The sequence below is a fragment of the Anolis sagrei genome, chromosome 7 (genome assembly GCF_037176765.1).
Source record: "Anolis sagrei isolate rAnoSag1 chromosome 7, rAnoSag1.mat, whole genome shotgun sequence".
Taxonomy (NCBI): domain Eukaryota; kingdom Metazoa; phylum Chordata; class Lepidosauria; order Squamata; family Dactyloidae; genus Anolis; species Anolis sagrei.
In genome coordinates this window covers 32,872,159-32,944,247 of record NC_090027.1, presented here as the reverse complement: position 1 = coordinate 32,944,247, position 72,089 = coordinate 32,872,159, and the positions used below count along the sequence as shown (strand labels likewise).

The 72,089-nt window shown below is 40.6% G+C and overlaps 1 protein-coding gene across 3 annotated transcripts; it reads right to left on the bottom strand.

The window, feature by feature from the left end:
- Positions 1–34,911: 34,911 nt before the first annotated feature.
- ZBTB44 (zinc finger and BTB domain containing 44) lies at positions 34,912–63,819 on the bottom strand. Of its 3 annotated transcripts, none has more exons than XM_060787720.2 (6): positions 63,393–63,819; positions 46,192–47,261; positions 43,540–43,636; positions 42,452–42,615; positions 41,439–41,739; positions 34,912–39,979 (listed from the first exon to the last, which is right to left on the bottom strand). In XM_060787720.2, exons 2-6 carry the CDS (start codon positions 47,207–47,209, stop codon positions 39,697–39,699), a joined length of 1,863 nt encoding a protein of 620 aa, XP_060643703.2. In that variant the 5' UTR covers positions 47,210–47,261; positions 63,393–63,819; the 3' UTR covers positions 34,912–39,696. The 3 variants fall into 3 exon arrangements, with proteins under 3 accessions (XP_060643703.2, XP_060643704.2, XP_060643706.1); XM_060787721.2 differs by having other exon boundaries at positions 43,552–43,636; positions 63,393–63,817; XM_060787723.2 differs by having other exon boundaries at positions 39,887–39,979; positions 41,656–41,739; positions 63,393–63,818.
- Positions 63,820–72,089: the final 8,270 nt, after the last annotated feature.

Below are 72,089 nucleotides of genomic sequence, written 5' to 3'. Positions count from 1 at the left end.
TGTTGTTGGCGTTTGAGTCCATGCAGGCATCGCAAACTCGGGTCGAAACATCAGTAAATGTTTTAGTGGCGGAGGTGGCTCAAATACAAACAAAAATGTCAGAAATGGACCAGCGCATGACAGTGACAGAAACCAGAAGCAAGGAAACCGAGAAAGACTTACATGCTGTTCATCAGGACATGGCAGACTTGAAAGCTGAATTATTAAATCTTCAAAACAGATCAAGAAGAAAGAATATCAGAATTAAGGGTCTGCCCAATGACCTGTCTAATACTGATTTACTAAACAAACTGATTGCCTGGGGAAGAACTTATGGCATCAAACTGCAGCCATCCCAAATTGAAAGAGCCCACAGAGTTTACAGTTCACAAAAATACAACTCCCAGGATGTTTTGGTTGCTTTTGTGAAGGAATCCCAAAGAGACTTGGTCTTAAAACAATTCAGACACATCAAAGATTTGCAATATGAAGGGAGAAAAATTTTGGTATTTCCAGATTTGGCAAAGGAGACGATCAAACAAAGGACAGATTTGCGCCCTATTACCCGAAGTTTGATAGCTGCAGATATCAGGTTCTCCTGGGGCTTTCCAGCCGTTATTAGGATTTACAAAGATGGGAAACTTCTAACTGCCAAGTCAATAGATCAAGGAAAAATGTTACTGCGAAAATTAGGACTGGAACAATTAGCAGCCAAAGAAGATAATGAAGAAAATCATCAAAACGAAGACTCCGAGGATTAAGAGACATTAAGAAAAGGACTCACAGTTAAAAGTCTGGAGTGTTTGTTTTTGGGGTTTTTTTTCCTTTTGCTTGCTTCTGAGTGGGGAAAGGGAGGTTTGGTCTAGTTGATGTAAACTCCAGGTGCACAAGATTGTGGAGAGAAGTTTGGCAGCATGCCTGGCTGCCAAGGTTATATAAACACTGATAACTTCAGTCAAAGAAAAGTTAGAGAAAAATATTAAGTTGATTTAAAACAAAATATAGCATAAAATAAAAATGAAGGAAGTTAAAATGAGAATGGTTGTAATTATGATAAGCGTATAAGGAGTCAAAGGAATGTATTTTGTAATAAATATTACTCGGTATTATATATATAAGGGTAGAAGGGTTAGGATATAATTAAGTGCGGGCCATCTATTGTGGTTTCTCCTCCCGATTGTCAGACACAAGTCAGTGTCCAAGCTAGCTGGAGATACAGTCAAAGCAGAATCGGGAAATGCATATGTATGTGGGGGTATAGGGGAAGCAGGGCAAGTGGGGCATTCTGTTATGTTTTTTTGTGTGTCAAATGGGGTGTATGTAAGGCCTGTAATGAGGAATTCATTTATTATGTTTATTACTTTTGTTGATAATGCATAGTTATAAATGTATTACCCTTAACGTTAGGGGTATCTCATCAAAACTTAAATCTCAGAGATTGAGAGCGTATTTAAAAAGGTCAAGACCAGACTTTATTTTTCTGCAGGAGATCCACCGGGGAGGGAGCCATAGTGATATTCATTTGAATTGGGTAGAGCATTATATAAAGGGATCTGGAAGTGCTAGGGCCAGGGGGGTTGCAGTGTTGATTTCACAAAATGTGGGATTTAAGATTGATTCAATTGATAAAGATGATGAAGGGCGAATCTTGATTATTAAGGGTACAGTAAATAATGAGGATTATGTACTGGTGAATATCTATGCCCCAAATAGTGGTCAAAGGGATTTTTTTAGAGGGGTTGACGAAAGGATGAGAAAAGTACAAACAGACAATATGATAGTGGCAGGGGATTTTAATGCAACATTTAATCAGGAACTGGATTCATCATCACAAAAGAGAGGGGATTTACAAGCGAGGCGTGCTTTTGTTCAGTTGATTAATAATTATAACTTAAAGGATGTACTGAGATTAATGAGAGGGAATGAAAAGATATACACATATTATTCAGCAGTGCACAAGGTGTTTACTAGAATTGACTATATTTTCATAACACCACCCCTAGCAAAATATGTTAAAGATGTCTATGTAAATTTAAATTCTATAAGTGACCATCGAGATGTGAATATGATATTAGATTACCAAATTGACTATGAGCCTCTAAAAAGAATGTGGATGGATATAAATATTATTAACAACAAATCTATAAGGGAAAATATTTTAAGAGAATGGGCAGAAATTTGGGAGTTGAATGCAAGGGAACCCCCTTCATATGAGGTGCTTTGGGATGCAATGAAAGCAGTCTTGAGAGGACTGTTTAGTAAATATGCGGCTATACGGAAGAAACAGGAAAGGGAAAGAGAGAACCAACTGATAGGAGAAATAAAAAAACTGGAATCAATGTACCTGTTAACAAAGGATCTAAAGATTATAAATAACATTACAAGATTAAAGAAAGAGTTGGAGGCTAAAGATATAGAAAAAGTTAAAAAAGATATGATGTACACAAATAGATACTTTTTTGAATATAATAATAAAAGCTCAAAACTGCTGGCAAAATTAGCACAGACTAAAAAAGTAAGAAGGGAGATTGGATGTATCAAGGATAGTAATGGCATTATATGTGCCAGAATGGTAGATAAAATTAAAGTGATACAGGATTTCTACTCTAATATGTACAGAAATACAGAAGTGGATATAGCTCAGCTGGATAAATATCTGGAACAAAATTTAGGTAAGAAATTAAGTGAGACACACAGTAAGGAAATGGAGAAATCTATATCTCAAGAGGAAATTAAAGACATCATACATAAATTAAGGAAGGGTAAATCACCGGGTGAAGATGGTATTCCAGCTGAAATTTATAAAACTTATATAGAATTCCTAGTTCCCAAATTACAGATATTATTCAATGAAATATTAAGGGGAAAACCCATACCAAATTCATGGAAACATACTAGGATAATACTAATACCTAAACCGGGCAAAGATAAATTATTATTAGACTCTTATCGTCCTATTTCTCTAATTAACCAAGACGCAAAAATTTTTACGGCAATTTTGGCAAATAGATTAAAAAACTTCGTAGAGGAGTATATTAGCCCAGACCAATGTGGATTTGTTAAGGGCAGGCAAATGTCTGACTTGGTCCGCAGACTGATAAACATTATAGAGAACGCAAAAAACGAGAAAGCTCAAGTAGGCATTATTGCATTAGATATATATAAAGCCTTTGACTCGGTGGGTTGGACAGTGCTGAAATCATTAATTAAAAAATATGGTTTTGGAGAGGGGTTCCAACATATAATAGAACAAATATATTCGGAAAATAGGGCAAAAGTTATAATTAATGACTCGAGTACCGAATCCTTTAGTATCATGCAAGGAGTAAAGCAGGGTTGCCCTCTTTCTCCGGTACTATTTATATTAGTTATGGAATTATTGGCCTCGGCAATCAGGAAGGATAAAGAAATAAAGGGAATGGGAGTGGACAACAAAATCAAAATTAGTTTATTTGCAGATGATACGCTCTTGACAGTTAGAAATCCAGATAGGGCACTAGACCGGATAAACCTACATTTAAAACAGTTTGGCAAAATAACAGGCCTAATAATTAATTGGAAGAAAACGGAGGTAATGGCAATAAACCTGGAGAGAAAAGACAAAGAGAAAATAATTGATCAATTTAAGGTTAAGATTAGAAACAAAATTAAGTATTTGGGAGTCACAATACCAGTCAATTATTCAGAGTTAAAAATATTAAATTTTGACAGATTATTTAGGGAAATTCAAGAAAGACTACTAGAATACAAAAAACTTAATCTCTCATGGTTTGGTAGAATCGCAATCTTTAAAATGAAAATATTATCCAAATTTAACTTCCTATGTAATATGTTACCTATTAAACTGCCAGAGGTTGATCTTAAAAAATGGCAGAAAATAGTAAATGAATTTTGTAATGGATCTAGAAGATCTAGGCTACCGAAAGGCCTATGGTATATTTCTCAGAAATTAGGGGGATTAGGAATACCAGACCTAAAAACCTACCATCAGACACATATAATAAAAGGAGTGTTTAGGCTGCTTTCGGAACCTAAATTAATTTGGCGGGAAGTGGAAGGAAAATGCTGGCACAGAGATTATGAGGAAATGTTTTTTAGGTCAAAAATAGGCAAGGAAATTAAGGGGTGTAAAAATAACCTGGCTAAAGATGTCATGGAGACATGGGTTAAATTAAAAAATAAGATATTCCCAGGAGTTTCCCCCCTAACTCCAATAGTTTTACTGGAAAATTTTCCAGAAGACCTGAGAATTAAACTTAAATATAAAAAATTAGTGGAGGGGGAAACTGCTCTCTCCTGGAAGGAGTGGACACAAAACTCGAAGGGCAAGTTTAGTAAGTTAGAAGAACAAGGTGCCCTGAATTGGTTTGAGAGACAACAGCTGTATAATTGGAGAAAGGATTGGTTAAGCAAAAATCCCAGATGTAGAGCACTGAATAAATATGAGGAATGGTTAAGTAAGCTCAAAAACCAAGAAATAATGGGGAAAGGATTAATTGGGAAAATATATAATGGACTAATTGGTGAAGAAATAGGGCTGAAGCTGTTAGAAAACGTATGGGAGGGAGACCTAGGGCCTCTGATAGATTTTGATTGGAAAAGGGTCCTGAAGTGGAGAGTGGCTAAGAACCTATCAATAAGATTAAAAGAAAATGTATACAAAGTTATATGGAGATGGTATACTACGCCAGTCAAACAACATCAGATGGATAGCAAGCAAAGTAACCTCTGCTGGAGATGTGGCAAACACAAAGGGACATATTTTCATCTATGGTGGGAATGCCCCCAAGTGAAGAATTTTTGGAAGAATATATTTACCGAAATAAACAACATTATGGGATCAAATATTACTCCGGATGCTAGGTTAGCATTATTAATGGACACCACGAAGTTGAATGTAGAAATAACTAAGAAAGAATTGGTGACTATCTTGCTCACAGTGGGTAGAATTATAATAGCAAAGAACTGGAAAATAATAACCAATCTAACACTGGATGCATGGTACAGGGAACTTTGGAATGTAGCTTTAAACGATAAACTAACAATGGAAATGAGGGTATTCAGGGGGGAAATTAACAGGTCAGATTTTGAGACATACTGGTCAGTCTTTATTAAATATGTCTTAGAGAGCGAAAATGGAAAACAACAGAATTTGGTTGGTCAGGAATTTTGGAGATGACATTTGATTAATGGCTGATTTATAAATACATGGTGAAGGAAATTACACTTGTTCAGGCCTTGGTGGTGGGGTTATGTGTTTGTAAAATGTTCACTGTTTTGGGTTTTGTCTATTTTGTAAGTTGTTATTGTATTTAAATAAAATCTTTAAAAAAAAAAAAAAAAAAAAAGACTGAACAGAATGTGAGTGGTAAACAGCAGATGGTTTGGCCTCATCAGCGGATGCAAAGTTCAAGGGGAAACCTGGATGGCTTCTAGTACAATTTCAATGTCCCAATAAGGAAAACAAGATGAGTTTGGAAAAGATAGCTTTTCAGAATACAATTTCGCCATGCTGGCTGGAAGTATCTAAGAGCCATAGTCCAAAACCCCCTCACATTTTCCAAACTCTGAACTCACTTGCTGTGGCCATTTCCTGCATTTCCCCAATGAGGGGGAAATATCTTAGGGAAGAGCTGAAAGGGCTATAATTTTGCAAGGTATCTGATGCCTTGTAGCAATGGAAGTGTAGGTAGACACCAAACTAAAGAGGGTGTTGGGCAGAATTTCATGACTTTGTTGAGTGCTATTGTTTTTGGTGTTGTCCTCCTAACATTTGTCCCTTCGGATGTTCAACTATGAAAAGCCCAGCAGAGCCAATGATGAGGAATTATTGGAGCTGAAATCCATGATAACTGGAAGACAGGTATCTTAGCCTCAAGAGGCTGCACACCACCATAGTGTAACATATGAGAAATCGTGAATGTGGATAATGTCATCTCATTACACTATGTTAAATGCTCAGAGGTAGTGAGCAATAAGTTCCAATATACAACACTTGGTGGATCATCAGTGGTTCTGGATGTGGAATTCTGTTCCCCCATCTGGATATGTCCATCCTGCATTGTCCAAAAAGATCACTTTGAATCCATAGTCCAACTTATGCTTGTGTGTGTGTCACCAACAAGATGGTGGTCAATGTCTCTTGAAGATGACAGGCATGTATATGGGAGTCATCCCTGATGAGGGGTTGAGAAAGTCCAACTCTGGAAAGAACTGATAGTGAATGGCCGCCTAACATGTGTTTGGCTTTTTGGCTGTCTCTGCCTTCAAAGTCTCTAGTCTCTACCTTCAAATTCTCTAGTTTATGCCAGTGGCCATCCTGGCTGGGGAATGGGAGGAGATGGCATTGGAGATGGAGATGGAGGAGATGATGGAGATGGAGGAGATGGCAGAGATGGAGATGGAGATGGAGAAGGAGATGGAGATGGAGATGATAGAGATGGAGATGGAGAAGGAGATGGAGAAGATGGAGATGGAGATGGAGATGGAGATGGAGATGGAGATGGAGAAGGAGAAGAAGAAGGAGATGAAGGAGATGGAGAAGGAGAAGGAGATGGAGAAAGAGATGGAGAAGCAGATGGAGATGATGGAGATGAAGGAGAAGGAGTAGGAGACACCTTCTCACACTATTTTGGTGAATAAAAAATTATTCAAACAAACTCCACTTGCCATTTACAAGTATTTGGTTCTGAAAGAAAACAAAACACTAGTTTCTTAGACACACATATCTAATTCACTGTTGCAGTAAAGAAGAGGACTGAAGAGATAAAAAGGTGACCTTTGGCTCTCTCTAAACCTCAGCCAAACTTTTGCAACTCCCCAAGGGAAAGCATAATGTAGTAAAGCAAAATGACTGCTTGTGAAATTACATTTCTCTTGGCTCTTGTTTGCATGTTTTCAGAGGAAGCGTGTCAAATTCTTTGGATGCATCCCCCCTCCATATTTTTCAATGTGAGAAAAAAAAGCACAAGTGGCTTCTTAAGGACCGCCCAGTATGGGACCGGCCAGAGGAAGTACAAAATGTTTTGCTTCTCAGCAGGACCCAAGTCCAGCATAGCCACCTACTCTTGGTCCAAAATCCCTCCTCAAAGACGTCATGTTTGTTGGAATAAAGGAACCAACTGAATGAAAATACATTTAATTCACTTGTACTGTATCACTTCAGAACAACATTGGTCAACTTGATATTCTCCAGTGCTAGACTAGACTGTTGATTGGATAATGGGAGTTGTAGTTTATGCATCAGGAGGCACCAGGTAGAAAATCTAAAGTAAGAAATCCAGTTCTTATTTGAAATATTCAGGGATGAGCTCAAGCCTGAATTTGTTTTATTGAGGCACACGTTAATGCAGGATGGAATAACTTAGAGGAGTAGAATTATCTAGGATACTATGAGGCATAAAACCAAAACAGAAAAACTGAGACTGAATCCAGGGGAAAATAACCTTAATGGGAACACAGACAAAACTGTGCCATAATCTCCCCAAGAGAAGTGAAGGAAAGTTCACCAACTCAGTACATCTAAATTTAACGTGAGAAAAGCCACAGAGGATGGAAACAACCTGGCAATGGAAGAAGGCATGGGTGAAGTGATGTAGTTTGTTACACGCAGACCATTTCCATGGAAATCAACGCTGTAGGGCTGGAGTAACGGTTGTTGCTTCATTAATGGGTTCAGCCAAACTGGGAGTTCTTCAAAGGAATTTAGGTCAACTGGCATCTCACATGTTCAGCCAGTGAAGAAATGGTGGCCCTCCAGAATGTTGCACTACAACTCCCAGTGGTCTTAACCAGCATAGGAAGTTGCAGTCCAACATCTGGACAAGAACAATCCATCCACTTTTTTCTATGTGGCAACTCATTATTGTTGTCCGAAAACCTGGAAATCTTTAGGTCTGCCTTTACCCTACCAGTGACATTAGGAAAGTTACTTTTTTGCCCTGCAAATTTGAGAATCCAGACTACTTCTACAACCACCACCTTCGACTCCTCTTCCACTGTCACCTCTCCTCTATCTTGCACTTGTCTCCAAGGAACTTTGAGTGACATGTAGTACATAATTTTGTCCTTCTAACAAAGCTGTAGGATTATGAAAGAAAAGTTATCAGAAAGTTGAATGGTCCAAGATCATTGAGAAAATGTCATGGCTGAATGAGAATTTCAACTCAGCTCTTGGACTGAAAGCACATCAGATGGAAAAGTTCCTCAGGCTCTAGAGGTAGTTCGACTGGAGCTCTCAATTGTAATCAAAATATAGTCCAATTAGGAAGGATAATGGAAAATGCAGACCAGTGAGAAGACCGCAAGAAGATCCAACCAGTCCATACTCGAGGAAATAAAGCCCAACTGTTCACTGGAGGGAAAGATATTAAAGGCAAAGATGAAGTACTTTGGCCATGTAATGAGAAGACAGGAAAGCTTGGAGAAGGGAATGATGTTGGCGAAAATGGAAGGAAAAGGAAGAGGGGCTGACCAAGGACTAGAAGGATGGATGGTATCCTTGAAGTGACTGGCTTGACCTTGAAGGAGCTGGGGATAGCCATGGCCAACAGGGAGCTCAGGCATGGTCCATGAAGTCAAGAAGAAGCAGAAGTGACTAAACGAATAAACAGCAACAAAGTCCAGTGAGATCTGGAGGACCATCTTTTGTCCAAACCTGCTCTACTGCAGAAGCTAAAGAATTGGTTAAATGAATATAGGGTTCATCATTTAAATTCAAAGAACAGACTTTTCTGCAAGAGGGCATTTTTCACAGTGTGTGTGTGTGTGTGTGTGTGTGTGTGTGGGCGGGGGGGGGGGTAATGTACAGAATGTGCCAGAATTTTGTAGCACGGAAGTGGATGGGAACCGTTCAATGGTATCTAGTGGAAATGAAATGTTTTCCTAGGGATTTTTGAAACATTTAATGCAAGACGTGTCTTCCCTTACACAACATGAACTTGATGACTTTCCCACTGTACGTAATGCAGCATGTCCATTTCTATTGCTGTATCTTTCAACCCAGAACATTCTGAAAATGAGAACATCCAAGAACAGCTGTGAGGTCTCAGTGATGCCAGATGGTCCTTTGTCAACGGTTTAGGAACAGCAAGCCAAACTACTGGAGAACGTATAGGACTGGAAACCAGGAGAGTACAAAGCCTGTGTCAACAGGGGATATGTGCCAAGACCCCCATGGATACATGAAACCATGGTTAATAGCAAACCCCATACTCTGACTGTACTTGGTCCAGAAGGTGTGCCATGCATAGGGAGGCTGACAAAGACTATCTTTTGGACCATGAGTTAGTGAAACCATAGAGCCCCAGTGCACAGTGGGTTAACCACTGAGCTGCTGAACTTGCTAACCAAAAGGGATGTGAGGGCGATATGGCTGCGACATCTGTCACCCCATTGATTGCCAGGGTTGATTCGGTTGATCTGGCTGGCTAGGCGAGTGTCCCCTTCCTCCCTCCCTCACCACTCCATGTGTGTCCCTCCCGAATCTGCGCGCTCAGTGGAAGAGGACGATGTCCCAGGTATAGAAGGAGTGTACCAAAGTCTCAAGTCTTTGGTCCTGGGTATACGATAGCTAACCAAAAAGTTGCAGGTTCAGATTGGGGGAGTGGGATGAGCTCCTGCTGTTAGACCCAGTTTCTGCCAACCTAGCAGTTCAAAAACATGCAAATGTGATCAATAGGTACCTCTCCCGCAGAAAGCAGAAAGCACATGACTTTGGAGGTGTCTATGGACAATGCTGGCTCTTTGGTTTAGAAATTGAGATGCACACCAACACCCAGAGTCAGATACTTCCGGACTTAATGTCAGGAGAAAACCTTTACCTTAGTGCAGGCATCCTCAAACTGCAGCCATTCAGCTGTTTGGGCCTTCAATCCCCAGAATTCCTGACAATTGAACAAGCTTGTTAGGGCTTCTGGGAGTTGGAGGCCCAAACGACTACAAGGCCACTGTTTGAGGATGCCCACCTTAGTTATTTATTTATTTATCATGTCAGGAGCGAACCAAAACAGTTGTATTGCATTAAAAACAAACACACAAACAAACAAACAAACAAACAAAACACAAAGTTTGCAGACTTGGTATTCTATTAAATGTCCTTTGACCAGAAGCTGGCCACTTGGAGTGCCTCTGATGTTGCTATAAGAAGGTCCTCCATTGTGCATGTGGCAGGGCCCAGGTTGCATTGCAGTAGGTGGTCAGTGGTTTGCTCTTCTCCACACTCGCATGTCGTGGATTCCACTTTGTGACCCCATTTTTTAAGGTTGGCTCTGCATCTCGTGGTGCCAGAGCGCAGTCTGTTCCAAGTCGCCCAGTTTTCTACGTGCCCAGGAGGAAGTCTCTCATTTGGTATCAGCCATTGATTGAGGTTCTGGATTTGAGCCTACCTTAGTGAAACCATAGATATTGAATCCCTGGATAACTGCAACGAATAGATTACTGCAACGCACTCTACATGGGGTTGCCCTTGAAGACTGTTCGGAAACTTCAACTGGTCCAGCGAGTGGCAGCCAGATTGCTCACCGGAGCGTCATACAGGGAGCACACCACCCCCCTGCTGTGTCAGCTCCACTGGCTGCTGGTTCAGTTCCGAGCACAATTCAAGATGCTGGTTTTGACCTACAAAACCCTATACGGTTCCAGTCCAGCGTATCTGTCCGAACGCATCTCCCTCTACGTCCCACTCCAGAATTTGAGATCATCTGGGGAGGCCCTGCTCTCGACCCCACCGCTATCACTAGTGAGGTTGGTGGGGACGAGGAGCAGGGCCTTCTCAGTGGTGGCCCCTCACCTGTGGAACTCACTCCCGGGGGAAATTAAGTCATCACCATCCCTCCTCTCCTTCAGGAGGAAATTAAAAACGTGGTTGTGGGACCAGGCCTTTGGGCAATCTGACAACTAGATAAGGACAATCAGACGACTAGGACTGACAAAGTGGAATTGGAATTTGGACTATGAGATGGCGAACGCTGAGCGTTCATTAGGTGGAATTGGTTTTACTGGTTTTATTGGGTTTTTATTGTTGTAATGCAGAAACTGATTGTTAATTGTTTAATTGCTGCTATATTGTTTTTATCCTACTGTTTGTTGATGCCGGCATCGAATTGTGCCTTTGTAAGCCGCCCTGAGTCCCCTCCGGGGTGAGAAGGGCGGGGTAGAAGTAACCGAAATAAATAAACAAATAAATAACAGAAATGTATATACTAACATTATATTGTGCCCAGAAGATCTTTTAACCTTGACACTTCTAGGCTCTGAGATTACTTGATGCAGAATACTAGTGTCAGTCTTCTGTTCCAGGTTTATACTGGATTTGGTCATTTGAGGGCACTCTAGGGATGGAAGAGAGCTCTCTTTGCATATGGAATTTTGCTGTTAATTTTAGGAGAAAATTGAGATTATTATTTCCTAAACGGTGCCGGCAAGATCTGCTTTCCATTCACCAAGAACCTTAGCAGAAGGGAAGAATTGTTAAGCAAACAGAGTTCAAGTATAATCCATGGGGAAGAGGACTGTGTTCCGACACAGAATCAAAGCCTTCATCTTACAGGTTGAGCCGGGGATGGAGCAGCCCAACTGTTTCCTTCAAAACTTATTTTCTTTGGACTATTATTATACCTCATGTGGGACATCTGGCAGAAAGTTTATGTGACAGTTTGCTTTGGCCACGGAGTGCGTTTGGCTCCCACTGTGTTTGAATAGGATTGCATGAACTGAGCAGTCACCTTTTTTCTATTTCTATTTTTCCCCCCTTTGGGTAATCCTTCAAATTAAGGCCTCCGCATATGTATTTAATAGATTCACTTGCACACTTATTATATGTTAAATAAATATCAACTGATGAAATAAAATGCATTCGCGGAAGATTAAACAAAATATAATCCGGCAGATCCAATTCAGCTGTTCAACCTCAATAAAACTTAAATGTTGTAATCGTGCATTTTATTAAGATCATAACTGCCCTGTTTATAATAAAAAACATTTCTAAGGGCTGGTTCATGAAGCGGAGACAACTCTCCACATGATTTCTTTTGAGACTCCTCAGGGACCAGAAATGTGAGGGATGTGAGGAATTGAATGCTCTCCGGCAAGACTATTTGTTCATCTAGCTTAATACGGTCTACTATATGGATGCGAGGAGCTCCCGGTGGTGTGGTGGGTTAAAGCGCTGATCTGCTGAACTTGCTGACCAAAAGTTCACAGGTTTGAATCCAGGGAGTAACGTGAGCTCCCACTGTTAGCCCCAGCTTCTGCCAACCTAGCTGTTCAAAAACATGCGCTCCATGAAGTCATGATGGCCACATGATCTTGGAGGTGTCTATGGACAACATTGGCTCTTCTGCTTAGAAATGGAGATGAGCACCAACCCCCAGAGTCACGCACGACTGAGAAAACATTTACCTTTACCTTATATGGATGCAAGAGCTGGACCATAAGGAAGACAGATGCTCTTGAACTGTGGAGTTGGAGGAAAAATCATAGAATCATAGAGTTGGAAGAGACTTCATGGGTCATCCAGTCCAACCCCCTGCCAAGAAGCAGGAAAATTGCATTCAAAACACCCCTGACAGATGGCCATCCACCCTCTGTTTAAAAGCTTCTAAAGAAGGAGTCTCCACCACACTCCGGGCAGAGAGTTCCACTGCTGAACGGTTCTCACAGTCAATTCTTCCTAATGTTCAGATGTTCCGCGTCCTAGTCTCCAGGGCAGCAGAAAATCTGAGAGTGCCTTGGACCACAAGAAGATCCAACCAGGCCATAGTCCAGGAAATAAGGCCCAACTGCTCACTGGAGGGAAGGCTATTAGAGGCAAAGATGAAGTACTTTGGCTACATAATGGGAAGACAGGAAAGCTTGGAGAAGACAATGATGCTGGGGAAAATGGAAGGGAAAAGGAAGAGGGGCCGACCAAGGACAAGGTCTGGACCAAACTTGTCATGAATACTCAATATGCCCAAATGTGAACACTGGTGGAGTTTGGGAATAATAGACCTTGACATTTGGTAGTTGTAGTATCCGGGATTTATAGTTCACCTACAATCAAAGAGCATTCTGAACCCTACCAATGAGAGAATTTGGCCAAACTTCCCACACAGAATTCCATGACTAACATAAAATACTGTGCTTTCTGATGGTATTTGGCGACCCCTCTGACACCCCCTCATGACCCCCCAGGGGTCCTGACCCCCAGGTTGAGAAACACTGCCTTAGAAGAAGGAAGACTCAAATGCTAGTATTTATGTCTTATTGAGGGGATGCTGGATTGTGGCCTTCCTGTGATCCTTATTAAAGGGTGGTGTGCCCTACTTTACTTATGCTCTTCAAGCGCTCTTCTTCAGGCGTGTAAATCTAGCCCGTAACTTCATCAATTTTGCTTTCTTACCACCTAGCATGGAATGGCCTTGCAAGGCAGCTTTTCTGTAAGGAGGTGGAGAGACTGTTGGCAATGAGGATGGAGGAAAGGAATATCGACACCCGTAGTACCTAAAGAAGGAAATTCACCAACATAGGGGACATGGGTTCCTCAGAAAAAAATCAGCTACTGTATGGGTTCCCAGATTTTGTTGGATTCCTTATCATTGACCATCCTGGCTGGGATCTTATCCAATAACATCTAAGGACCATAGGCTGGTATGAGGCACCATTCAGAAAGGATAGCAGGACCACTATGTAGATCTAGATCTGTCTGAGGTGGATACGTGAAATATATACATGCATCACACAAACAAGTTCATTTCTTTGACAGCAGCTAGGATTGACTTTGCAGTCCTTCAGTCCAAGAATGGGAAATGTGTAGTCCTCCAAATGTTGTTAGTCTACTATTCATATGACACATTCAGCCAATGCTGATGGAGGAGTGAGTTGTAGACTGGCAACAAATTGAAAGGACAACCTCATATTGACTCACTTTGTTTTACCTATTACTAAGAACTCAAGTGTTTCATTAAAGCAGATCCTGGGAAGTGTTTGTATGCAGTGATAGTTTCATGGAATAGTTTTCAATATATTATTCCATAACATTTCCATATCCTAAGAGGAGCTCTTTCCTTGATAAGCAGATGTGTGCTGTTTCATCAGAACCTTCCACATTTGTGAATTCTCTTCTATTTTGTCCACCTTCTTCCATTGTTTCTCATAAAACCATTTCCATAGCCAGCTTCCTTTCTCTGCTTCCCACACATCATGATGAGAATGGTTCTTGTTCATTCCGTCAGAAATATTAAATATTAATTAGGTTTTTTTTGATTACCGAAAGTGAGTCCATCACTGGAAGGGTTAAATGGATGCAATGACTCAGCAAACACTGCAGTTCAATATAAGCAGATTTGCCTGTAACTTAGTATCCATCAGTCTGAGAGAGCCCTTAGTGTTAGTAGCCCTCAGTCTGTGAGAAGTCTCTGTGGGAGAAGGACTTCAGTGTGATAGGTAGGCCTCAGTGTTAGTAGCCCCCAGTCTGTGAGAAGTCTCTGTGGGAGAAGGACCTCAGTGTGATAGGTAGGCCTCAGTGTTAGTAGCCCCCAGTCTGTGAGAAGTCTCTGTGGGAGAAGGACCTCAGTGTGATAGGTAGGCCTCAGTGTTAGTAGCCCCCAGTCTGTGAGAAGTCTCTGTGGGAGAAGGACCTCAGTGTGATGGGTAGGCCTCAGTATGAGTTCACCTCAGAGTGAGAGAGGCCTCAGTCTGAGAGAACCCTCAGTGTAAGAAGGCTCTCAGTGGGAGAAAGGCCTCAGTGTTAGTAGGCCTCAGTATGAGAATGCCTCAGCGTGTGTGAAGGCTGCTGTGGGTAAAAAGCTCCTGTGTAACTTTTTGTTAATAAGCCCACTCGTAAGTAAAATCATTGAGAGATTTCGACTTTGACATGTATAAGTCATCTTTACTAGCCACTAAACAGCATGAGAAAATTCAAGCAGCATAAGGTTGGGTAGGAATTAAATCACTGTGGACAGAGGTGCTGTTGGGTATGCAACCAACAGAGTCCTGTCAATGTTTCCAAGCGGTGGTCTTTCCTTCACTTACTATCTGACCCTTTTCACCTGAGACGGCAAAGAGAGAATCAGTTATTTGAGACTTTTCACCAGCTTAATCCTTTTGATGGACGGGGAGGGCAACCTCTTTTGTTCCTCAGTGTGCCCTCCTAGAAGGCAACCTTTCCTGTTTGCTTGGATTCTAGGTAGGGGCTGCCATCCTCCTTTGTTTTCTGAACAGGGTCCAAGGCTGACTTCCTGCGTGCCTGAATCCCTTCAGCTTGACGCAGCCTGTCCTGGCGATGAAATCACCAAGTTGGCTTGCATTCTGCCTAAAAGGAAGAAGGAAAAAAACACCCTTCCTTGAGTCTTTTATCTACATAGAGGACATTGGTTCTCAAACATGGGTGGGACTCTGCCAAGTTCTTATGGCCCTCTGCCTGAGTTGACTGGTGTGCGGCTGTTTGGTTTAGTACATTTTTAATCAACTTTTAGCCAGCTAGGATTTTTAAAATACTTAAAAATGTAGGTGGAGGGAGGGGCAGGGAGGAGGAGAAAGAAAAACAGCCGCTCCGCTTTGTTGCCTTTTGTGAACTTTTGAATGAAGGTGCTTGGGTGATTTGCCAACTCAAATGGGAGTTATGGAAAGGTAAAACCTTTCTAATGTGAAAAGTGGGATTTAAAAGGCTCAAGATGTGGAGTCAGGTTCAGAGGGCCGTAAGTGCTTTCCAGAAGCCAAGCTATAATGAGTCAAACTCATATGGTGGCTAGAGAAGATCTTCCCCACTCTCATTGATTGTGCTCCACATACAAGCAACTATAACAGGAGCCTCCGGTGGTGCAATGGGTTAAACCCTTGTGTCGGCAGAACTGGTGGACCAACAGGTTGGTGGTTCGAATCCAGGGAGCTGGGTAGGGTCCTGTCTGTCAAGTTGTAGCTTCTCATGTAGGGACATGAGAGAAGCCTCTCACAGGATGGTAAAAACATCAATCATCCAGGCATTCCGGAGCAACGTCCTTGCAGACTGCCAATTCTTTCACTCCAGAAATGACTTACAGTTTCTCAAGTCACTTCTGACATAAAAAACCCAATTTGGATTGGAACCCAAAAAACAAAAACAAAAACAAAAAAAAACCCCAAGTAACTATAACTGCTATCAGCCCCAGTCAATAATGGAGGTTCAGCGATGATAGGCATTATAGTTTCCTGAAAACCCTTCAGGTTGTAGATCCCAGAATTGCCCAGTTAGCATGAGGTTCTTGGAAATTTACCATATTTTCCAGCATACAAGGTGACTGGGGGGGGGGGGGTATAAGATGACCCCTTCATCTTTTCAACACAAAATGCAGAGTTAGAGATATATTCACCGTATTCCATGGAGGTGGGTGATGGCATGCTGGGCTGTCCCTGTGGCACCCGCCGCTCTACCCACTCTACTTTCAAGGCCCTCCTCTACCCCACCGCTCACCTCCTCCGAAGGCCACTGGGCTCACCTTAGGCCCAAGGAATCACCTCCGGAAGACAACTCCCCTTCCCCCATCACCATTGGTTTGTGATGACTTTGGTGTCAGTCCACTGACACTGAAGCTCCCAGTGGCGCAATGGGTTCAACACTTGTGTTGGCGGGGTGAGCTCCCATCTGTCAGCTCCAGCTTCTCATGTGTGGACATGAGAGAAACCTCCCACAGGATGGTAAAACTTCCAGGCATCTCCTAGGCAACATCCTTGCAGACAACCAATTCTTTCACACCAGAAGTGACTTGCCATTTCTCAAGTCACTCCTGACATGAAAAAAAGTCCAATATTTATACAAGGTGTTGCCACTGTGTCCAATATTTATACAAGGTGGCTGTCCCTGTGGCACCCGCCGCTCTACCCACTCTACTTTCAAGGCCCTCCTCTACCCCACCACTCACCTTCTCCGAAGGCCACTGGGCTCACCTTAGGACCAAGGAATCACCTCCGGAAGACAACTCCCAGCAGCCCCAGGTGGCGGAGTGCCTGGGATGTGCTTGTTGAGGCATTCTGGGAGCCGTAGGAGTCAGGAAACTACAGTCATCCGAAGGCGCTTCCTTGGGCCTGGATGAGCCCAGTAGTCTTTGAAGGAAGTGAGTGTTGGGGGCAGATGAAGTAGTTGTATTTTTTCTTTTAATTATTATTATTTTAATTTTATACCCGGCGTACTATATGACCCCTGATTTTTTATAAGATTTTTCAGGCCTAAAAAGTCATCTGGTATGCCAGAAAATACAGTAGTCTAGATAATACAGAGGTCATCAAGTTGGAAGAATTGTGGTTCGAATGTTAAACAGAAATATAATGCTGTGGCCAGTTAAAAAATTAAAAGAAACCTTTGAATCTTGGTTTTCTACAACACTAGGCTGTACTGGTTGATGGCGCCAATGGAAGTGGGGTTGTGGATCTGCTCCAGGTTGCCTTCTGAAATTTCAAGGAGCTGTCCAAGGTGGCTGAACCAATATTGGGCAAAAGAGGCAACACCTTGGATAAATATTGGACTTTTCTTTTGCGTCAGGAGTGACTTGAGAGATGGCAAGTCACTTCTGGTGTGAGAGAATTGGCTGTCTGCAAGGTTGTTGCCTAAGAGATGCCTGGAAGTTTTACCATCCTGTGGGTGGCTTCTCTCATGTCCGCACATGAGAAGCTGGAGCTGACAGATGGGAGTTCACCCAGCCGACACAAGAGTTGAACCCATTGCGCCACTGGGAGCTTCAGTGGACTGACACCAAAGTCATCACAAACCAATGGTGATGGGGGAATGGGGGCTATGTGATCTTTTTCTCCTGTCCCATTTTGTCGATGCTTCCTCCCATTGCACAGGTTGATGACTTCCAGAGGATTTCAGCAAACACTGCTATAAATATGTATATTTTATTTCTGCCAATGTATATAATTGCCAGGGAAACTGAAAGGAGAAGCAGGGGCAAGGAAATATTTGTTCCATTATTTCACCCTTACTATTTGAGGCAAGCCATTATTGCTCTTTGCAGCTGTTATTTACATTCTGAAAGAATTGTGGTTCAGAGCAGTTAACATGATGTCAAGTGTGGCAATAAAGCAATAAACTGTGGGAAATCAATGCTCCTGTCTGATAAAGTGCTGAGTTCTGTACACAAAAGACAAGGGAAAAGGGTAGGGGAAAAGGCTTTGGGAGTCCATGAGTGTATCTCCACTACGCAATTGAAGCCGTCTGATACCACTTTAGCTGTTATGAATATATCTTATACTATTCTGGGATTTTTAGTTCGATAAGGTTCCTAAGGTAGATGGGAAAAGAGATTTAAAGATGTGCTTAAAGCATTTTTCTGAATGAAGAAGAGAATGTTTGAGGACCAGGACATCCATAGACTGTGGTGCAGCTGCATTAAGATCACTACTGACCAAAAGGTCTTGAGTTCGAAGCCAGCCCGGGTTGGAGTGAGTGTCTGACCAATTTGTGTAGCTTGCTGTTGACCTTTGCAGCCCAAAAGACAGTTGGATTTGTCAAGTAGGAAATTTAGACACCACTTATGCGGGGAGGCTAATTTAACTAATTTACGATGCCATAGAAATCTCCAGCAAGCCTGCAAAGAATGAGGAAGTACTTCATCAGTGTCACAAATGGACGGTGAAGCGACAGCACCCCTGGTGGCCAGAATACCCTCATGAAAAAGACAGAATGTTAAGTAGCCTCTGTGTGCCTGTCTATATATGTTGTGTGTCTATGGCATTGAATGTTTGCCATGTATATGTACATTGTAATCCGCCCTGAGTCTCCTGTGGGGTGAGAAGGGTGGAATATAAATACTGTAAATAAATGAATGAATAAATAAATAAACAAACAAACAAAGACACCAAGGTGCTTGTTTATAAAGCTATTGTCCTTCCAACCCTGCAATACGCCTGCGAAACATGGACTGTCTACAGATATTATACTCAACTCCTGGAATGATTCCATCAGCATTGCCTCTGAAAAATCCTGCAAATCTTTTGGGAAGACAGGCAGACAAATGTCAGCGTGCTGGAAGAAGCAAAGACCACCAGCACTGCAGTGATGCTCCTGTGCCATCAACTCCACTGGACTGGCCACGTTGTTCGAATGCCCAATCTCCCAAAGCAGTTACTTTACTCCAAACTCAGGAACAGGAAACATAATGTTGGTGGACAGGAAAAGAGATTTAAAGATGAGCTTAAAGCCAACCTTAAAAACTGTGGCATAGACACTGAGAACTGGAAAGCCCTGGCCCTTGAGTGCCCTAACTGGAGGTCAGCTGTGACCAGCAGTGCTGCAGAATTCAAAGAGGCACAAATTGAGGGCCAAAGGGAGAAGCATGCCAAGAGGAAGGCGCATCAAGCCAACCCTGACCAGGACCGCCTTTCATCTGGAAACCAATGTCCTCACTGCGGGAGAACATGCGGATCAAGAAGATTTATTATTATTTATTTACAGTATTTATATACCGCCTTTCTCACCCCTGGGGAGACTCAAAGCAGTTTTCACATAAATAATGGCAAAATTCAATGCCTTACATTGGATAGGACCATACAGTCACCTATGGACCCACTACCAAGATCAGGCATGTAGCCGGGGGGGGGGGGGGGGGGGGGGGTTCGCATAAAGGCCTTACTGGTGCATTATTTAAACTGTTATGTTTATTCATATCATGATCTGATCACCATACTCAATATATCCCATATGCATGGGGGTATTGGGGTAATGATACAAAAGGTTTGCTAGGCTAGACCCTCTTTCACTCAGACTCAGCCCCCCCCCCCAAAAAAAAACTCACACCCCCCCCCCCCCCCCGAAACGAAATCCTGGCTACGGGCCTGACCAAGATGCTACACTTGGAGGACCATCATCCTCATGCTACAAGAGATCGCCTAAAAAGAAGAATTGTCTACCAGAAGGCACACTAGAAACCCCACAATGACAGCCTTGAGATCCTTTCCAAGATCTGTCTCTTATATTCATACTTTCTTTGAGACTTCCCACAACTTTCCATGTAGTTATAAGTATTTCCACTCCATTTCTACTACGTGGTCTCAGTCTGTTGCTGAGATGATACTCAAAAGTACTCGCAACCCTGAATTATAGACTTGAAATCAAGCTCCCACCTTGTGTGATACAATGCTGGAAACATGAGCTACAAAATAAGCAGCAGCAAGTTAACAAATTACTGTTTGGGTGGGATTTAAATCACACTGTTTTGCTTCTTTTAAAGGCTAGGGGGAGAAAAAAAGAAAGAGAAAACAAAGTCATGCTCCAACTGCGCTTAGCTTGTTGAGACTCAACAATACCGTGGTTGAATGGACTCAAATGTGAGGCATTTTCCGGGTACACAACTGCAACGACACACCCAGCCAGCTTCAGACAATGCTGAGATTGCTTTGCTCTCCAATATCCTCACAAATCCTTTTCTCCGGTGAAAATAGACAGCCTGAACGAGAGAGGGATGTAAGAGAGTCTGCATATGGTTATCATTCAGAATTGGGTGTTGCAGGGAGAGAGTATGGTGAGGAATCCAGCTCACATTTTCCTCTGGACCACACTGTCTGCCTGTTGTTTATTGCAAAGGGGAAGGCCTGGAAAATACATCCATAGGACTCTGTAAAGGAACAGAGCATTTAAACCCTTGGAAGGCAAGCTTTATTTGGTGGTTGAGGTGGCATCCAGTTCTGGAGCTAAAAGAATGGAAGGATCTGAGCATTTCCTCCTGTGCTTCTTGTCATTCTCCAATTTGAGGATGGCCCTAATAGAATAGAGTTGGCTCAATGCAGCAGATTTCATTGGTGAATCATTAAAACGGCTGTCTCTGGAATCACACAATTGCGAGGACACCCTCCACTTTGATAATCACAGAGATAGATCACGGTTGCTCCTTTTCCCCTTTCTCTTTCCCTTCAATCCTCTGGGCAGTCATCCTAAACAGCAAATGTCCAACACAGCCAAACTTGAGACTGCTGTCCAGCAATTTCAACAAACAGAGAGAGGACTAAGCATCTGGAAGGCGCAGATGGTTTTAATAGCCACGGAAAGTACATTTCAGCACATGCCTGCCAGTGCTCATCTGCCTACAAAGAAGCAGAACACCAACCCTCCAGAAGAGGAGGTCGGGAATGGGACAGAAGAGAACAGCAAGACTGCATCTGGACCACCGCTTCTACATGCTTGAACACTTTGCTTTTGGTCTTGTATGGTGATATTTGCGCATGCCTCGGATATTCTGTTTGCTAAGTCATGCATTCTGCTTCCACTTTCCCTCCTTAAAAGATGCCCAGCACTCACAATGTTGTGTTGTCAAAGGCTTCCATAGCCACAACCACTGGGTTGCTGTGAGTTTTCAGGGCTGTATGGCCATGTTCCAGAACATGGCCATACAGCCCGGGAAACTTACAGCAACCCACTCATACTATTATCCAGAATTGTCTATCTATTCTCCAAAGAAATAGTATAGAACATAGGGCTGGGCGGTTTCGTTCGTTAATTTCGTAATTCGTTATTAATTAGTTATTTTTTTGATAACGAAGCGATATTGAACCATTCAGGAGCAACTAAAAAACGAAACGAATTTTTCCAATTCGTTTCGTAATTGTTTCGTAATTGTTTCGAAATTGTTTCATTATTATTTCGTTATTATTTCCGTATGTCTGGTGAAAGTTTTATAGTCGTTGTTTGTTTTATCAGTAATAAAAAAAAATTATCACACCAACAGTCAACAACAGAGGGAGAGGGAAGCTTCAGAAGTTCCCCCTGTCCCATTTGGAGGGTTTTTTAGCGTATTGCGCAATCACGTCCGCCATTAACGAATCGATTCGTTATTGTTTCGAAATTGTTTCATAATTTCAGAAATTTCGTAAATATCGAACTTTTTAAAAGAAAAAAATTTGGAATTCTTTTAAATAATGAAATGCAAAAACCTCCTAAAAACGAATCGAATTTAGAAGCAAATTTTTCCGTGGTTGGACAGCCCTAAGAACAGCATTTCTCAACCTGGGGGTCGGGACCCCTGGGCGGGTCGTGAGGGGGTGTCAGAGGAGTCACCAAAGACCATCAGAAAACACTGTATTTTCTGTTGGTCATGAGGGTTCTGTGTGGGAAGTTTGGTCCAATTCTATAGTTGGTGGGGTTTAGAATGTTCTTTGATTATAAGTGAACTAACAATCCGAATAACTACAACTCCCAAAAGTCAAGTCTATTTTCCCTAAACTCCACCAGTGTTCATATTTTGGCATATTGAGTATTCATGCCAAGTTTTGTCCAGATCCATCATTGTTTGAGTCCACAGTGCTCTCTGATGTAGGTGAACTACAACTCCAAAACTCAAGGTCAATGTCCACCAAACCCTTCCAGTATTTTCTGTTGGTCGTGGGAGGAGATAGTGGCAAGCAAGAAGAGCAAAGACAAAGGCCTCTTCTGGGAGAAGCATGCACAGGAATGTGGTGATGGTGGTGGTGGGAGGGGGAGGAGGAATCTCTCACTCTATTCCTATCTCTAGTCTAGGTACTCATTGAGGTCTGGAGACTTGATGACACAGGAGACTTGTGCAGTCTAGGGATAAAACCGAACACTTGGTAACCTCCAGGGATGTAGGGATAATGCAAAAAAGAGAGAAGGGGACAGGACTTTGTCAAGCCCCAAAAGCCTCAAATAGTGCCCATGATTCCGGAGGAGAAGAGGGATTTGGGAGACAATTCAGACATTGAAGATGCAGCTGGTTATAGTTCAGAGGAGGAAAGAAAAGGTTATTCTCCCAGATTGAGTGTTTTATCCTTTCCCCCCTCAGAGCCCAAAGCAGCCACATTATCACTACCTGTGGTGCTTTCCCACTTATAAGATGTAACAGCCCTTCCTGGGGCTTGACAGCTCCCGGGAGAAGGTTTTGCATCAGACCCAAAGTGCTACAGAACATCTTCCCACACCCCATCCAAAAAGAGATATATTTCTGTGTAATTCACCCCCATACACACATATATCACTATCAGAAAGCTGCCCTTTGGGGACAACTTAAAAAGTGAATCACCGCTCCTAGGAGAACAAGCCAGACTATTTTGGAGTGATGAAAAATGGGTTGTCGGAGGAATTCGGGTTTACAAAAGTATCCGCATTTTGCCTACCCACACCTTAAGGCATAGCACGTTTTCCCCCCCACTTGTTTTTGTGGTCTTGAGCCCACTGCTTTGGATGGATTGAGTTGTGCCCTAAGGCTAGACCTACTAAAAACTTGTGTTATGCTTCCTGGCCGGAGCTGATGGGAAGGTCATAACATCCCCTCTAAGAAGGTACAGTTATATCACTAGCCCTGTTTTACTTCTCTGGCCAACAAAACAAACAAACAATGCCGCCCTGCCTTTGCTAACATCTGAGCATGGATCCAGGGTCAGCCTGTATCTCTCTGACATGTTGGGGAATGATGTGCCTCTCGCTCCAGTCTTTCGCCTGGAACCATTGCAGGGAGAGCCATCTGCTCAGCATCTTTTGCACTGACGTTCATCAGAACCAGGTGCAAATCATCTTCTTCTGGCCGAGGTCCATGGGGCCATCATGTTTGGAAGAGAGGAGCGTTCCTCTCCACTCTTAGTGAGTGCATTGCTGCTACCAGACATTGTCTCCCCGTCTTTCGCTTTAAATCTTCTGCTGTATTTGATTAACCCGCACCAGCTGTTTTTCCACTTGGACAACCACCATAAATTCTAGGGGCTGGTGTGAGAGTGTCTGCGTCTGAGAATGTGCGCTAAGTCTGAGAGGCTGGGTGGCTGTGTGCATGCATGCGCCTGTGTGTGAAAACCCTGTCTCCGGTCTCTTCTTGCCAAGGTTAAGAAATCTCCCATTCGGTGTCTATGGTGCACAGGGCTCCCATTTTCTCCTCCCAACTATAACTCTTATAGTTGGTCCTGCTGCTGGCCAACTCTGGAGATTGTAATTCACAAAACGAACTTTTGGAAAGCCACATCAGATACATATTTCATGGCCGCAGAGACAACATATATGTTTAGAGTATTCTGTGAAATGTTGATGACCAAAACGTATACACTCCATAGAGTGAAGCATTACAATTCCAGTTATTGATAATTACATTTCAGGAAGCTCTTCCATTAATTCCTCAAATCCTTTTAAGTTGCACATTTTAATCAGTGGATTTTAATTTATATTTTAACTCTGTTTATATTGCTGTATGTATTTTAACAGAGTTTTATCTTTTGTTTTAATGATATTGTATCCTGCCTTGAGCCGCAGAGACAGGTGGGTAATAAATTCATCATCACCTCCATCATTATTAGGCAAGCTCCACATACTTCAATGAAACTTGGAATTTGTAGTTGGGCAAGATGTTTAGATTTCTTTTCTAGAGGCCCACGGTGGTGCAGTGGGTTAAAGTGCTGAGCTGCTGAACTTGCTGACTGAAAGGTCACAGGTTCGAATCCGGGGAGTGGGGTGAGCTCCCACTGTTAGCCCCAGCTTCTGCCAACCTAGCGGTTTGAAAACATGCAAATGTGAGTAGATCAATAGATACTGCTCCAGGGGGATGGTAACAGCGCTCCATGCAATCATGCCAGCCATATGACCTTGGAGGTGTCTATGGACACCTTTGGCTTAGAAACGGAGATGAGCACCAACCCCCAGAGTTGGACAAGACTGGACTTAACATCAGGGGAAAACCTTTACCTGTTTACCTCGAGAGAAGTAGTTAAAAGGGGGTGATATAGGCCTCTAGCAGAGGACGCTAAGCATCCTTTCAAACTATAAATCCCAGGGCTCCATGGCATGAAGTTATAACCATTCAAACATTATCAGATGGCTTTAAATTGGGACCATCTCCTTGCATGTATCAGATTAGTAAGCTGAGGGAAAGGTTTCATATAGTTACTTCCATGATGTGCTTTTATTGGGGGCACATAAAAAGAGGTGCTTACTTATGTTATGTACAGCCTTATGTTATATGAGTTATAGCACAAGAATGGGGAACGAGTGGCCTTTGCTTGGTTGGTGTGCAGTTACTGGACTGTAACAAGTACCAATAACTATGTCGAGTCTCTCAGATAATTCTGTTGGTTGACCAACATCTCACTCTGACACATGGTAGGGCCGACCATGCTGAAAGTATTAGATTTGCCAAACCAATTGGCTTTTTTGTGCTTCAACCATGACTGGAATCCTATTGGGATTCCCAATGAGAGTAGACCCAGTAGATCCATGGGAATTATTTGTGCATTGACTCACCAATGAACAATAGATCGAGTCAGTCTACTGTGTAATGGAGTTAGATCAATGGTTCCCAACTTGTGGTCCATGGACCACCAGTGGTCTACAAGAACTAAAATATGGTCCATGGCCTTACTGTTACTACACCGTTGCAAAGAGAGTAACTGGTCTTGCGAAACCCTCTTATAGTGCTGAGGCTTATTAAATACGGTTTTCCATGAGCAAGCAGGTGGTAACTACAGGATGGTATATGTTCTGTATCAGAAGCTAGAGCTGATGTGGTCTATCCAATGCAATTTTTTGAATCAGCACCCCAAATAAACAAACTGAATCTAAGGTTGACCAAAAACCAATTCATAACCCTTCTGGTACTGATGTTGGAAAGTGATCAAAGTGGCCCCTGGTTGAAAAAGGATTGGGAACCACTGATTTAGACCCGTGCTTCTCAGTGTTTACAAAAGTCTGTGCTAAATCTCTAGAAGGAGCTCCAACACTCAGCTGCTGAGAGCGAGCAAAGAGACAATTTTGGTAGTAATGTTTTTACCTTATATATTTATTTTGCTAAATGAGAGAGAAGGGAATGGAGGTTGGAGAGAGAATTTAGAAGTGTTATTCAAAGACTATAAAAGGCAAATGTTTGGATGGAGGTGATGCGGAGGGTCTGCCAAGTTGTTGGAGTGTGTGTGTGTGTGTGTGTGTGCGTGTGTGCAGCCAGGGCTTGGCGTGTGCATTCGCACTTGAATAAATCAGCAACTTGAGTCCAACGGTTGTTCTCGCTGACAACCTTTCAAGCCTCTTGGCCCGTTGAGCAGGACATGTGCTTTATATGCTCTCTCACAGAAGAGTAAACTGTTAGTAAAAGTTGGGGCAGAGTGAAAGAAGGGGGGGATTGCGTTTGAGGTGCGGGTGGAAATCCCTGGTATGATTTACGTGTGGTTTTTGCCTCCTTTGCTCCCTCAGAACAGAACAAACAAATCCAGGCCCAAAGTGGGAGAAGCTCAGGCATCAACATTTAGAATATTATTTGTACTCCTGTGCGGCCTCTTATCGTTTGTTTTGTCCTTGAAAAATAAATAAATACGTGGAACGAAACAAAACTACATGAGAAAATTGTTCACCTGTCAGAGGTCACACAGGGTTGACTCTGGAGCAGGAAACATTTAGATATTTAATGAGGACCCAGAATGGGCAAGCTTACTTACTTACTTAGGCGATCCCTCGTAGCCCAAGGATGATGGTCCTCCAAGTCTAGGGTTTTGGCGGTGGGTTCGTAGGTGGCTGTGGAACCCTATTCTTGATCCGCATGTTCTCCTGCCGTGAGGACATTGGTTTCCAGGTGGGAGGTGGTCCTGGTAAGAGTTGGACTTATGCACCTTCTTCTTGGCATGTTTCTCCCTTTTGCCCTCCATTTGTGCCTCTTCGAATTCTGTAGCACTGCTGGTCACAGCTGACCTCCAGTTAGAGCACTCAAGGGTCAGGGATTCCCAGTTCTGTATCTATGCTACAGTTTTTAAGGTTGGCTTTAAGCTTATCTGTAAATCTCTTTTCCTGTCCACTAACGTTATGTTTCCCATTCTTGAGTTGGGAGTATAGTAACTGCTTTGGGAGACGGTGATCGGACATTCGGATAATGTGGCCAGTCCGTGGGCAAGCACTTCACGTCAAAGCACTGGCATTTAAAAGCTTGTATGTGGCTTAAAGCTCTCAAAACAATGAATTTTGGAACACACATTTTGATGCCTCAAATATTAGTCGGGTTTCTGGATACATTTCATCAGCTAATTCCAAAAATGCACCAGCTTTCCCCTATCAGAGATAGTTTTTGAGATGTAGAGCACATGCTATATAGAAGTCTTCATGTGTTCTGCCACAGAAAATAATAACCTTCCCTAGGAAACTAGAACGGATATGGTCTATCCAATGCAATTTTCTGAATCAATGCCCCAAATAACCTAAGGAAGAGGTCTAAAAACCATGACACCAAAAATGTTTTTGTTGTTGGGCCATAATTATAGGTGCAAGTGTCCTCTCCTTTTGTCAGCCTGGCCACTCTACCTGCAGTCCATTGGCATGGACAGCTCCTGAGCCTCAATGATCAACCACCAGTTAGTGGCATAGACCTGATCTTAACCTTCAAGGTAAATGTGGAGATTAGAAAAGTTACATGGGAGAGTCAGGCAGTGCAAAAGTAACCTTTCGAAGTTCTCTAACACCTCCTTTTGTGGACAGAGCCCTACCAGAGCCCTCTGAAAGAATAAGTGTTACTCCATAGTTGTCCTCATCACAACCAGTTGGTGCGATAGAAAAAACAAAACAAAACCCTGGCTTGTATAAATCTTTTGTCAGTCCTGTATACTTCTATATTTTTTTCAAAAAACAGCTGTAAATTTCCTCTTTAGTAATACTTAAAAAACAAGAGCCAACCATTAGGGTCTGTTTTTAATTGGGTAGGAATTATTGCTTTTTGGAAAGAACATTTTTTTTCATTAGAAATATAATTAAATCGTCATTACAAATAATACGGACCCATTTTTGTTTGGGTGCAAAAACTAAGGGTTTTCAAACATATTTTGGTGATCATGGTATACGTAGGCTAGACTGCAGAATTACAGACAACAAATTAGTATTGCCTAATTAATAGGAAAACAATCTTCATTTTCCACAGAAGTGATGGGAGAAGAAAGGCGGCCTAATGCTGCCTTTCTTGAACTCCAAAAGTGAAGGGTACAGAATTTTAGGTATTATTTTATATTTCACCTTTCTCCAAAAACTAAGTCAAGGGGCTGTATGCTTTAAAAATCCAATGGAAACAACAACAACAAAAAACAAAAGAGAAAACACAATTAAATTAACCTTTTATGTTAAAAAACCAGGTGAAAAAAGAACTTAAACACTGCATTAAAAAGTAGTTTTTAAAATAATAAAATAAAAATGCTCAAATGATGATGTTGATTTATACCCCTTTTTCTCTCCACAAAGGAAACTAATGGCAGCTTCAGCTAAAAGCATTTCAACACAATCCACAAATATACCAACATTAAAACAGAATTAAACATCAATATTTTAAAAAATAACTTAAAATCCATATATATACACAACCACACAGAATTAATAGTTGTTTGCCATAAACTATAAAAATGACTCCTTAACATGAAAAGTCCCTGGTGGCGCAGTGGGTTAAACTGTTGAACTGCTGAACTTGCTGACCAAAGGGTCACAGGTTCAAATATGGGGAGTGGCATGAGCTCCTGCTGTTAGCCCCAGCTTCTGCCAAACTAGCAGTTCGAAAACATGCAAATAGGTACCACTATGGCAGGAAGATAACAGTGCTCCATGCAGTTATGCCGGCCACATGACCTTGGAGGTGTCTTTGGACAATGACGGCTCTTCGGCTTAGAAATGGAGATGAGAACCAACCCTCAGAGTCGGACACAATTGGACTTAATGTCAGGGGAAAACCTTTACCAACATGAAAAGAATTGCCAGTGGAAATACACAAATGACACCTCTGTACATGGGATTTCTTCCTCCGCACCCCAACATCGATTTGTCAACTTATTCTTATTTTAATCAGCTTAAATAGTTTTCACTAGTTTTAATCTGTTTGGTTTAATTTAATTTTTAAATATATTTTAAGCTGTTTAAAATCATTCATATTTCACATACTGTTTTGAATGTCAGATTGGTTTTGATTGTACATCTTTTTGAGATCTTTAGACAGAGGGCAAGGAAAACGTATCTCAATAAATACTCAATAAATACTCCATCTGTCTATCACCCAGAGGCCAAGTCATAAAGAGGTCCACGTTGCATAATAAACCAGATGATGTTAGATTATAACTATCATGATGTTCTTATTTTTTTTTATATTGTTTGCTTATTTACTGTTGCATTGTATTGCTGTCTGTTGTGTTTTTGTTGATTATGTACTTTGGGCTCAGCCTCTTGTAAGCCGCACCAAGTCCTGCGGGAGATGGTAGCGGGGTACAAATAAAGGTTTATTATTTTATTATTATTATTTCTATCTTAAGGTAGTCTAATTAGGACTGCTGGGAGATGCAACCCAATAACACCTTTGAATCTTTGTCCTCCAGTATTTTGTTCAAAGTGGCTGGAAGCATTTTGAATAAACCAGGCAGCCCTGTCCTTCTGTGAACCAGTTTCTGCTGCAACGGAGCAGGCACTGACTTGTAGTACCACTCTGGAAAGCCCCATGAATGATAAAGGGGGGGGGGGGGTGGCGGCTGGTAGTATGGTTTCACCTTGGAGTCAATGAGGCCTGGATTTCTCCTAGATCTGGTTCTCTGAGGTTTGCTGCCCCACCAGTTGAGTGAAAAGCAAACTTCTTGAGCGACAGACACACTGAGGTTGATAACTGCCTAAAGGAGATAGCCACCTGGTCTGCTCTTATGATGGTAATTATTATGTGCAGCTGGTAATGTAGGTCATCCAACAATCTTGGCCCATACCCAATAGGGTATAACTGTATGGGTTTTTAGAATACAGTTCTGGAGAGCTTTTTCTCTGAGGAGATCTATGCTCAAAGGCTCTGCTCTGAGGAGCAGGCTGGAGAGAAGCTGTTATGCTGCTTTAAAGGAAGCTATGGTAGAAGGTTTATGTTTTGCTTTCTCATTTGACTTAAGATAAAGATGCTTTATTTTGTGTTACTTACAAAGACTGTAAGTTTCTTGCACTGTTTGTTTTTTGTATGTAACACTGCAAGTTTGTGTTTTATCTCTGCTATTAAGAGTAAAGATTTTTTTCTGTTCATTTCTACTCGTCTGTGTATCTTGTGCATGGTACGTGGCTAAGATCTGCTTGCTGCGCAACAAAACTGCCTGGGAAAGCAAGACACGGGGAAGGGGGATTACCTGTATTTTCCCAGTGGGGTGTCCCAGTTTTGCAACCCTTTGAAGCTGATGTCATAGGAAGTGTGGAGCCCCATGGGAAGGAACAGTACTAGTGATATAGGGCCCGGGCTAAGACAACCTTTCAAGCATCTTTGAACAAAACAAGACTGAAATAAATGTAAGTTCTTACACCGAACAACAAACATGAACACAGAACATAATTTTGCCTCTTAGTATCCAAATATTTTCCACCTTCTCTCCTTACTGCCATCTTTAAGAATAAATAAAAACACTTCCAACCAGCATTTCACTGGGACTTATATTCATATAATACTCTTTGGAAGAAAGTGTTAACCTAAAACGTTTTTGCTGAACCCGTTCTCCATAAAGGTTTCCCCCCCTTGTTTGCTTTTCTCATTCGCTGTATTAATTTCAAATCAATCAACTGGTGGTTGCATAACAGTTGTTTATAATTTTTGTCCCGTCAGCCCTGAAATGAATGTGTAGCCTGCCAACATTACGCAAAGGAAACATTTCCCTTAATTGGGGATGGAAAAGGGGTCCATGTTTCGAAGACATTCTTTCAAAAATACTCCACTGCCCATTATGCAGCTGTGCTTCCCAATCCCTGGACTTTCTTATGCAATACATAGTCTGTTTACAGGGGGATAAAAATAGTTGTAATTTGGATCTTTGTTTTTAAAGAATGCCACAATCCAGTTGATGCATTACAAGAGATTCCTTATTTGGGTGTGGTTATTGGTTTCCCAATGTATCTGTGGTTAAAAATACCCACTGCAATTAGATGGCTGCATTAAAAAAACCCAGATAGCATCTTTGATATTCATGTCATGGACACAGAGTCAAACCACGCTGGGAAGCTCTAAACTGGAGCACAGTGGGGTTTAAGGGTTCGCTCTAATCGTCATTTCACATTCACTGATTTTTAGTTCAAACCACACTTTAACCCCAAACCTGATGCATTCTTCATCAGAAGTACATCATCAGATGGTTTGAGGTGATCGGATTTCTAAGGCAAGACAAGACTGCCGCATTTCATTTGGGGATTGCCAAATGCCCACCAAAATCCCACCCTAAACAGCATACTAACCTTATTTTAAAATGTAAAATTTTCCAGAATACTGGCTTAAAGAACTTGAAATGTGACTTTTCCATTGTTTGAGTTGCTGAAAGAACCCAACCCCATCCTATGAGAGGAGGAAAAGCAAAACCACTTTTGCTCGGTATAGATTTACGGCAAAGCTGTAACTCCTTTACATGTTATGTAATTAATGAATATGAAGACATAGCTATGTCAGTCCAGATGGGTGCGCTGCAAGCCACCCTGGGTCCTATCTGTGCTAGGAGAAAAGGGGGATATAAATTATTATTAAATATAATAAAAGTGGCTTCTTTTTTCTGGGAAATGCTCTGTGAACTGGTAACTGTGTATGGGCTTTGAGTAGCTCTGGCGATGCCATAACTTTCAAGAAAGGTTTTACTAGCCACACAAGCAAGAACCACATGCATTTCCTTTGAGCCTGGGCCAATTCATAGAACATCTAAGAACTAAGCTGAAAAGAGATATTCTATAAGCCATAGACTTCTACCAGCTTCATCCACTATGGGCAATAAGGGGTTATGGGTCTCAAAGTCCAAAGCAATGGGTGGGCTTCATGTTCCCTACTATTGGCATATATGAGGAGCTACCTGTTACAGCTGAAATGCTACTAGATTTGTAATGTGCCCCTCCCATCCCCTTTAGTGCCCCCCCATGCTTTGACCCCTCCTATCAAGTCTTTCCCCCTCGGTTCCATACCTGTTACATTAAACTGTTTTTTTTAATGATTTTTATTGCAAATTAGGTAACAAAAATCAAAGAAATAAAATTGAAAAGGTTTGCATTGGAACTGGAGCGTTGAATCCAGAGAGAAATGGGAAATTTGGAGAGGTAGGGGAAGAGGAAAGGAAGAAAGAGGAAAAATGAAGAAAAAAAAAAGAAAAAGGGAGGGGTAAAAGAAGAGTATATTTGAGTTTCACAGGGAGTTTGCTTCCAGGTTCAACCTTGCTGAAGGACCACCTCTGCCTTAAACTCTTTTAGTCTTTGTAGCGTCAGTTTCTATTTTTTTTCTCCCCCTGGGTCCTTGAGTTTCTTTAAATTCTTTTTTTATATAAATTCCTGTATTTTCCTTTTTAAAGAAATCCATAAAATTTCCCCAGTCCGTTACGTGGTTTTGTTGGTTGTTCTGTGCACGTTTTTGGCTGAGGAGGTCTATATTCATGGTATCCTTCACTTTCAAAATCAATTTTTCCATAGTGGGTATTTTTGGTGTTTTCCATAATTGCGGCATAATTATTCTGGCTGTTGTTATAAGATAGAAGATCTTGTCCATGTTTTTATCCATTTTGAAATCTGTGATCCCAAGTAAAAAATATTCGGGCTTGAATGTATTGTCGAAGGCTTTCATGGCTGGAATCACTAGGTTCTTGTGGGTTTTTTCGGGCTATAGGGCCATGTTCTAGAGGCATTTCTCCTGACGTTTCGCCTGCATCTATGGCAAGCATCCTCAGAGGTAGTGAGGTCTGTTGGAAATAGGAAAATGGGTTTATATATCTGTGGAATGACTGGTATGGGGCAAAGAGCTCTTCTCTGCTGGAGCTAGGTGTGAATGTTTCAACTGACCACCTTCATTAGCATTTGAAGGCCTGGCTGAGCCTGGGAAAATCTTTTGTTGAGAGGTGTTAAGATGTGCCTGGTTGTTTCCTCTCTGCTGTTATTCAAATCTTAGGTGGAGGATTGTTTCTATTTTTTTTATAAATCTGATGCCATCTTTTAACTTTCTTACATTTCTACCACATGTGGACAAAGTCACATTAAACTGTTTTTTAATCTGTTTTCTAATAACTAGGTTCTTGTGGGTTTTTTCGGGCTATAGAGCCATGTTCTAGAGGCATTTCTCCTGACGTTTCGCCTGCATCTATGGCAAGCATCCTCAGAGGTTGAGAAGGTCTGTTGGAAGTAGGAAAAATGGGTTTATATATCTGTGGAATGGCTGGGTTGGGGCAAGGAGCTCTTCCCTGCTGCAGTTAGGTGTGAATGTTTAGCTGATCACCTTCATTAGCATTTGAAGGCCTGCCTGAGTCTGGGAAAATCTGTTGCTGGGAGGTGTTAATCTGTGCCTGGTTTTTTCCTCTCTGTTGTTTAGCTGTTATAATTTTAGAGTTTTTTAATACTGGTAGCCAGATTTTGTTCATTTTCATGGTCTCTTCCTTTCTGTTGAAATTGTCCACATGCTTGTGGATTTCAATGGCTTCTCTGTGTAGTCTGACATGGTGGTTGTTGGTGTGGTCCAGCATTTCTGTGTTCTCCAATAATATGCTGTGTCCAGGCTGGTTCATCAGGTGCTCTGCTATGGCTGACTTCTCTGGTTGAAGTAGTCTGCAGTGCCTTTCATGTTCCTTGATGCGTGTCTGGGCGCTGCGTTTGGTGGTCCCTATGTAGACTTGTCCACAGCTGCATGGTATACGGTAGACTCCTGCAGAGGTGAGAGGATCCCTCTTGTCCTTTGCTGAACGTAGCATTTGTTGGATTTTCTTGGTGGGTTTGTAGATTGTTTGTATGTTGTGTTTCCTCATCAGCTTCCCTATGCGCTCAGTGGTTCCCTTGATGTATGGCAGGAACACTTTTCCTCTGGGTGGATCTTCATCTTTACTCTACCGTATACCATTCAGCTGTGGACAAGTCTACATAGGGACCACCAAACGCAGCGCCCAGACACGCATCAAGGAATATGAAAGGCACTGCAGACTACTTCAACCAGAGAAGTCAGCCATAGCAGAGCACCTGATGAACCAGCCTGGACACAGCATATTATTGGAGAACACAGAAATGCTGGACCACACCAACAACCACCATGTCAGACTACACAGAGAAGCCATTGAAATCAACAAGCATGTGGACAATTTCAACAGAAAGGAAGAGACCATGAAAATGAACAAAATCTGGCTACCAGTATTAAAAAACTCTAAAATTATAACAGCTAAACAACAGAGAGGAAAAAACCAGGCACAGATTAACACCTCCCAGCAACAGATTTTCCCAGACTCAGGCAGGCCTTCAAATGCTAATGAAGGTGATCAGCTAAACATTCACACCTAACTGCAGCAGGGAAGAGCTCCTTGCCCCACCCCAGCCATTCCACAGATATATAAACCCTTTTTTCCTACTTCCAACAGACCTTCTCAACCTCTGAGGATGCTTGCCATAGATGCAGGCGAAACGTCAGGAGAAATGCCTCTAGAACATGGCTCTATAGCCCGAAAAAACCCACAAGAACCTAGTGATTCCAGCCATGAAAGCTTTCTAATAACTGTTTCAATGGGGAGCTGTGTTTCCCCTTCCCAGGGCGCTTGTGTCTCGCTTTGTGCTGTCAGTGACTGTAATAAAGTTTTGTATTGTATTGTAATAGGAAGAGAACTTGCCTTCTGCAGTGAAGCACGAGTTCTAATGTGCAGACTCTCTATTTGGGTTCACTAGACGAATATGCAGAAACTTCAGCAAAGCTAACACTGAACACCAACTGCCCAGTATGTTAGGCTCTTAGATCATATGTAGGTGAAAGGTATGAAATTACAGGGAGCATAATAAAATAGTATCTTTTTTTAAAAAAAAGCACAGGTCTTGTACTCCATTTCACCTCGTATTCACCCTGAAAGCCAAAGAGCCAAGGTAATGGCCTACATTCCAGACAGTCTACTTCTTACAACACTGAGTCTGTGAGGATGCAACCTGGCCTCGATCCATGTGTACAGAACGTTCCTCATCCGTCTTATCCACGGGAAGACTCACAAAGCTCTTGGTCTTGACTGAAAACCACAAACTTAGAAATATGGTTAAAATAACGACAGAGACATGTGTGCTTACTCCATAAAACATTAATATTTTAATGAAAAATCTTAGCATCATGTTTCTATCCAAAGACACTCAAAACTAGTTTTTCTTCCCGCTCATTTTGACTTCTGTGACCAATCTGGAGAGACTTTCTTTTCTTTTTTTGTTGAAAATTTTCAAGGCATTTTTTTTAAAGATTAAACAACCAGGCTAGCAAAAAAGGTACCCAATACATATTCTTCTTATATCAAACAAGCTAATATTTCAATACAAGGTAAACTATACAGAATATATACATGACACAGAGAATCACAAAAGCGAACACTACGGGCTCAGAACGGAGTTCGAAAAAACCATGATATTCACATTGATTACAAGAACTCTAGAAATGATTGTAACAGTGAAACGGCACTTTAGTTTACAAAAAGTCACAAAAATATATATATAGCCACCAAGAACTATGGGTTCCTGAAAAATACTAATAGCCAGATATAGTATATAAAATGCAAAGTGTATTTCAACATTAAAAAAAACCAAACCCAAAAACATTATTTTTTCCATTAAGTCAATAAACATGCCAAGTAGCCTAGCTGTGGTCAGCACAGACAAGAAAAGCTCTATGAGATGCGGCTGGTGACTGAAGACTGGCACAGTTAACAGGGGGAGGGAGGTACAGGCGGAGGCTGGAAGGCCCTCTGAGGATTCAATTTGCACTTCCGGCTCCAACTTTCCTCCCTCCCTTCCTTTCTTTTTGGGGATTGTACAACGGTCCACAGAGAGACAGACAGCACTGCAAGACTGGGACCTGGAAGCACACTCAACAGCTTCCACCGGCTGAGACTGGAGAGAGAATAAAAATGGTAGCATGCAGCAGCCGAAGAGGAGACAAACACACAGCACCATCCTTTTCTCTGAAGTCCTCTGATACCATACAGAAAACTTGACATACAAAACAACAAACCAGAGAGCTTTAAAACCACTTAAAATCTTGCATCTTAAAAATATCAGCTGTATTATTTATTATATCTGACCCCCCTTCCTGGCTAATTGCGACCTGCAAGGTCTTGTAGTATGGAAGAACGTAAACTTGAGCCACTCTTTTCTTAGGTCAATGGATTGACCCTAATTCTGTCTCTTCATTATAAGAAAAGGAAGCCTTGCCTTCTGCAGAAAGGCAACCAAGGAAGGGGAAAAACGGCATCTCTTTTGTATCAAACACTATCCAAACCTTTTCCGTTATGCCAATTTCTGCAGACTTTAAGAAACAGGCAGGGAATTTTTTTTGAAATCTAGCCCTCTTCTGTGTTGAGGCTGGTGAAGAAAAATCACTGATATGCCCTCCCACCCCACACAAAACTGGCTAAAGCCACTATTTTAAAAATTTGCAAATGCATCGTTTAAAAAAATACAGTTTCAATCTCTTTTTGGGGACCTAGGGGCTATAGTTTTATAAAATATAATATATATATAATATATTTGCTACACTGGCACTGGTTGATGAACAAAAAAAAATCACATTTACACTTTTCAGACAAAGGATAAGTGCCCAAACTGGGACGGTTCTGAAAGACATCACTGGCTCTGTGCGTTCTGCATCAGAACTGGGAATATCTATCGGCAACAAAGACGCCAAACTGATTTCCAAATAATGCACTCAGGGGAAATTGAATGAGAAGCTGGTGACCGAATGCAAGCAAGATGGAACTGCCATTCTGAGGGATTGCGATTTCATCTCTCATGCACATATATTCTCCGCTAGGCCCATGGCAGTGGCAGACACTACCCCACACTTGGGATCCTCTGTCTCAGCAGTGTGTGGAAACAGATGCTTTATATTTGAAAATGCTTTCTTTCATGACTGGGAAAGAGGCCATACAGCACATCCTGATTCTTGGGGCACTATATGACATATCTGGTTCAACCAATTGAGAAATTTGGATATGAAAACCCAAACATTCAAATAATTATCTGAAGAAAGGAAGCCCATTATCATGACGACAATTTGACAAAGCTGGAAAACACCTGACATTTAACCAGATTTAAAAGGATGGCCAACCTTTATGGGTTGGTAACACTATAACCCAGTCAGGTCACCTAGATCTGGACCAGTTCAGGTCCTCTGGAAGTTATGCTTTGGGGAAACAATTGTTCTCTTTGGAGAGTCAAGGCTGGATACGCGATGGTCTGATGCCCAAAGTTGGGCAAGAGAAAGTGGCGATTCTATTGACTAGGTGCTAAAATGCTTTCCCACAGAACCCAGACTTTGAGGGGGCTGACAGGTTTTGGTTTTTTTTTGGGAGGATAAAATGTGGGGTTCAAGTTTTTCAAGTTAAAACTGCCCAAGGTGTTCAATATCTTGGTTTTAGGGCTTGGATGTTCACCCATAAATGGTCTAAAGGAATTTGAAAAAATAAGAAAATTGATAAGATGGTTTTTATTAATGAGAGGATGCTCTTTTAGATTGAGAAGGAATAAGATCTTTGAAGAGATCTCCCAACAGGAAAAAGAATTCTGGACGACTCCTTTGCTTGAGTTTTAGAATTCTAAATTACCACAATCCATGAAGTTTTTGTACTGAGATGCAACTCAGTGGATGCCGTTTCCACGCAAACACTGATTATGTCTACATTTACATCTTATGAGCTCCCAATGATTTTATTTGTAGTATTTCAGTTTTAGTGTTTTTGTTAGTAGTATAATCTTCAGGAAGATACCGTATTTTAAATATCCTAAAACTCTGTTAATGTAGATCACCCGCTCTACATTTGCACATATCAAATGTACAATTTTCGAACTAACAAAGCATGCCCCCTGAATGGACCTTACACAAGATAAACTGCATTGTGTAGACAAAACCCTCTGTGCATACAAAATCAAGCTATACAATACTATGTTAAGAATGAACATAAAAGTAACCGATATGTACCTTATACCAATTAATCTCATGAACGTCATGTGATTGCTACAAGATATTTGCATTTTGAAATCCGTTGCCTTAAATCAGTTCCATCCTGCATTTGAAAAAAAATAGACAGTCCTTACAGGAATTATTGGAATGGTAATACCAATGTATATATAACCCAATTGCTAGCTTTGGGTTTTTGGTGAGTTTTTTTTTTTTTTGCTCTAGTTACAAGACAGAACCATCATTGGTCTGCCTTGAAAAGGAGGACACAACGTCAGCATGGGTACCCCTTGCTGAAAATACTGAAGTACTTATCTGGAAGATTTTTTAAAATTCAAAATTAATGGGAAGAAGAAAAAACCCCTAAAGCTATTGAGCAAAATACCTACGTTTAAACTTCGTTAGTCATTCTGTGAAGCCCTTCACAATAGTAGTGGGAAGTACAAAAATCGGTTTCCTTAGATTTTGGTGGGTTTACTCTTGGCAGAAATATGTTTCTTCCAGAATGTCCACAAACTTCAGTATTAGTTGCATAATGTATCAGCCCTGTTACTTGGCCTCTGCAGCTATTCAACAATCCCTCCCCATCAGCCCTTTGTTGTTTTAGTCTTAGTTTAATGTTCATATGAAATTAAGGTTAAGTACCTTCTCAAGTAAGTTTCACACTTCCTAAAAAATGTTAATCTTGGGATACTTCAGGTTACAAGGAATGAGCAAAAAAATCAATTTAATTAAAATTCCTAAGCCTTACCCACACCGAAAGGCACTGACAACAGACCAAGAACTGGTGGGCCAACAAAATGTGCCATCTTATGTTGTACACGTTTCATAAATGTAACAAGTGAAAATAAAATGGCAAAACATTCAGTTAATTACTTGTTGGAGTTGTGTATGTTGTTGGGAGTAATGGCTTTTCAGAAACTGGCTTTGCAAGGGTATAAGAACTATTTTAGAATAGGAACATTTTATCATTTTTAACAGGCCTTCTGTAAACAACCCCTGTTGGTTTAGAAACTTGGCCTCTGAAGGAAAATTATATATATATATATATATATATAAAACCAATAAAACTACGGCAAGTACACATAGTTGCATGTGTAAATCACAAGAGCATATGAATGCAAAAATGCTCCTTTGCCTTTTGTAAACTTTTCCTTCTTGAAATACTTTTCTTCTATTCCAAATTGTGAGATACAACCCGAATTTCCTGACCAGAGTTTCTTTTTTTAATGTATCACTTCAGAGAAAGAAACCCTTATAAGGCCCTTTGCAAGAGCTGTTTTTAAAGGAGTAGTGACATATTGAAGGTAAGCATACCTGGGCACACTGCCCTTAGTTTTGCCAAAGCCGATCAAACATCCATTTTTAAAACCATAGGCCTTGTATGTTATAGTAATTATATCAAGTAAGGGAAATTAAGAGAGAGAAGGGATTCATTTTAGGCAAAAAGTATTCAAAAGCTTTCTAAGATGTGCAATTTGATGGTTCAGACCTTGGCAGCCTACTTAAAAACATTTTTAGAGCCATCAATTCCTCTTCCTTTCCCAGAAGATCTTTGAAATGAGGGCGGCAAAAAAGCCCTTTCCTTATCTTTCGGCCTGCCATAAAAACAAAACAAAACAAAAACCTTGTAATTCGTGTGTGCTTTGTTTTTCTTTAGAAGTGCATATGATGTTCTGACAATGCCTTACTGTGCATTTCAGCCTCAAAAATGTTTCCACAAAAGTGACACTGGGTTGTGAAGAATAGCGTAACATCTGTTGCAGTCTATGGTATGAACAGCATAGCTTACAAAAAGAAAAAGGGGTACATTCTTCCCCCCCCCTCCTTTCTGAAAATTAAATTAAAATGTACAAGACCAAACACAGGCACTTTCCAAAAAGACACGACTGAAACCAAACGTTTTGACTTATTCAATAGTAATAGAGGAGAGCCCCGGTTTCAGGGGGTCCTCTCGGCTGGCCTCGGCGCCTGCGACCGTCTTTGGCTGCTCGGGCAGGTCTTCTTCCTTGTCTGCCAACCCACCCAGAGGCCCCAAGGGGAAAGTGCTCTCGCAATTCTGAGTAGACGACACCTGCGAAATGACAGGCATTTGGACAGAGGAGCTGCTCTCAAACCCGTGCTCTCCGAGCTCATACTGGCCGAGGGTCTCATCTTGTTCTTGGTTTAAGTAGTCCGGCACTAGGAAATCACTAGAAGGGAGGGCCAAAGGTCGGAAGAAATAGTTACTTGTTAGCAAATAATGTCGGATATACTCATAATAATGACAGCATTGCATATGGGAAACTTGTTCAACATACTTGCCCTGAAAACCCTTGGGAAAGAATGCAACTAACTAGTGTATATGGTATATCTAGTATGGGAAAGACCTTCACATTGCCTCATCTATTAATTCACCCCATGGGAAGAGTAAACACTATAGTTCAAGCATGGACAAACTTTGTCCATCCAGGCGTTTTGGATTTCATCTCCCACAATTCCTAATTCAATTGTGGGAATTGAAGCCCAAAGCACCTGGAGGGCCCAAGTTTGCCCATGACTATTATAGATCTTCCTTTATGTCATCCTGAAGCATTATTTTAAGATGTCCGTGCTGACATGGAGAAGTACTATATTCCCCAATTAGAAGAGAATGCCATATCTAGGCCAAAGGTTGAAAATGGCCCCTAAATTGAAGAAATGTAAAAACTGGAAGTATATGAGGAGATTTGCATTTTCTCCTGGAGGTACCTTCATTTCTTTTATGGATTCCAATTCTGACCCCTCTCCAGGAGGCAAACAAGTAAGGTGATTGGCAAGTTTTTACAGGTAAATGCCTTCATATGAGAAGGAAAGGCTGCAAACCTGAGCCTTCAAAAACACAACAAAGGAGGATCCTGAATAGATCAAGTAATACAGGTTGAGCATCCATTATTTGAAATGCTTAGGACCAGAAGTGGTTTGGATTTTGGAATATTTGTAGATTGAGATATCTTGGAGATGGGACCAAGTCTGAACATGAAATTAATTTAGGTTTCATATACATAGCCTGCAGCGAATTGTAAACATGGTGTTTTAAAAATAATTTTATGCGCAAACATGAAACCAAACTTGCGTACACTGAAACATCAGAAAGCAAAGGTGTCACAGACCGAATGATAACAGATTACAATCTAGTTAAAATAAAATATAATAAAGAAGTTGTACGCCTCACTTATTTCAATGGAAAGTTATATACCTAACATTTATGAGTCTAATTATCTCACTGAACAACCTTGGTTATATCTGTTTCTTTCTAAAACGAGTATGACTATTATTCCATGTTATCCACATTTAATTCCATTTCAAAAAACAGTATTCATGCATGCTAAAACTATTCAAACCAACATATATGTGGTGGACTGTTTTGTTTTATATGCAGGTTTTCAACCTAACATTAATACTGTTTAAATGCTTGCTAATACTCCGAGAGAGCAAAATGACTCGGTCTTCAATATGAAACAGTAGCACAGAAATTACTGACAATAAGAAAGCAATAGCCCGCTGGATTGCAATAATCCGGCAACCGACTGGGGGGAAAAGATTACTGTAGGTTGCCCTAAAAGTGGGGAAGAGATGGTTTAGGAAAATAAAACATGTTTCCCTGGTAGGTTTTATTGCGGTGCACCTCACCTGCTCTGGAAGTAGTTTGCTAGCTCTGACGCTTCATGGTTCAGACTCCTCAGATGAACGATTAAATTTCCAGAGTTGGTGAACATGGCGCCACATGTTTTGCACTCGTAAATCCGAGGCTTGCGGATAATGTGCCGGGAAACCCGCATGTGGTGTTTATATTCCCCGAAGGAAGTGAAAGTGGCACTACATATCTGGCACCGGAAACAGCGTTTACCTTCGTGCTTCAGGCGATGCATCTTTAGCGAATACGCCCGGGTGAACTTTTTCCCACAACGGTCGCACTGAAAGGGTTTAATGCCTGGGGGGAGACAGGGAGGAAAGGAATTGACTCTGAGCACTGGAGAACTGCTTTGGGCAAAACTTCAGCTTCTATTGTGGACCTGACAGCAGTTATGCCCATCCACACAGAAGCTGCTATCGGAAACAAGGACTGACAAGAGAAAACTTTGCCAAGGCTTTAGACCAGCAGAAGCCGTTCCCAAAAAGCTGAGAATAAATGGTCGGTTTTCTGTGTTCACAGATTCAACTAAACACAGTTTGAAAATGTTCAAAAAAAGCAAACCTTGATTTTGCCATTTTATACGAGGAACGCCTTTTTAATGTGCCATTTATCTAATGTGATTTGAGTATCTATGGATTCTGGTATCCAAGGGGCATTCTAGAATCAAACCCCAGTGTACACCAAGGGACCATCACAAGTCCAATGAAATCAACAGAACTTGTATCTGAATAAATATGCCTAGAATGGTTCTTTTTGATTCTCCTTTGTCTAGCGCATCCCTGAAGCTTTTATGGTAGCGATGATGTAAAGAAAAACAAAACTATCCTTCTGCAGGGAAAGATTATTCGTTCCTGGGGTTTGTCTGAATGTTTCTACTATATCTTTTGATGGCAAGGAAAGAAAAGGGCTGTGAGTGGGTTGCTAGGAAAATAACATCACCTGCTTTCAAACCACAGGGGCTTGACATCAAATTGTATTTTTTTGGAAAAACCACAATGAAAGTTCTTACCTGAGTGGATGAGCATGTGCTGTTTTAAATTCTGAATACGGGTGAATCGAACACCACAAGTTGGACACTGAAAAGGTCTATCAGGGCCATTTGGGCTGGGTCTCTCTGTGCTACTGGTTGAAGGTGCAATATAGAGCTGGTAAGGGTACTGGACATTTTCCAATCTGGAGAATCAAACAACAAGTCTTTTAGAAGCAAATCAAGGACAAAAAATATCATATTATATTGTGAAGCTATGTCGGAAATGACAGCGATTATATTAAAAATGGAAACGGAAATTCTGCAAAAATCTATGAAATGTGCAAAACCTCTAAGCCAGTGTTTCCCAAACTCTGGTCTCCCTGGTGTCTTGGGTTTCGGGTCCCAGCATCCCTGATCATTGTTCAAAGAAGCCAAAGCAAATGGGGGCTGAAGTCTAAAACACCTGGAGGGCTAGAGTTTGGGAATCGCTGCTATAAAACATAGTTTTACTTATGTTGGAATATATGACAAAATTGATGGAACAGCAAGTGGTTGATGTATGAAAAGGAACATAAAACACTGAGAAAATTACAACCAAAATTTTTTAAACATTTCAGAAAAGCAATTTATGCATATATACACAGATACCATACGTATAACATTTAGGAAGGATTAACAAAAATATAATGTGACCATAATGAAGTCAGGGATGAGATCAGAGTTTAAATCTTACTTCAAATCCGAATTACTCAAGAGTTCTTGAACAACTCATTATCTAAGTTTCACATTTAAAATAAGAACAACAATGATGTGCTTCACAGGGCTGGTAATATATGTTCTTCAAATTAAACCCAAGGTAGCTGATGTACAACTAACACAGAAGAACTGTGGCCCTTCAGATGCTGTTGGAGGACAATACCTAAAACCCATTATCACTGTTTGTGCCAGTTAGAAGTGATGGGAGTTGAAGACAAACAACATCTGGAAGGCTAGACTTGCCCACCCCTAAAGTTCAATATAAGAAGATAATACAAAACAAAATATACATTAAAAATAACAAAAACATGCAAAGCTAACAGTTCAAAATAAACTTTATTTCACAAGCAACACAACACAATGTAACTCACTGGGAACCATACCGATCATCGTCATCTGCATGAACATTGCCACCAGAGGTACTCTGCAGGGTTGGCAATCCCTCAGTGACTCCTTCGTCTATTGAACCTGGGCAGTTAAATAAACAATAGAAATTAATCTTCAATGTAATTGATGTATTTATGCAGCAAGAGGAGGCTCGGTACAACCTCCAACGCCATTTGGGCTTGTCAATATGAACTATCAATGACTACTGCTTTGAAAGCATCAGAACTTCAAAAATGGGAGAGTAGTCTCCATAAACTGCCAAATTTAATTACTTAATATTGGCTTAATAAATAGTTCAAAAGGGCTCACAAGTACTGGAAAATATTGCAGTCCGTTTCATTTGACTGGTTCACACATTAAGATTATTCTTGGGTAGATTAGGATATATATATATACATGAGCAAAGGCACAAAATTATAGAATCATGGATTTGGAAGAGATCTCAAATATTCCAATTCTCTCAGACCAGAAGCGACTTGCAGTTTCTCAAGTCACTCCTGACACAAAACAACCTGTCATATTTAGATAATGTTATAACTATTAAAAATAGCATACAAGTGGGATTCTTTTTAGAATAAACAATTGTATTTTTGTCTTTGAAATACATGTAAGTAAAATCTGCATTTAGTCAGGGAAGACTAAAAGAGATGACTGAAGAATGAAAGGACAGACTATTAAAGATCTTACAAGGAATGCTACAATGATCATAGCTACCTGTAATTAGTTATTAAAGTTTCAGTGCCAGATAACAATAGTGACGTTTCAGTTAAAAAAAATAATGCAATTATTAGAAACAAATTAGTTATTGATGTAACAAGCAACATTTGCTATGGCAGTGGTTCTCAACCTGGGGTCCCCAGATGTTTTTGGCCTACAACTCCCAAAAATCACAGCCAGTTTACCAGCTGTTAGGACTTCTGGCAGTTGAAGGCCGAAAACATCTGGGGACCCCAGGTTGAGAACCACTGTGCTATGGAATTCCAAACATCACACTTAAAAGGATGTTTAGGGCATTCTGACAACATTGTTTCAATTGTATTCTGGCTTTTTTTAAAAAAAAAAAGTTAAGTAACAAAAAGCAACAAAGAATTCAACAAGTAACATAGTAACCTAATTTCCGAACCACTGTAATGAACAACTGATTACCTCCTACCCTGTCAAAAAGGAAGGAATTATGCAATTTGTAGCTAAGAAGTAAAAAATGTGTTTTGTGTTCCTTTGCTATATTTCTAAAAAACAAAACAAAAACCCAAACAATTTTCTACACGCATTTCCATTTGCAGTAAAAGCACAATGGGATATATAAAATAACTCTATAAGTAGCCTGTTCTTTGACTTGATGGGTGAAAGAATATTGGTACACTTGGAAAACCTAGAGAGTATGAACACAGCTTTTTCAAGTGATAGGAATGGAGACCAGCCAATTCTAAGAGAAATCTGCCAGCCAATACAAAAAAACAAAACAAAAACAAAACAACGGTTCACAGACTGGAAATGTTCAATATAAAATGTGATCCCCAAAAGGATGACACCAATAATTGTAATAATTATCAATCTATTATATCAATGCAAGCAAAGAGATATCAATTTTTTTAAAATGTCAAAAATGAAATGTCAGATATCCAAGCTGGAGTCGGAAAAGGAAAAGACACTAGAGAGCATATTGCAAACATGTTGGCTAATGGAGTAGGCCAAAAAAATTCTGAAGGAAAGCAAGTTATACTTTATTAGATTACAACAAAACTTTCAGCTGTGTGCATCATGACTGTGTCAGTTTCCCCTTAAATATGGCCATGTTTTGCCTGAGCTCCCACTTTCATTTGTTAAAGGGCATGGGTTACATTACATCACTCTAGTGGACCCATTTCTTGCTAAGGGGTTGCCAGAAAACAAATTCTGACTTTTGTACTAATGTATAAACCCAACTCATGCACTTCTGGAAGATTAGGTATAATGTGCCTAGTAAGATAATGAGTAACATTCACATTTGTGTGCCTTCTATTCAAAGAAGTCTATGAAAATTCTGCTATGTGAAGCAATTCACTTCAAGCAGAGCTACTACCAATATAGAATGTCAACATAAGAGCTATTCAAAGCATGATGTAAAAATAGCAACAGAAATATGTGGAAGCACTGTTCCTGCTTCCTTAAAGCAATGATGCAGCTAAAGTAGTATGGCAGCATGGCTCAGCTATTTCCTCCCTAAAAGGATCAAGGCAGTCACAAATGACAACCTTCCTCTTAGAGCAATGCTTTCTAAGGCTTCATGGGAATGACAGTTCGGATGTGCTTGGTATTTAGCTTAATCTGGTTTATCACTATTATCCAGGATTTTGTAAGCCACAAGAGAAGGAAATATATCACAAAAAGCAGCATTCATTTCTGTGGAAATATGACTAGATTTTGAAGTAAAATACTGAAGTGGTAAGAATGATTTTTAAAACAGATCAATGCCAACATTGCTATGAAAACATACTTGGCTGAAGCATGTTGAAAACACAATGTTTATATGACTTTTTGTTATCTTTTTTTTAAAGTCAAAAACTAGAAATATTTACATAACAAGAACCTAAAGTCCTTGAACATATTTTCCAATAAAAAAATACTTTGATACACATAGACATAAGGAACTCTACCTATAGAAGATGACTGTGGGCTGATCAAAAGATCCTCTTGGACTTGTTCACTTCCCGGGACTGTTTGTTGATCACTCAGTGAACTTTGAGATGCACTCACAGGCTGCGATACTTCCTCGTGCACTTCTTCATCACTTAACCGTTCCACTTTTACCCGCACATCCTCTTCAATCACCAGAGGGGAGCTGGCTTTTGTGCTTTCACAAGCCACATAATCAGCAATTCTCCGAGACGCATCAGATGGACCAGGCACTTCCAGAGTCCGAGAATTGTCTACTTGTTTCACTTTCTCTGACTGAAGTCGTCGGTCAATTCCAAAAGGAAACGTCCAAGGAAAAGCCAAGGAAGAGTCTACAGGGTGACTTCTAGGCTCTGCATATGAAGCTGAAGGGTTCAGAACCTGTGGAGAGTTTGTCTGGGTGCTACATTTAAGGGGGCTTTCTGGCGACATTACAATGTAGCTTTTGCGTTTCCGCCGTGACTCTCGACAAACAGGAATGGCTCTTTCTACCACGCTGCATTCTGAAGAGACAGGGGAAAGGCTGCCGTCATGAGAGGTGAAATTGCAATTTGCACTATTCTCCTGTCCCGTATCTAACACCTTTTCTTGTTGGCTGCTTGGAGTATTCCACAAAATGCTGGACTTCATGAACTCAGAACAGGTGCTAGCGACACTGAACATTTGCATATAGCTAGCTGCAGCCAAGACGTCTATAATGTTTTCGGTGTTAATAGACAATGTTGCTGTGTACGCATATTCCAGAAGGGGCATGAATCCCGTCACCGTCACATGATGTAGGTCAAGGACATTTTTGCTGTCATCGTCCGCTTGACCAACCAACTTAGAACGAAAAAAGTCACTGCAGGCTGCCAACACCACCTTGTGCGCTCTGAAGATTTTGTCCTGGACGCGGATAGTAATGTCGCAAAAATGTCCGTCGTTCCGTAACATGTTAAGTTTTCCAAGCATCTCCTGACTGTGAGCAGGGGAATTGTGGGTAAATGTTTTGACACCCATATTTTCCAGACTTTTTGGCCAATATCCACAAAAATAAAAGATCAAAGTGGACCTAAGAGGAAAAAGAAATCCAATGAAGAAACCAATTTCCAAAATAATGAATGTCATTATAATATATATTAATACATTTACTCAGCACTTAGGAATTCAGCAAGAAACACCCCACTAGTATATACTCAAGCCCAACTCCAAAAACATCCTGGCCAGTCCTATAATTTCTATCCTGTTACCAACTTGCGAGCAAGTACTTGCAGAAAAGACAGCCATACAAGGATGAAATACTTGGTTCTAGCTGGCAAAGGAAAAGAGAGGGTTGATGTTACAAACAAATACAAGTACTCTAGTGGCAGTCTATTCCTTATGAGAAACTAGTTGCTACATTAGTGAAATACTGAAAATTGTGACCTTTTTATTTCTGCTTTCCCGTATTGCAGATTATTTCAAGAGAAAATAATGTATGTTCTGATGCACAAAATCAAATTACCAGCATTACAAATATCACATGGTTCATCTATTTGAATTATTAGAAATGATAAAAGAAAGATGAACAATTTAACAAAGCAAGGTCTCATTATATAGGATGTCTGAATCATTCCACATTCTACAAAAATAAAACACAATGTTTTTCAATGAAAGACAAATTGGAAAGCTATTTTCACTGTATAGGCAAATCAATGTTCAGAGCTCCTGTTGGCTAGTATAAATTAATTTTTAAAAAACCTACACTAAACCCAAAATATTGCTGAAAACTCCAGTTTTGGGCCTCTTCTAGTTAATTTTACATCCATCAACCAATGGCTTGGATCTAAAGGGACCTTCATACAAGATGTTTTATATCATTTATAGAGCTATGACAAGCAGGATCAACACATACAAAGGGGTAAGACAAGGGTGTATTTTAGCTGATTGGGGTAAATTGTAGGGGTGATAATGAAATATGATGTATATACTCAGCTTGATCAGTTCATCAGTTTTATCATGTCTTATCATATGTATTTACTGTATTATTATAAGTGTCTTATTTTAACTTTCTACGTGGAGTGTGATCAGGTCTTGCCAGGCCTTGTTCTGTTTCTTATTGTGATATGGCCTAAGGGCTAATCAATAAAATTACTACTACTACTACTACTACATCCATCAACCAATGGCTTGGATCTAAAGGGACCTTCATACAAGATATTTTATATCATTTATACCATTATAATAGCTATGAAATTTATAGAACTAGAAGAGTCCTCAAGGGCCATTCAGTCCTACCCCCTTTTGCAATGAAAAACTAATATTATGGCAGTAGATTGTTTTTATCTCCATGTAATATAATCATATATCTTAAAGGGTCTCCTTTGCAAAGGTTTTGCCTGTATAAATAAAGCAGAATTGGATAGTGCTTATTTTCCTTGGTTTCTGCCACTCATTCCCCCACCCTCTGTATTCATGTATCTATATTGGAATAACTTGTGTTCTCAAACTAACATTTGAAGTAATTTTGAAAGGAAATAATGAACACATCTGTGGGTTAGAATCTAATAATGGACTCCTGCCACAACAGCACAATCCATGTGATTATTAGATTCAGGCTACTCTGAAATAGTCTGTCCTTTTGTAGTCAACACAGGCTGCACATTGTCAACTTGAAGGGAAGTCCCATGGGTTCTGTCCTGATGAACAAAACTGTTGTTTGCTTTTCTGAAAACCAGAGTGAAGAGTGTTTTACAAGGAAAAGCTAGATTTTCTCAGTGAAATACATGTTCAGGGAACCATAGCTACCAGAACACAGTGTAATGTATCCATAACACTCGATTAACGTAAAGCTTATATTCTGGAACACAAACAGTACATATACTTCAGCTACATGCAAATATGATTTCTGAGTATGGATTCAAGCTTGGCAAGTTGTATTAATACCACATACACTACCGAATGTCCTACTTATTCTCCTTCCCGATTTTCTGTGCAGCCAAATTGGAGTGCCACTTGCTTCAGGAAACAGAGAAGGAATATGATAAGGGAATAAAACTCCTTGTTGAGCCCATTGTTGTTAGAAGATGGGTTCACTTCTCCATATTGTGATCTTGCAATCTCTATGCCAGACATATCCAGCAATAACTACAACTAGTATGTCTGCAAATAACTTATTACTACTTCTCAGTTCCAATGGGGAAAGTCAAACAATTTCACTTGACTGAACATTTCTCAGTCAGAACACAATTCTCTATCTTTCAAAATATTTTAATCCTCTAAACCAGGGGTCCTCAAACTTTTTAAACAGAGGGCCAGGTCACAGTCCCTCAAACTATTGGAGAGCCGGATTATAATTTAAAAAATCAAAAACAAAACATGAATGAATTCCTATGCACACTGCACATATCTTATTTGTAGTGCAAAAAAAAAATCACTTTAAAACAATATAACAATTAAAATTAAGAACAATTTTAACAAATATAAACTTATTCGTATTTCAATGGGAAGTGTGGGCCTGCTTTTGGCTGATGAGATAGGGTTGTTGTTGTTGTTGTGTGCTATCAAGTCATTTCAGCCTTAGGTTAACCCTGAGTGAGGGCCAGGTAAATGACCTTGTAGGGTCGTATCCGGCCCCCGGGCCTTAGTTTGAGGACCCCTGCTCTAAACTGTTCACAAAATCTCTGTTCATAATAATAAAGTACATAAAGGTGACATATTTCTACATTATCAAGTCATGCTGATTATTCCTTATCTGAAATGCTTGGGACCAGAAGTGCTTTGGATTTAATTCTTTTTTGGGGGACTGAGAAATATTGTGGTCTTTGCATATATGTACATTATTTATTTACATTTATATGCCGCCCTTCTCTCCTCGAAGGGGACTCAATGAGGTATCTTGGAGCTGGGCCCCAAATCTAAACATAGAATTTATGTATGTTTCATACACCCCTTGTACACATAGTCTGAAGGTACTGTTATACAATATTTTAATCATTTTGTGTATGCAACAAAGTATGCATATATTGAACCCTCAGATAGCAAAGGTGCGGCTATCTTAGCCACCCAAGTGGACAATGCCAGGTTACATTTACAGATAAGAAATACTCAGCCTGTAACAGAAGCCAGTACACTATCAATCAAATTAACAAAGGCACACAAATGTGACAACCACCCTTTTAATACTCATCAAAGCTCTAGTTGATATAGAATTCTTTTGGACAGCTGACAACTAGGCCTCACTGAGAAAACCCCAGATTGCAGTGGCTGTGCCAAAGCAGTTGCTGTCCGAGACCTCAAAACCCAATGTCTTTATTACAATAGTCTTCTATCTGAGAAGAGCAAAAAATAGCCTGTTTCTCTCTATGAAATAGTATCACAATCCAACAGAACTTAGAATGACTGAAAGGTACCTGTGATAATTTGAAATAATAACAAAAGATTCATTAGGTAATTCAATCTCCAATTTAAAATTTCATGATTTCTGTATACTTAAACACTACCATAGTACATCATTAGTAGTTATTTCATGTTGAAGTAATGGAATTAGGAACTGGGATGATATAGAATTAAAATATTTTAATATTATCTTCCTCAACTCTTTATCTCAAAGCTGTAAGAATCCCAATCTGTAGTAAACAGTTTTGGATCCTTAGTCAGGCAAAGATACTGCAATCTAACCTGGCATATAACCAAAATACATAATGCTTTCGCAGTTCAATGGACTTGGCTGGGAAGACAACTGAGACTACTTCCAAAGCAAGGATAACTAATCCGTTAACATGGAGTGAAAGGCAGGAAAAAGGCACTGCTCTTCAGAAACTTAAGCACAGCAAGATGGCAACTTTCCCAGTGGTATTTCTTGAAACAGTAAAGAAGCTACAAGAGATGAGTCGACAATATTTGCAAGGGCTGGAGGAGTTTTAATCCCTCCATCCGATACTGTGGCTGCTTTCAGTGATAGCCATGGGTTTCTAAATATAGCACAACTTTCTATCCAGAGTGGACATCTAAGGTCAGTTTCTTAAGACAGTCTTACTGAAAAATGCAAGTTTGGAGATAAATGGTGTTTTAAAAAAAGCTGTAATAAGATAAATCTTACTGGCTCTTTGTTACTTATGCAGAGTTAAGTTGCCTAATTTCTACTGAAGATCAGTGGATCTACTCTCTTTCATATAATATCTTCCTTAAGATGTTACCATAACAAAGTTTAGAAAAACATAGAATGACTATGTACAGTATATTAAAGTAATCAAAATGAATTAATATTGATCTTTTCAACAACAACACTGTAGAAGCAGCAAAACTCTCACCGCCTACCAAGAAGAAAGGCTTGCTGAGCTTACTTCTCAAGCACATGTACCAGAAAGAAAATATTACAGTAATGGTAGGTAGCTATCCTGAATGCATAGTAATTCTATCTTGTTTCATTCTGGTACATATTACTTTTGAAAATGTAGCAAAAATTGAATTCTTCTTTAATTAAGATCTATTTCTAAAAAAACCTACACTAAAACTTCTCAATGTGAACGAGTGCTACAGTGTTCAGAAGCTTCAGAGTTCAGAAGACTTGTTTCAATTGAAATTGGAGTCTAAACTATTTATTTCTAGTTTTCCAGCAGATGCAGAAATCTAAGACAATGAGTTGAGATTGTGGTTCATAGTAACTTCTATACCATATTGTAGAAAGAATATGATTAGCAAACCCCATGCTTCGTTCCTGGACCCAATACCACTGTATTTTACTTGTATACTATAACATTGAAAGCAACTTAATAATTGTGTAGCAGCAATTTTGTAATTTCTAATAATGCTAACCCTTTAATCTTACATCTGAAACTTGTACCAGCAATATACTGTAACCTGATTTTAACCCCTCCAAAGAAAGTCTTCAACTTTCTATTTCATGCTTTTAAATAATCCATTTTTTCCTGGGATTTTCTCACTGCTACATATTGTGTTACTACTGTTCTGAAGTCTCCAAGGTGTGTATGTCTTCAATAACCCACCCATTTACTTACTTAAGCCATTTCTTTTAAAAGAAGTGACTTTCAGGAATTTTGCTCAAGTTTAAACAAGACAAGCATCTGGTACAATCCTTACCTTTCTACAATGACTTAACTGTACACTGAATCACTTGTCTGAATGCTATTCATTGTCTGTTGAGCGCCATCCTCCTTAAACAAATCAAGTGTTGCATTAATACCCCCGGAAGTCACTCAAATATGTATTGAGATAATTTGCTTGCAATACAATACACATTGCATCTTTTTCTCGAAAAATATGGACATATTTGAAAACACAGGTAATTTTTTTTAAAGAAACCCTATTCATTACAATATAACTTCAGTGGCTCTCCTGACATAGTGCTGTTTCCCCTGCATGGTGAATGCAATTACACTAGCAGAAACTGTCTTAAAAACAATACTCTCTGTAAACTGATGTTTACACTTTATGCGTGCATCAAGGAATAGTAAATGAACACATGGCTGAGTTTGTCTCTGGAAGGAACTCTTCCTTTCATTTACCTGTTTCTTGCCCAGAGCCATAGATGGAGATGTCAAGGGAACTCTATATAGCAGTTGTTGCAACTGCTTTTGTATGAAGCTGATACAATTGCAGTACAAGAGTACCTTTGCCAAGGCACTTTATTAATGCTCAGAAATCTATACTAACAGATTTAACTGGAGTAAAAGTCTATGCTGCCTTGAAATTTGGCAATCTCGAATTTAAATTAACTGCAGAGAACATGAGATAAAGTTTCACCCCGTGAAGCCAATTCAGTTTTATTTTACACAGACATTAGAATTTATATAGGCAAGGGAAAAATCTGCTGTATCTTTTGTCAATTAAAATCTGTGGAAGGTAACCAACAACTAAAGTCTATGCAACTGTGGCTTCCAATGCAAAGGAAAACAAATTGTTTCTTCAAAGTTGTATCAACTTGAAAAACAAGTCACTACTCTTTTACCCCATAAAGTGTTTGTCTTAGTTTTGTCAGTTTAGAACTGCTGTTTATTTTGGTTTCTCTTGTGAGTTACATTTCCCCCTTCTAATACATGATTCTTACATTTGGGTACAATTAACAAGCAGCCGACTAAAGCAACATGTGAATTTAGTGGCCTAATAAAGGCACCAGATCCTGTATGAATTAGGAAGCTAACCAAGGTCAGACTTGGTTGCTACTTGATGGGTGATCATCAAAGAATAGTGCTGTGGGCTATATTTCAGAAGAAGGAACTGCCAAGACCAACTCTGACTATTTCTTGCTGAAGGAAACCCTATGAAGTCCATGAGGTCTCCATAAGTTGACAGGTGACTGTATATAAAGAAACACAGCAACATTACATTCCAATTTCATCATACAACTGCACAAATGTCACTTGGAGGCAAAGAAACTTGATTTTTCCCCCACAAAGAAGCAACTAAAACACACTATATGAATAGCCCAATTTTTTAACCTTCCAAATTCCTATTGCTTATCTTTGTCTCTGAAAAAAATCCCCAGAAAATTCCAGTATGCCAGTAGGCCTCAACTGGTATTCTTAGTTTGCCACAAAGCTGTAACTTTGGTATGATGCCTAAAATAGAGGTATTCACTTTGGTTTGGTTCAGTAGTAACCTTTCTCTATCCAGCAATAGTGAAAGATGGACAAGGTTCTCTTGCACAGAAAGACGGGAACACATTCTTGTACAACCTGTTCTAGCTGTATAGAATCAAAACAGCTTTTATCATGTATTACCCCAAGTTTGACAGCTTTAAATGTCTCCCACTAAATTTCATCAGAAAGCAGTTTATAGCTAGTAGGCAATAGATTAATTGCATCAAGCACTTATCACAGGTCTAATGATGTAGCTATTAAATTATGTCCTTTCTCCATAATGGATCTAATTAGTCTCTTCTGCACTCAATCTAAGAACTTCAAGAATTATTTTGAATATGAATGAAGCTATTATCAACAAGCCATGTGTCTCAATGCCTTGACTCTACTGAATAGTAAGAACTGAAGTGTCTTTTAGCATGAGAAATTGCTCAATCACAGTAATGTTTTGGTACAGAGCCCACCCCACCCCCCCAAGGGTGAGAAAGGTGGTATATAAATACTGCAAATAAATAAATAATAAAATGCAGAGCTTTTAAATGTTCAAAGGACCTACATTACTCAGTTGTGAACCTTTTACAAGACTTCTGTAAAATAAGTCATTATCATCATCCCTGCACTGCAGATGGGGTTCTGAGGTTGAGAGAGAATGTTAGGCCTTTTATCTTGATGCTGGTGTAATGTGTTGTGTATGAGTTGCAAAATTCAAAGGCAGATCCAATATTCCTTAACTATAAAACTCAGCAAGTAGCTAGTCTAGTCGCTGTCCAGCAAATTTATGAGATTATGCATATTTTTATATCTTTCTCCCAAGATGGAAGTGAATTTTTGTAACAGTGACTTGTAATAATAAGCAGCAATTGATAAGTGAAACCAAGCTGGACACAGACTAAACCTCTTCCCACTCATCTTCAATTCTATAACAAATTCCTATATAAAAATACAACATTTATTAAGAGACTTTCTCCAGTACAAACAGGGTAGGCTTCTCCTACCCGATATGTCCCTCTCCCCTCACCACGTCTTGACAATTTGCCACGCTACATGGGGCTCATTGGAGTTATACGTAATAAAAAACACTGGGGACCCTGGAGTTAGGAAACTACATTAAGTGGCCAAACCACATACTTTTTCCCAAGTATATTAAGAGTTTTTAAGTCCCCCAATATTTCTGGCTAGAATAAAAAAGAGACTGCTCTAAAGGAAAAGCATGAGGACAAGCATGATTTGACTTTTCAATCTGAAAAAATGCAGTGGGTTGTTGTTTTTTCGGGCTATATGGCCATGTTCTAGAGGCATTCTCTCCTGGAGTTTTGCCTGCATCTATGGCAAGCATTCTCAGAGGTATTGAGGTCTGTTGGAACTAGGAAAAAGGGTTTATATATCTGTGGAATGACCAGAGTGGGAAAAAGGACTCTTGTCTGCTGGAGCTAGGTGTGAATGTTTCAACTGACCATCTTGATTAGAATTTGATGATCCAACAGACCTCACTACCTCTGAGGATGCTTGCCATAGATGCAGGCAAAACGTCAGGAGAGAATGCTTCTAGAACATGGCTATATAGTCCGAAAAAAAGCCAGTATCTCCCATTCCCTATCATGCTTCCAATTATTTTTTGCTGCAAGAGAAAATCCCGTAGAACTTGTCTTTGCCCACCTGTATTTCATAGCAGGACAAATAATCATACTGACAAAAGAATACAATATATAAGTTTACAATTTACTTTAAGCAGGTAGTAACCTTATAACAGCACGAGAAGGGGGCCAACGTATTATGACTATAGGCTTCAGAAAACAATACTGTGAAATTCCGGGTATCCCTGATTTTGCTAACTCAGAGGTTCCCAACCATTTTTTGACCAGGGACCACTTTGACCAGGGACCACTCTCCAACATTAGGGCTATGAATCGGTTTTTGGTCAACTATAGATTCGGTTTGGTTATTTGGGGTGCTGATTCAGAAAATTGCACCACACAGCTCTAGTTTCTGATACAGAACATATGCCATCCAGTAGTCGCTATCTGCCCGCCCACAGAAAGCCATATTTAATAAGCCTCGGCACTATAAGAGGGTTTCGCAAGACCAGTCACACTTGCTGCAAAGGTGCAAGTAATGGTGAGGCTGCAGACCATAATTTAGTTCTTGTAGACCACTGGTGGTCCAGAGACCACAGGTTGGGAACCACTGTGCTAACTGATCCATTGTCTGTAAAGCAAAGTACCAATAATGTAACAGATTGGTTTAGCTTCTGTTCAGTTTCTTACAAATAAGCTCATATTTATTTCTACTCTGCCTTTTAGGTCATGCCTTGTATCATACAGATATCCCTTACCAAGAAGCACTCCTGAGGCTTCTCTCTCTGCACAGATACTAATTGTAATATTTTACTGCTCTTATGACAGAAATCTTATGTTGTTCCAAACACTTTCTGAACACAAGCACATGTTTTAGTTTGAACACAGTGATGTGCACTGCTTAAAGGGGTGGGAGATGATAGATGCCTTTTATCAGGATAGCTTTACCACCTTATACTGGAAATAATTCAAAACCAGATATTGTGTAACTGCATACCTACTTTAAGCAAAAGCAACTGCATTCTTATGCATTCACTCAAGACTTCTATGTAACTATATAAATATTACTATTAGACTATGGTCTGATGCAGTTTAATGTACTTATGCTAATTCAAATCAATAGGATTAAATTACTCTAACTCTCATAGATAATGCTATATTAATTTAGCATCCTTTTTTGTGAAAAGTTTTACAAAGCAGATTATTATTTTGCAAAATAAGTTAGTTTGAAACAATTCATCATTCAAAATCACCTAGGGAATGACATGAACTAGGATTGGTTACAGGTTATTTGCATACAAATTTGACAATATCAGCTGGCAAACAGGTTATTTAAACATACATAGGTTCCAGAAATAACCAAATACCCTCCAACGCATACTGATCATCAAAGCTATCTTTCAATAAGAAAATGTCATGCTCTATAGCAGGAGTCCTCAAACTAAGGCTCGGAGGCCAGATGCAGCCCTCCAAAGTCATTTACCTGGCCCTCGCTCAGGGTCAACCTGAGTGTGAAATGACTTGAAAGCACACAACAACAACAACAACAACAACAATCCTATCTCATCAGCCAAAAGCAGGCCCACACACCCATTGAAATACTAATAAGTTTATATTTGTTAAAATTGCTCTTCATTTTAATTATTGTATTGTTTTTACGTGTTTTTTGCACCACAAATAAGATATGTCCAGTGTGCATAGGAATTCATTCATGTTTTCTTCAAATTATAATCCGGCCCGCCAACCGTTTGAGGGACTGTGATCTGGCCCTTTGTTTAGACAGCTTGAGGATCCCTGCTCTATAGTGAGAGGACTAAACCCCAATTAAAGTTGACTCACTGTTATATACTGTATAACTGTTGATTTGCTATCCAGTAATTGATTCAGTGGTTTCAACAGAACAATTTTAGTGACCTATGAGAAATAAATCCACACGTTACATGAAACTGTTTAGAAAATCTTTAAAAACTGTTAAGAAAGGTCAACTAATGAGACATCATCTTAAGGACAAAGGTGTGGAAAGCATAAGGAATGACAGCACTGGCTGGAGCAAAAATAGTAGTAATCTTCTGTGTAATCTTAAATTTGGTTTTAAAAATAACATTGTGTTCAGTCAATACCCTTCTTGTTTGCTCACTAAATAAAAATCTTCAGTTTTTTAAAACTTATGTTGCCTTCCTCCTGTGCCCTTTAGCACAATATTACCACAAAATTTCTGGCTAAACATCTTTTGGGCATTGTGGTATACCAAAGGAAAAATGATAGAAATCAGGAGTCAAAAGACACACATATTACGAAAGATTTCAGAACTGCTTCAAAAATAGGTTAAATACTAGGAAAGAGCTCTTACATTACAAAGAGAGATCAGACAGTGAGCAGAAAAGTAATCAGCTGAGCAGTCTTGCCTCAAGTAATGGCAGTGGGTTGAAAGGGATACTAGACTGTTTACAAATAAATACACTTTAACAATGTGGAGGAAGATATGAGCAGAAAAAAGTATTTTAAATTATAGAAGGGTCAGGTGAGTAAATGCAAAAAAGGGCTGCAGGAAACTCTTGGGGGAAGAGAAATGGCCTAAGAAGGGATTATTGCCACTGAAGGTAGAATTGATCAAGGGGGAAGGTGCACAAGGGTTCAATTCCAACATTGCAACGAAACAGCTGTCTTTTCATATTAAAATAATGAAGTGGACTAAGAGACAACTTCCAAATAAACACCAAAAAATGAATGTTAGGCTATAAGGAGTTGGGAAATATATATATATGTCCTTTTCAGAACACAAAAACAGGAAAATAAAGGGTGGAGACAGAGCATAATGTACTTTGCGAAGAAAATTAATGATGTAGTGGTTTGAGTGATGGAATAGGACTCTGCAATAATAAAAATAATAATTATTATTATTTATGTCCCGCTTTTTCTCTCCATATGAATATACTTGTATTTTGATTGTTGAATTTTGAAGATTGCATGTTTCTATGTATGCACGTGTGTGTGTATATATATAAAATTAAAAACCTACAGAGACTCAAAGCGGCTCACTACTAAAGGAATTGCAATACAACTTAAAATATGCAAATATACAAGTATTAAAACAGTAAAACATAATTAAAAGCATATAAAATCACAGTACCCCTTGATGATCTTAAAGAATCTTCTTTAAAAGCTTGTCTGAATAAAAAGTTTTTAACCTGTCGCATGAAGGACAGCAGGGAGGGGGCCATTATGGCTTCCCTAGGCAGGGAGTTCCAGAGTCGAGGGGCAGCCATCTAGAAGGCCCTCTCTCCCACTGGTTCCTACCAATTGAACTAGAGATGGAGGTGAGACTGAGAGAAGGGCCTCTCCTGAAGGGCCCAGGCAAGTTCGTACAAAGGGATGCAGTCAGCCAAATAGCCTGGACCTGAACCATCTAGGCCAGGCATCCTCAAACTGCGGCCCTGTAGCTGTTAGGGCCTTCAACACCCAGAATTCCTGCCAATTGAACAAGCTCGTTGGGGCTTCTGGGAGTTGGAGGCTGAAAGAGCTGGAGGGCCACAGTTTGAGGATGCCTGGTCTAGGCCTTTAAAGGCCAAGGTTTCCAATGTGGCAAGCTAAAAAACGGAACCACAATCAGTGGCTGATTCCAGATGAGAGACGCCCTCCTGGACACACAGAAGACTGGGCGACTTGGAAGGCGCTGAACAGACTGCACTCTGGCACAAGATGCAGAGCCAACCTTAAGAAACAGGGTTACAAAGTGGAGTCCATGACATGCAAGTGTGGAGAAGAGCACACCACAGACGAATTTCTTCAATGCGGTCTGAGTCCTGGCACATGCACAACGGAGGACCTTCTTACAGCAATGTCAGAGGCACATGAAGTGGCCAACTTCTGGTCAAAGGAAAGGTAACATCATGCCAAGTTTTTAACTTTGTGGTTTTTTTATACATTGTAACTGTATTCTCAATTCGCTTTAGACCTGATAAATAAATAATTATGTTGACTTTTTGGGTGTATTTCCTACCAGGCCTGCAACCTACCACTTTTCACCTTTCCATGTAACTTTTGAAGACAGGTGGGCCCAAATAAGGCTTCCATACCTGAGAATGGGCAGAGATGCCATATTGGAAGGAAACAGAAGGTCAGTCCTGGAAGGGGAGCACGCACATTATTTTATTTTATTTATATATCTATATCCCACTTTATCTCTCCATCCAGACACTCACAGCAGCTCACAATTAAAAACATTACAACTCCAAACTATACAATAGCAAACAGTAACATTATTATATATTATCAGTAGTATTATAATTAATATTAGTATGACTATTAGTATTACATTGTATTGCATTATATTATTAATATTATATGTATATATAATATATGGTATTATTATTAGCATAGCATAATATTAGTATTATATATTATTATATATTATTATATATGGAGAGAAGGAGGATTAGATCACCTTAACATACAATCTCATCCAGATCTTGGAACGACCCTGTCTTTTAGATACATTTTTGGGTTAGTCATTAAAAGTTACTTTGATGTTGTTTTGCTCATTGCTTTAATTTGGTTTGTTCATTTATTGTCATATTATGGTATTGTATGTTTGCCATTTTTATGGGAAACCACCCTGAGTATTATTCTCACTATAATGCAATATTATTAGTAATATTAAATGTCATATATAATATACAATCCATTATATGTGTGTGTGTGTGTGTATATGCTCTGTTTGTTTTGAGTGACACCATAACACAGAATCTGCTGGATGAATTGCCACCAAATTTGGCCACAAGACACCTACTAACCCAAGGAGTGACCATCACTCAAAAAAAAATATTTTGTCATTTGGGTGTTGTGGTTAGTGGGATTTAGTTCGCTTACAATAAAAGAGAATTCTGAACCCCACCAATGATAGAATTGGGTAAAACTTCCCACACAGAACCGCCTCCCCCCCCACCAAGTAACAGAAAATATTGTGTTTTCTGGTGGTCTTTGGCAACCCTTCTGACATCCCCTCACGACCCCCCCCCCCCAGGAATCCCAACCCCCAGGTTGAGAAATGTTGCCTTAGTAGTGGTTCTCAACCTGGGGTCCCCAGATGTTTTTGGCCTTCAACTACCAGAAATCCTAACAGCTGGTAAACTGGCTGGGATTTCTGGAAGTTGTGGGCTACAACACCTGGGGACCCACAGGTTGAGAACCGTTGCAAGGTCATTCAGTCCAAATCCTTTCACCAGGGGAAGAACACATAATCAAAGCCCTCCTGACAAAGACCCATCCAGCCATATTCTTTACAAACTTTTCCCTTTTTATTTTCTCATCCAGAGTTTTTATCATTTTGCTATACAGGTGGCCCGCTCACTGTGACTGATTTCTCATTGCATTACTTTGTTTAGATTCATTTTGTTTTGTTTTATTGTATTCCTATGCTTTATTTATTTTATTATGACATTAGTTTTGCTGTTTGGTTTTATTTTATTGTTTTTAATTTATTTTATTGTATTGTATTTCTGGGCTTGGCCTCCCCTTTGGGGAGATGGTGGCGGGGTATAAATAAAGATAATAATGCTGCTGATGATGATGATGATTATTATTAACACACACACACACATATATGTATGTGACAGATATAATATCATAGATTTGAAAAGGACCCTTAAAGAAGGACAATTATAAGTTGCATGTTCCAGAGTAGACAAACCAGACTATCTCTATATGTTTACCCACAAGACATTACATATATTAGAAACAAACACTTTCTCATTACTTTATTTTCCAGAACACCAGACTGGGCCACAGCAACGTGTGGCAGGGGATAGCCAGTATATTATATATTATTATACTGTACTTTATTATTATTCCATACTATATATATATACTACCAGTATATTACGTTGTTTAGAAGAGGAGGAAAGGGGGGGGGGGGTCTGAATGGATTTTGTCATTTGGGAGTTGTAGTTGGTGGGATTTATAGTTCATCTACAATCCAAGAGTATTCTGAACTCCACCAACGGTGGAATTGAACCAAACTTGGCACACAGAACTCCCATCACCAGCAGAAAATACTGGAAGGGTTTGGTGGGCATTGACCTTGAGTTTTGGAGTTGTAGTTCACCTATATCCAGAGAGCACTGTGGACTCAAACAATGACAGATCCGGACCAAACTTTGAGCGAATATTCCATATGCCCAAATATGAACACAGATGGAGTTTGGGGGAAATATACCTTGACATTTGTGAGTTGTAGTCACTGGGATTTATAGTTCACCTACAATCAAAGAGCATTCTGAACCCCACAAACAATAGGGGCAAACTTCCCACACAGAACCCCCATGACCAACAGAAAATACTGTATTTTCTGGTGGCCTTTGGCGACCCCTCTTGACACCACCTTGTGACCTCCCCAGACATGCTGCCTTAAGGCCATCCAGTCCGTCACCAGGGCAAGAAAACAAAGCCTTCCTGATAAAGAGTCATCCAGCCATATATATAGATAGATATATATGATTCTCTCTCACACATATATGTACATGACAGATGTAGTACAGATTTGAAAGGGACCCCTAAAGGACAATTATCTGTTGCATATTCCAGAGTAGGCCAACCAGACTATCTCCACATCAACACTGACGAAGAAAATACTTAAGGCCATCCAATCCAGCTCCCTTCACTAGGGCAAGAAAACATAATCAAAGGTCTCCTGACAAAGAGCCATCCTGCCATAGATATACTAGTGATCCCCTGCCACGCGTTGCTGTGGCCCAGTCTGGTGATCTGGAAAATAAAGTAATGAGAAAGTGTTGGTTTCTAATATATGCAATGTCTTTATGCTTGTGAGTAAACAGTATTTCTTGCTGTTTCTTTGCCAGGGTTGTGGAGATTGTCTGGTTTGCCTACTCTGGAACATGCAACATATCATTGTCCTTCTGTAGGGATTCCTTTCAAATCTATGATACTGCATCTGTCATATACATATATATGTGTGTGTGTGAATGGCTGGATAGCCCTTTGTCAGGAGGGCTTTGATTATGTTTTCTTGCTCTGGTGAAGGGATTGGACTGGATGGCCTTAAGGCTGCCTTTCTCAACCTGGGGTTTGGGACCCCTGGGGAGGTTGCGAGGGGGTGTCAGAAGGATCATCAAAGACCAAAAGAAAACACAGTATTTTCTGTTGGTCATGGGAGTTGTGTGTGCCATATTTGGTTCAATTCCATCATTGGTGGAGTTCAGAATGCTCTTTGAGTGTAGGTGAACTATAAATCCCAGCAACTATAACTCCCAAATGACAAAATCATAATTTTTGAGTGATGGTCACTCCTTGTGTTGTGAGACATTTTGTTGCCAAATTTGGTGTGATTTTGTTCATTGGTTCTTTTGTTTTTAAGGTACTCATTATGCACAGAGCATTTACATATATATATATATAGATAGATAGATAGATATATGATTCACACACACAGAGAGATACAGTATCATAGATTTGAAAGGGACCCCTAAAGAAGGACAATAATATGTTGCATGTTCCAGAGTAGGCAAACCTGATAATCTCCACATCAACACTGACAAAGAAACAACAAGAAATACTGTTTATCCACAAGCATCAAGACATTGCATATATTAGAAACCAACACTTTCTCATTACTTTATTTTCCAGAACACCAGACTGGGCCACAGCAACGCCTGGCAGGGGACAGCTAGTATATTATATATTATATTGTACTTTATTATTATGCCACAATATATATAATACACTACGATGTTCAGAGAAGGAAAGATGAGGAGGAAGGGGGGGGGGTTCTGAATGGAGGAGTAAATAAAGGCGGAGGGGCGGGGCAGGATCCCGAGGGGGCGGGGCTTGCCTGTCCCCGCCTCATTCCCACCACTATTATTATTGTTATCGTTTATTTCTATGGCGCCATCAAGGTGCGCGCCAGCCTTACAAGCAAAACAACCCCGAAGCAAGCACACAGGCACATTTCCCAGCTCAGGGGCGACGGTGGCCCTTAAGGGACTTCCCACAGAAAAGGCGCTCCTCTTCCTCCCATCCCAGCCCCTTCATTACCTGCGTTTGGCGAGGCCCTCTCCTTCTCCGGGCCCGGGGTATTGACGTCTCTTTATTTTTAACCTGCGTGTGCGGGCGGGAAGCCGGCCTTTCCCTTTTTTTTCCCGTCGCCTCGGCTTCCGCCGCCGCCTCCCCCTAGCTGGCCCCGCGCGTAGGCCCCTTTTGGGCCATGGCGGCCACCGTCGCCGCCACCCCCCCTCCCACCCACCACAGCCGTTGGGCTTCCCCTGCGCTCGCGCCGCGGGCGTTGGGAAAACGGGGAGGGGAGGGGGGGAAAGAGAGGAGGCAGAGGGCCCCGCGCAGGCGCACTGAGGGGGGAAGGGACGGTGGCGGCGCGCGGCCACTCACGCGCTCTCTCTCTCTCTCTCAATCCCTGTCTGCTCCCCCCGCCCCTCCCCTCTTCCTTCGCCGAGCCGGGCACTTTGTTTGTGTCCCACAATGCAACGCGGCGTCTGCTGAGGAAGCAAGCAAGCAAGCAGTGAGGGAGGGAGAGAGGAAAAAAATAGTAGGCGGGGTTAAATCAGGGAAAAGGGAAAGAGTGCGCGCATGCGCCTCGGAAGGGAGGGCGGGCGGGCTGAGCGGGAACGCGCTTGAGGGCGGGAGCGCGCGCGCGAGAGAGACCATTCCTACTGAGGAAGAGCTTCTCAAGGGAGGGAGGGAGGAGAGAAGAGCCATCTATCTAGATCTATTTATTTAACATCTATCTATCTATCTATCTATCCATCCATTTATCTATCTATCTATCTATCTATCTATCTATCTATCCATCTATCTATTTCTCTGTCTATCTATCCATCCATCCATCCATCCACAAACCCACCCATCCACAAACCCACCCATCCATCCATCCATCCATCTATCTATCCATCCATCCATCCACAAACCCACCCACCCACCCATCCATCCATCCATCCATCCACAAACCCACCCATCCATCCATCCATCCATCCATCCATCCATCCACAAACCCACCCATCCATCCATCCACAAACCCACCCATCCACCCACCCACCCATCCATCCATCCATCCATCCATCCACAAACCCACCCATCCACAAACCCACCCACCCACCCATCCACCCATCTATCTATCCATCCATCCACAAACCCACCCATCCATCCATCCACAAACCCACCCATCCATCCATCCACAAACCCACCCATCCACCCACCCATCCATCCATCCATCCACAAACCCACCCACCCATCCATCCATCCATCCATCCACCCACAAACCCACCCATCCACCCATCCATCCATCCACAAACCCACCCATCCACCCACCCATCCATCCATCCATCCACAAACCCACCCACCCACCCATCCATCCATCCATCCATCCACCCACAAACCCACCCATCCACCCACCCATCCATCCATCCACAAACCCACCCATCCACCCACCCATCCATCCATCCATCCACAAACCCACCCATCCATCCATCTATCCATCCATCCATCCATCCATCCACTAACCCACCCACCCATCCATCCATCCATCCACAAACCCACCCACCCATCCACCCATCCATCTATCTATCCATCCATCCACTAACCCACCCACCTACCCATCCATCCACCCACAAACCCACCCATCTACCCACCCATCCATCCATCCATCCATCTATCTAAATAAATAAATAAAAAGGTTATGTTCGTTTGCGGGATTAACAGAACTCAAAAACCACTGGATGAATTGACACCAAATTTGGCCACAAGACACCTAACAACCCAAGGAGTGACCAACACTAAAAAAATTGATTTTGTCATTTGGGAGTTGTAGTTGCTGGGATTTGGGTTTTGGAGGGAATAGGAGCCAGTTTGAGTTCAGTCCACACAGAAAAGCTTTCCATGCAGGACATAATACCAAGAGCTCCTGTAGAAAGCTTCGTCTTCTACAGCTTGGCCGGGGAGATATACAGCCTACAGCTTAGCTGAGGATCATACAGTCTTACAGCTCCTTTGCGGAGGGACTTCAGTCAACCATCACTGAAACCTGAACTCCTTTTCCCCTGGAGATCTACAAAGCTCTGCTTGGTAAGGGTCTCTCGCAGAGCCAGAAGCAGTTGTTACTGGGTGTAGGGGCTCCATGCCAACAGAGGCAAAGAAAGACTGCCCAGATTAGAAGTTAAGGATTTCCCCATTAGTTAAAATACCAGTCATGAAGATAGTGCCTGTTCCCTGTGGACAAGATTGAAAGAGCCAATAGACTGTTAAGAAAGCCTTAAAGCAGTGGTTCTCAACGTTCCTAATGCTGCGATCCCTTAATACCGTTCCTCAGGTTGTGGTGACCCCCAGCCATTAAATTATTTTCATTGCTACTTCATAATTGTAATTTTGCTACTGTTATAAATTGTTATGTAAATATCTGATATGCAGGATGTATTCTTATTCACTGGACCAAACTTGGCACAAATACCCAATATGCCCTGATTTGAATACTGGTGGGGTTGGGATGGGAGGATTGATTTTGTCATTTGGGAGTTGTAGTTGCTGGGATTTATAGTTCACCTACATTCAAAGAGCATTCTGAACTATACCAAACTGGTATAGTTCAGAATGAAACTGGACCAAACTTTGCACACAGAACTCCCATGACCAACGGAAAATACTGGAAGGGTTTGGTGGGCATTGACCTTGAGTTTGGGAGTTGTAGTTTGCCTACACCCAGAGAGCACTGTGGATTCAAACAATGAAGGATCTGGATCAAACTTGGCACAAATATTCAATATGCCCAAACGTGAACACTGAAGTTCGAGGAAAATAAACCTTTACATTTGGGAGTTGTAGTTGCTGGGATTTATAGTTCACCTACAACCAAAGAGCATCCAGAATTAGGCCAAACTTCCCACACAGAACTCCCATGACCAACAGAAAATATTGTCTGTGATGGTCTTTGGCGACCTCTCTGACACCCCCTCGCGACTCCTCCAGGGGTCCCGACCCCCAGGTTGAGAACCACTGCCTTAAAGTACCTGTTTGTTTTCATTAATAAAGAACTTTGTTGAACCTTTAAGCAATCTAAAGACTCTGTTTTAAGGAAATCCAAGGGCCTTTAATCTGAGGCATCCCCGGCATCCCCTTTGGGCACACAGAATTTATGTCCTGTCTACAGTCTTATGCACAGGCCCAGCATGCGACAGCACATATGCCATCTATGTATATGTATGTATATGAGTTTGTATGTATATATGACTCATCTTTACATAGAAACACACAGAGATATGATAAGAATCGTAAAGTATTTTACGGAAAAGTACCACATAAATGCAGGGTTTTGGGAGGTCCATTTTGGGGATAAAATTTCTAGATGTACATCCAATACTTGGAAAATAGCATCTGTATAAATGTATATATAAGTTACAGCCCGCCTTTCTGCCAGTATGGGGCCCAAGGCAGTTCACAATAGTCCAGCTGAAGTCTTATTGTAGGAAAGTTTCCAAAAAGATTAAACTATTTAAGCCAAAGGCTTACCAAGCATCTAGTTTTATAGCTTCTTTGAGTTTGGTCTTTTGAGAAGACCCTCGGACTTCACATGGAGTTTTGTCTCCTCATCCTGTAAAGGCTCAGCCCTCGTAATGTCACGTGCCACGATGCCCTTCCTTGTTTCTCCCTTTCGAAAGGACACTACTTGGTCAACTATCACCCTTGAACTGCTCAATGCCTTTCAGTATCGCATCATAATGGATCCTGATGATGACAAAACCGCCTCAGAATTTTCCATTGGGCCTCCATTCTGTTCTGGAGGCTGTTGTCAAGGTGAAGAGTTTTGCGAACCTCTCTTGTATAAGTGACTTACAAATTGCTGTGCTTTGTGAATGTTATTGCTGATTAAAGTTAACAAAAATATCAATCATCCAAATCAACTTTCCAAACATTGATTACAGCATACAAGGCTGTTCATAGTTCTGCAGCTGATGTGGGTTTTTAAAGTCAACCTTTCCTCTTTGCCTAAATTTTTTGTCTTTTAAACTATTGTGGTTAAAGTATTACAAACAAAGAGTAGAATTTATTCCTCCTCAGTCTCTTTTTTCTAGTTAGTTATTAAAGAGATCGCCTCTGAAAACAATGTAAGCCTATGCTTAAAATACAAACCAGTTAGTCTTAATCTTCTTCCTTCTCTGATTTGTGCCACAAAATCTCAACTTCTGAAACCATCTCCGCTCATGTTTAGGAGTATGAATGTGGAAGGGCAATGCTAAGGAAATTGTAACTTCCATTGAATTCAGTTACTGCTAACTATGCTCAATATCAAAATCTCAGTTTGTTAAAATACTGTATATTATGTAGAGAATCAGTATGGTAAAGTGGTTTGAGTGTTGGACTGGGGCAACTGGGAGACTAGGGTTCGAATCCCCATTTGGCCACAGAAAACCACTGAGCAGCCTTGGGCAACTTGCATTCTCTCAACCTCAGAGGAAGGCAAAGGTAAATCCCTCGTGAACAAATCTGTCCAGGAAAGTCACATAATTGGGTCGTTTTAGGGTTGCCATACGTTCAAAATGTCTTTAAGAAACGCAACAACAAATAAAATAGTCATAATGTTTTCCAATCAGAGGCTGCACAACTTAGATTGCCAATTTGCTGACCAGCAGTCAAGGAAAAAAGCTACTGTCTTCATGTCAGGCTTTTGGGTTTTCAAGAGTCATCTAGACCAGTGTTTCTCAACCTGTCAGAGGGGTCGCCAAAGACCATCAGAAAACACAGTATTTTCCGTTGGGCATTGGGGTTCTGTGTGAGAAGTTTGACCCAATTCTACCATTTGTTGGGTTCGGAATGCTCTTTGATTGTAGGTGAACACTAAATCCCAGCAACTACAACTCCCAAAAGTCTAGGTCTATTTTCCCCAAACTCCGTCAGTGTTCACATTTGGGCATATTGTGTATTTGTGCCAAGTTTGGTTCAGATCTATCATTGTTTGAGTCCAGAGTGCTCTCTAGATGTAGGTGAACCACAACTCCAAAACTCATGGTCAATGCCCACCAAACCCTTCCAGTATTTTTCTGTTGGTCATGGGAGTTCTGCGTGGCAAGTTTGGTTCAATTCCATCACTGGTGGAGTTCAGAATGCTCTTTGATTGCAGATTAACTATAAATCCCAGCAACTATAATTTCCAAATGACAAAATCAATCCCCTCCATCAATCCCACCAGTATTCAAATTTGGATGTATTGGGTATTTGTGCCAAATTTTGTCCGGTGAATGAAAATATATCCTGTATATCATATATTTACATTACGATTCATAACAGTAGCAAACTTATAGTTATGAAGTAGCAACGAAAATATGTTATGGTTGGGGATCACCACAACATGGGGAATTGTATTAAGGGGTCGTAGCATTAAGAAGGTTGCGAACCACTGATCTAGACGGTCATAGTAGGAAACAGGTAACAAATTATAGTGATAAGTTTTGCTTTGGGTTAACTTTGGTCAGAAATAAAGGCAAACAACAACATCATAATACTCATGACACTATGAAACCTCTAAAGAGTTAAACAAATGCTAAGTGGTAAATAACTTCACAGCAAGTTAAAATATTGCAGAAAAATAATAAAAGCTCAAATGAACTAGTCCAAAGCGGAGTTAGCTACTCCAAGAACAGTGCCGTCAAATAACTTACCATTTTAGTTGTGACGTCCTGCCAAGGAAGCAGACATTTTCTTTTAAAGGATCAGAGGCATGTGCATTGGTGAACCTCCTGCTAGCAAGCAGTTTTGTTACTTGGGGGCTAAAGCAGCAAAGGCCCTGCTATCTGCTTTAGAGCGTTCTAAATCCTTGTGAAAGGGGAGTTATAAAATAACAAGAAGGGAGCTCATGTGGTAACCAGTGCTGGGTACTCTTGAAAGTCTCAATTCATAAATCAAAGTGAGGACCTTCCCCATTTGTAACCTAGCTTTTCTAGATGGACGTTTTGAAGGAAATGGCTCACTCTGCTACGTTTGTAAGATGATTGTGTTTGTGCATACACATGTGTACGAGGCTGCAGCTGGATTAACTCAGTACATTGTGACAGCTCCTTTACTGATGCCAAGTTGACTTCACCGGCCCATCGATTCAACACAGTTGAAAAGGATCTGCCAGTTTCTGTGAAGCATCTCAGTCCTCTCTGCTGTGTTTCCCAACTTCCATTCCCAGTTCTGTTCAGTCTCCTCCAATACAGCTTCATTTGCTAGGAACTTGGCTGATGTTTAAAAGTGAAGTCAGTCTCTGAATATGTACATCCATTCCATTCTACGCATATTTGGCAATAACCGTGCAGTGTGTTGTTATTTCTCCATGTAGCCCTGTATGTGTCCCATTTCTTGGACAGATGTACCTAATGCTTCTCTTGTGGGAGCCAATTCACATGACTAGTGTCTGAGAACATCCATGTTGCCATTGGACTCTTCATATAAGCTTTTCAAATGAAGATGTATTTCACAGTCAGACTGGAGAACAGGATAGAGGGATCAAAAAACCACTTCACCTGGGATGTTCAGGTAATTTATTGCCATTCACGGATAATGCAAGCTCTTGAGCATCAGTTTTGTAACATATATTTGGGCAAGAAATCAGTTCCTGCCCATCTGAGCATTCACTCAGTTCTAGGGACTAGTCCTATAACCCGTCCTTGGCCTCAGCGCTTACTTTTAAACTGAAAAAATAATGTTTTATAGGTGCAAATGCTTCCTAAACATCTGCACCTTTTCTCTTCCTCTGAAACCCGATCAATGCCTGTTTTCCACTATGCATCTGTTTCTGACACACTTGGCTCAGTACTTGCTTTCCTTATATTCTGGATGCTTGAGAAATGTGGTCTACAGATGTCACACTCAACTCCTGGAACAATTCCATCACTGTTGCCTCATCATACATAAGACTCTCTGGGATCCCCATATCAAAACTACATTCTTTTTTTTTTAAGTTATGTTTATTTCATTTTCAGATTTACAATAAAAAAAAACAACAGACGGGTATAGGGAAAGGTACATAGACAATAGGGTTAGGGAGGGGAGGTAGGGAGGGAGGGGGATTGTGGTATGGTGAATCGAGGGAGGACCGAAGTCTGGGGAAGGTGGGGGTAAGAGGGGGGGGGGGGGGTTTACTTCCAGGTAAGACCAGGTTGGCACTTTTCCTATATCCGCGGTTATACAATTCATCCTCTTTTTTTTTAAGTTGCTAAGTGTTGATTAACAAATATTACATTCAATTATTATTGTTGTTAACCCCTTGTATAATCGCAAGATTGTTAAGCTGCTAGCTTTACTGTTTTTGTGATAAGCAAATAGATGTATCAAGACATTTTTTTTTTTGGTATTTCCCTTGGGATTACATGTCTATTATATGTAATCCATCATTAAGTTTTCTTATAAAGTCTAGGACGGCTTTCCAATCAGTTTTTTTGGGTTTTTTGTAACTAGTGGAGATTTTTTGGGTCAGGATATCCATATTAATTATATCCATTGTCTTCGTTATCCACTGATCTACTGTTGGAATATCTTTCGCTTTCCATAATTTGGCTTGTGTCATCCTTGCGGCAGTAATTAAATAGAAAAAGATTTTATCTTTGTTTTTTTTCCATTTTTATGTCGTGTATTCCTAGAAGTAGAGTCTCTGGGGTATGGTTAAATTTTATGTCTAATATATCTTCTATACTCTGATTGATTTGCAGCCAGTAATTTTTAATCTTTCTGCAGCCCCACCACATGTGTATGAGGCTGCCTTTTTCTTTTTCGCATTTCCAGCAGAGGTCCTTAGTTTTTCCTTTACTAATTTTTTTTCAATATTTCAGGTGTTAGGTACCATCTAAAAAAGATTTTGTACCAACTTTCCTTGATGTCGGTCGCATATGTGTAGTTGATTTTTGTTTGCCAGATTTCTTCCAATTTCTCTAATGGGATGGAGCATCCGACATCTCTTGACCAGTTGGTCATATTGTCCTTTATTAGTTCGGTCTCTGTGTTCCATTTTAATAGTTGGTTATAAAGCTTTCTGACTAGCTTTGTTTCTGTGTTCAGAATCTTGTTCCAGAATGTGTCTTTCTCTTCGAAGCCTTTTGTTTTGTCGATTCTGAAATTCTCTTTTATTTGATGGAATTGAAACCACGATATCGTTGGGTCTATCTGTTTCAGTTCTTCTTGGGTTTTGAGAAATACTTCTCGGTTTTTTTATTATGGTTAGTTGTTTATATGTCAACCATTTTTCTCTCGGGAGTTCCCTTTTATGATAGGCTTCATTTGGCGAGAACCACATCGGAGTTTTTTGATGGAATAGGTCTTTATATTTGTTCCACACATGTATTAGTGCGCCGCGGATTGGGTGGTTTTTGAAGTTTTTTTCCTTCTTATCTTTCCCCCTCCAAAGATAGGAATGCCAGCCTTGAACTAAGTCAAAGCCTTCTAATGTGAGGATTCTTCTCTTCGATAGTGTTCCCCAGTCTCTCGTCCAACTCAGAGCCGCCGCATCATAGTATAATTGTAGTTCTGGCAAGGCCAGGCCACCTCTTTTTTTCTCGTCGATTAACTTCTTTGCGCTAATTCTGTGTTTTTTGCCCTTCCAAATAAATCTAAGTATTTCTTTTTGCCATTTTTGGATCATTTTGCTTGACCTTAAAATTGGGAGAGTTTGGAAGGTGAATAAAAGATCTGGTAATATATTCATCTTGATAATTGCCACTCTTCCCAAAAGGGATAGGTTTAGGTTTTCCCATTTTTTAA

Bases quoted from the DNA above. Each gene is read 5' to 3' on its own strand.
- ZBTB44 (XM_060787720.2), bottom strand. From the start codon at position 47,209: ATGGGTGTCAAAACATTTACCCACAATTCCCCTGCTCACAGTCAGGAG. The intron at 42,616-43,539 runs GTGAGTTACATT...TTGATTCTCCAG, and splicing joins GATGATCGGTATGGTTCCCA to ATTGGAAAATGTCCAGTACC. The intron at 41,740-42,451 runs GTAAGAACTTTC...GTCTCCCCCCAG, and splicing joins GCACATGCTCATCCACTCAG to GCATTAAACCCTTTCAGTGC.